We start from the raw sequence: 72089 nt of genomic DNA on the forward strand, positions 1-72089 counted from the left end.
CGTGCATGGAAAAGGCCATGGCAGACGGACAGACTGACAAATCTGGCTACTTCACTATATAGATGAAACATATCCGTGTGAAGTACAAAGATAAATAAATGCACAGTATGGTGGGGATACACTATGATTGGCTGAGCCGAGGTGTTATATTTAGGCAAATCAGAATTGAAATCCCCATTACACCGACCGACTTACTTATTGATACATTTTTTGGGCATTTGCCTTATTGAAATCATCTTATTGAGTATTTGTCCTAATGAAAGAACTGCACAAGCTATATAATCCATGGGCATTTCTTTATTAAGGTTAGTAAGGCTTTAAAAAGTAGGATTAATGATTCCAATTAAATACGTCACGAAAGTCTTCCACAGAGCATTTTAATGCTTTGAAACACCTCGTTTTCACCTCAAGACCGAAGCTCACTCGTAAAAACAAATTCGCTGACTTTGGTGGTGTGTAACAAATGTATGATCAACTTTGCAAGTGATTTTAATTCTGCAACTCCATTCTAGCCAATCAGTGACAAGTATACCACTGAGCCAAACAACTCTGAGCTTATTGGCTCCCGCTTGACCGCTTCAGAAGTAGTAGCTCAGCATGACATGCAAATCATGCTAACGTCACATATGTTCCTCGATGACCAATTACAACGTATTGTCGGAATGGTTCGCCAGCGAATGAGGAAAAGTAATTATTCCATTATCGCTTTGAAAGGAAGTTCATACTCTTTTTGTTGTTATTTTTTTCCTTGTGTATAACTGGAGCCAGGTAAAGCCAGGAAACTGTAGAAAAAGTACTACAGATAAAAGGTACCTCCATGGTAAGTTTTCCTGGAAAATATGTTCATTTGTAAATATTCCGGGACCACTGTAGGTGTCACCCTTGACCTTGACTTGATATTCATTCTTGTACACTTCCATTTTTTTAGCTATTGCTAAATTTCCTTGCCTTTCCCATTGGCTGAACATAATACATTTGGCCAACTTGGGTACCCAAGGCTGAGAGAAAGGGTGATGTGGACCCAATGTTTCAGGAGACAAAGTCGAGAAAAACTTTCCTAAGGACGGCATTCCTTCCGTCCGGCTGGCTTGTTTCCAAGAATGTTGTCCATCTCCGCCACCAGCGCAGCTGTCAACTTAGGAAGCACCTGTGTAGGTCAATCAACAATTTTCAAGTTAACTTCCTGGAAGAAATTTAAATAATTGTGCATTTCGATATATTGGGGAAAATGTTGAGAGAATTGAACAGGAAATTGAAATTTACATCTTTAAATTTACAAATTGAACAAGCAGAATGAAAACAATACGTCTCAGGACCATAATATTTGGTTGATACGCTACCTGTATAGCTCCGAGGTTCTCGATGAGTTGCTCCACCTTGGTAGCCCTCAGGAGCACCGAACTCACACCTTCATTGTGAAGGCACCATGCTAATAGAACCAGACATTGAGCAGGCACCATGCTAATAGAACCAGACATTGAGCAGGCACCATGCTAATAGAACCAGACATTGAGCAGGCCCCATGCCAATAGAACCAGACATTGAGCAGGCACCATGCAAATAGAACCAGACATTGAGCATCAGTTGAGACTTTTGACTTCGTGTAATTGTCGCACAATGTAATGATGGCTCTGCATGACATCCATAAAATGAGAACATCGCTTTACTATGTTAAAAAGTTGAGTCTCTGACATCATGCCCGAGGCCCATCATCACATTGTGCACTCCAGCCTTTCAGTGATGCTTTGTGGTTCCTTGAGACGTCCCTGCTGCCTCTTTCCCTCCTCACTGAGCACCTTTTCCTTGAGCCACTGATATCCCTGCATCGAGTGAAGAGTTTAAACGAACAGGTATGACGTATTCATGTCGAAACCCAAATTCCCTTCAGCATCCTTTTTGTAAGTAATGGGAGAAGGTATAACCATTTCCTCTTATTTGCTGTACCAGATCAATAATACTTTTAATTGTACTGGATAGTTCATCACCACCATGCACATCAAGAGCGAGGCTCATGGAAGAGTAAGGATGAACTGACAGTTGGGTAGTGGGGGAACAATTGGGCACAAAAAGGAAGGGAATAAACACCCAGAAAAGGAAGAGAGACACAAGATGGGAGGAAACACTGACACGAACAAGTAAGAGGGGACAAATTTGAAAACACACTCTTTCATAGCAATGCTTCAGATAAAGTTTATCATGGTTGTGATTTCAACACCTAAAGGTGGTTATATGGTTGTGATTTCAAACTTTGCTAACAGTTTTCTGCATTCCCACAGTGATTCTCTTTAAAAATATGATATGTGTGAACCATTAAGTAGGTGAAGTGGTGGCTTTGTTGTGAGGACTCTGGGCTGGTATCCCAGTGATTGTGGCTTGAACTCTGATTTAAGCAACATATAAAAAAATACTTTATACGCCTCATACCCATGTTCATGCAAGCCTGTAGTACATGGGCTTATGTTGGGAAACCAAAGTTTGTGGACCGTTTTGCTAGATTCTTTGCAACAAGGCTTAAATCACTCTAAATAGCATATAAAATAAAAAAATTGCTGTTGCCAAATTTTCACGACATCTTCATGGTGGCCATCTTTGATTTCAAGATGGCCACCATTTCGGACCTATTTTGCCTTATATCTCACTTATTAATCAAGGTATCAGCACAAGAATAGTGTCCTTACCCACATTTTCGGGGTCAAGGAAGACAATGGTGATAATCAAATTTCAGCTGGATGGCCAACATCTTTATAATTTCAAGATGGCCGCCATTTTTAATCAAAGTATGAGCAAACATAGCCTAGTGTCTTAGTCTGAGACAATTGATGAAGACTAGTTGTGGTGGCTAGCATCCATCATAGACTTAAGCCTTTTCTGAAAGCAATGCTACAGTTTGTTAATCAGTTTGTTTCATCAAACAACTCCTATAAAAAATCCAAACGACGAGCTCTCTACTGATCAAACACAATGTCATTTCCAATAGGCTGGGCATCAGTGTTGCAGCATTTCTCCAAATCAGCATCACAGTTACACAATTCGGTACAGACTACATTCCTAGCTTTGCATGAACACCTGCGTGAACACAATTTGCTAGGACTCTTTGCAGCTCGTCCACAGCCACAGCGAACAAGTTGGAGAATTGAGGCTGGAGCAATTGCAACCTGCGCCAGGACTGGTCTCAATTCGCCTCCAACAGTTTCCCATCCCAAGGTGTTTGGGTCGATCACAGTTGGATTTAGAGTTAGATCTTGTGCCCACGTGTGTGCTTGCAAATGAGCACGCTGGACATGCTCTTTCCAGGCACCACCAGTTGGTGTTAGTTTCTCGACTCCCTGATCAGCCTTCAGCTGGCGGAGTAGGTGCCATCGTAGTTCAGCAGCACTTCTTATTGTGACACCTTTCGGACATAAGAGGCGACAGAAATACTCTTCACATCCTTCTTGGACAGCATCAGATGGTTTATCACCCTCTCCAAGCTGAGCAATTGCTGACACTACTGTTTGACTACTTTCAGTGAATGCCTTGAAGCAAGTTGTTTTACTCTTGCCCTGAATGTGGCCAGTGGTGTCACAGCCAGTGAGAGACTGCCAATTAACAAGTGCTTTTGCCCTCTGAGCACCAAGCTGTTCATAGATTGGCCTTAGTAAGATTTTCCGACGGTTTTTTCCAGTGCCCATGATAACTGCAGCATCACTTCCTAGGTCATCACTTCGACGTAGAGCAAGTAACAACACATCTGTGTCTGGGAAATAGATACTCACAATGAATCCTGTTTTCACAAGTTGCACTGCATGCAAAATCATGAGTGTGTCAGCTTCCTCCTGGCTACTGACCTCTTTAGCAATTTCACATTCAAAATTGCTCTGGACACTTCTCCTTGTCACTGTTACAATCTGCATGGAGGATCTACTGTTGATCAATCTATTTGCCAGGAAGAGTGTCAGTGAATCCTTTGTGACATTACTAGCAAGGAATGACTTGGTGTCCTTGATTTTGGTTTGCTCATCAACAATATAGTTTTTCACTGCCTTGGTCTTGCCTCTACGACGTTCCCTTGTTCCTTCCTTCAATGATGCATCAATTGTGTAATTGTCAAACACAACCCGAAGCTGATCATAAGCACGTCCTCTGCATTCGGCTAGCTGTACATACGCTGTGCCTAGCTCCTTGCAGTTCTGAAATTTCTTGACACTCATTAATTCTTGCAATAGCGCCATTCCATCAACAATTAAGCATGTCCTGGGTCTTTCTTGCACATTCTCAGGGTGTTCTGCAAGTTCTTCAGCATGGTCACTTGAGTTTGTGTCATCACTGGATTTCACAAGACCCTCCAGGAGTGATATGATCTTGCTCTTGTCGGTGGTGGGGTGGACCATTCCATTTGGCTGGAGAAGAGTTCTATTGGTATTGGACAGTTCATGTGCCCCTACCACTTCCTCTAGATCCACTGCTTCCCTCGATGACCATGCAATGACTAGTAGTCGAGCAAACAGGGATGTCGTCACTTTCAGTGCCACTACCTCACTACCAGTTTTCACCAACAGGTCTTTGCCGACCGAATTCCAAGATGGCAATGTCAATTTGGTCATTGTCGACCACAGGTTTTGGTTTCCCTTTATTCTCTTTTCTACAAATGCACTGTAAGCCTCCTGTCCGAATTTCTCTGCATTAAGAATTCCTTCCTCCACAGCTTTAGGAATCACCTCAATTGCAGCATCTATTGCTGTCCTTCTTGCCTTTTTGCCATGAATAACAGAAGGTTTTTGGCCTTGAGCATCGGTAATATCACAACAAATGTTCTCACGGATCTTCTTTAACAGCCTGCCCCTGGTGATGCTGTGATTCTGAATACCATAGTCCCTCATCATGTTACTGTAGACCTCATCAGCCTCAGGTGTTGAGACAAACTGTCCATCATCGATGCAATCCTGTAATTCAGCGAAGAACTCAATTTCAGCTGATACAAATCTCTCACTCTGTCCTAAGTCCCAATCACCACTTTGGTCACCTGCACAATTTTTGCGCTGTGGCATTTGCACGTAGCGACTCCAGTTGGAGGTCAAACAGCTCTTAAGGTAGTAGTAAGGGAAACATATGAAAATCTGTTAACTAAATTGTTACCTAAAAATTTCTTCACCAATATGTTTGTAAAGGTGTGTAATAACATGTGTTAAAATGTTGAAGTTCAACTCCCGTGGGAAACCCAGAAAAAAAGCTGTTGAATTCGGGTACCGAAAAATTATTTTCGAGAATTTTTATTTTTTTTAATCGGCCCTTAAGTAACTTATGAGGGGTCAAATAAGGGTTTTTCATGATTCTGAGTTGATTGTTAACATTTATGTTTCACCACAGACACTCCTTTGTGGAAAAATAATTTCTAAATATATCTCATTTTGTACTTTGCAGGACATGGAGTCTAGCAATATGGATGAAGACGTTACTCCACCTGTGCTCAATTGCTTCATCTGTGCACGCTCGGATACACCAGCTGAAAGGCTCATACAGGCAACTCCAAAGGGATACTCAACTTTATTGAAACGAGCAGAAACTGTCGAAAATGTTACTGTTGTGGAACGTATGAAGGAGGCTCAAAAGGAAGGAAAACTGAGGTACCACCAGAAGTGTAAAAATGATCTGTACAACAACTTTGTTGCAACCACCAAGAAGTCAGCTCAAGCATCAAAGGCAGAGAAAGAGTCATCAAAGTTGAAGAGAAGACGCACTACTTGTGAGTTCAGTTCATCAACTGGCTGCAGTTCTAGAAGATCACAGTCAGTTGACCTCCTGTATAAGGATGTATGCATTCTTTGCAACCAACCAGCCCAGCTCTACAAAAATAATCCAGCACAAGCTAGAAAGAAATACAGAGTGCCAGATAATTTGACTGCAGATACACTGAAGGCAAGCTTGCTGAAGACAGCACGGAGTCACGGGGATGACTGGGGCACTGAAGTCACTGGACGCCTGGAAGGGATCAACGACTTGGTAGCAGAAGAAACACTGTACCATTTGCGATGCAAACTTATGTTTGCGAGAGGTGACCGTTTGTCCAAGACTGATGAGGAAGGAAAAAGGAAGAGAGGACAGAGGAGTATTGATGAGGAGCGAGAGGCAGTTTTTATTGAATTCTGCGAATGGTTAGACTCAGAATTAGAGCATGGGGTAATGAACATGGACCAAGTCCATGAAAGGCTGCAGGAGTTTGATCAGTCACCAGAGAAGAGCCTTTCTTATTCAAAGCATTGGCTAAAGATAAAACTTCTAGAGAAATACGAAGACACCTTGTATTTCACACACAGGAAAGAAGGGCAGATGTACTCTGTCTCAAAGATGGCACCGACAATATTCTGCGAGTGCATCATGCTAATCTTGACCATGGAGATGAGAAGACTCAGATCATAAAGACGGCACTCAAGTTCATATCCAATGATATTGCCTTGATTGATTTAGGTCCAAAGTCATACCCCACCACACACAGTATGACTGACATCGATAGTCAGCTGACACTTGTTCCTGCAAGCCTTCAGATGTTCTTGAGACCGATTGTCAAGACAGATGAAAGAGTTGCCGTTTGGGGGCAGAATTTTATTAAGGCCTGTCGACCTCGGTCTGGAGTATTGCCACACCAAATGGGGCTTGCCATACAACTTGATCATAGATTTGGGTCAAAATGGATGCTCAACAAGTTCCACCGGCTGGGATACACTGAGTCTTACACGGAGACACAAAACTACAAATACTGCTTCCTTAATAGTAGGAGTGGAGATGATGTTCCAGATACTTCTGGCACTCTTGACACCATTGTGGAGGAAACCGATGAACAGATCAATGATGAGGTTGCGGTTGATGCTGCGCTTGAGGATCAATCAGTGATGACAGCCAAAGTGCCAGCCAGTGAAAGTGAATTGTCAAGTAATGATCAGGTGGTCTTTATGGAGGTTGGGGAAACAAACAATGCAGTCACTCAGTTTGTTGGAGACAATATAGATTTAAACATTGTCTCTATTCACGGAAACACTCCCTTTCACTCAATGGGTTGGATCGAAGTCACCTCTCCGGCACCACCCTTGCCAGATCCACAGACAACAGCAGCTTTCCCCCAGGTGAAGTTGAAGGCACTCGACAAAGCTAAGATCCTGAGAGGAACCTGAGAGGAACTTTCTCCCCCATTTCCCCAGATAGTTTTCACTCATTAACCTTCAATGTTTACACTTTCCCCTCAAGTTATGTATTCCGTCATATTTTATAACACCTTTTTCTTCTTCTTCTTTAAAAGGCTGCTTTCGACTTGCTCACCAATTCAATTCATCCCAAAAAAAATATCCATCTCCTATAGTGCCTTTTTTCTACATTCCCTAAACTCTCCTGCACTCCATCCTCCATCCAGCGTCCTTAAACGTATTTTTAACTCGAAGGTCACAAGAAACTCATTTTGCAATAAATGTTCGTTTCCCATAAATCGTACACTTTCAAAAATCCAATCTCACCCCTCCCCTCCAAATCTTCCCCATAACCCCTCCCCTCCAAATCTTCCCCATCACCCCTCCCCTCCAAATCTTCCCCATCACCCATCCCTTTCAAATCTCCCCCCTTGCCCCCTCCCTCCTAAACTACCCCCTCACCCCTCCCCGCCAAGACGCCCCCTCGCCCCTCCCCTCCTAGACTCCTGCCTCACCCCTCCCCTCCAAATCTCCCCCATATCCCATCCCTTTCAAATCCCTCCCCTTGTCCCTTCCCTCCCAAACTCCCCCCTCACCCCTCCCCTTCAAATCTCCCCACCCTCATTGCTTTTCAATTTCCCCCCTCTCACTCCCCCTCCTCAAAGCGTCCTCCCCGCTTCTTCCCCCTTCAAACTCTCACCTCCATCTCCCCCAACCTTCTGCCTCGCTCTTCCCCCTCCTCAAATAACACCTCATTGTGGCTCACCCAATCACCATCAAACCTTTTGTCCGCCCCATCCTTCCCTTTCTCCGAGCTATTCTGAAATCTCTGACACATCTTCAACAGCTCTCCCTACCTCTTCCACCTCTTCCACATCTTACCCTACCCCTCCTCCCCCCTGTTCTGTATCTGATGCTCCCCCTTCCTCTTCATTAACGGTATGGACCTCAAACATCCGGGGCCTTCGTTCAAACTTAACTGATCTCTCCTTACAGGTTGCTTCTGTCAAACCAGACGTGATCTGCTTAACAGAAACTTTCCTCCTTTATGATGTCTCTGATTCCATAGTATCTCTCCCGGGCTACTCCCTCCTCCGGTATGATAGACCTGAGCCTCGTCCTGGAGGCGGGGTTGCTATCTTTATCAAAAACTCTCTTCCTCACTCGCCCTGCACTGCACTCTCTCCACCTCACCCCCAGGAATACCTCTGGCTACGGCTTCCCCTTCGCTCCCACCTCTTGTTCATATGTGTGTTGTACCGTCCACCAAACAGTGATGACTCCATCTACATCTCGCTGTCTGATGATATGGACCAACTTCTATCTACTCATCCCAACTCTCTCTTCCTCATATGTGGTGATTTCAACTGTCATCATGCCAGTTGGCTGGGTGTGGGTACCTATCTCACCAGCCATGGCTCCTCAGCAAAGGACTTCTGCGACTCACTGGGACTGACACAATCTGTCAATTTCCCGACCCGGATCTCAGTCAACGGAACATCTTCTCTTCTGGACTTGGTTATGACTAACTTCCCTGAAAATGTCTGCTGCTCTTCTTCTGCTCCGATCGGATCATCTGATCATGTCCTTGTTAAAGTGGACATCTCTCTGACCATCCTCAGGGAGCCTGCTCAGCGTCGACGAGTCTGGCATTTCACTCAGGCCAACTGGCACGGTCTTCAAGCAGCCATCAATCATCTGGACCGGTCTCCCATCTCTACCACCTCTGACATCAACTCATCCTGGGAATTCTTCCAAAGTAAATTGCTCTCTCTCATGCACAGATTTATCCCATCTCATCTTCAGTTGTCATACCCTTCCTCCCGTCCATGGTACACGGAATCTTGTGGTGAGGCTGTTGCCCAGAAACAACTTGCCTTCATCTCCTGGAAAGCAAATCCAATGGAAGGAAATCTCATTTCCTTTCACAAAGCCCGAAACAAGTGTGTGTCCACCCTCAGGAGAGCCAGGAAACAATATCTCTCCGTTCTCAAGACCGAACTCTCTTATCTGTCTCCCTCTTCCAAATCCTGGTGGCGTCTGGTCAAATCCGTTTCTGGTGTTTGTTCCCCCTCCATCCCCTCCCTTACCTCAAACGGCTACACAGCTGACTCCGCACGTGAAAAAGCTGAATGCCTCAACTCTGTGTTTGCCTCTAAATCTTGTGTCCCAAACCCATCCCTCTCTGTACCAACCATACCCAGTCGTACCCTGCTGCTCCTGGACTCCGTGTCCTTTCCTCCTGACAAGGCGGAAAAGTTTCTGTCAACCCTCGACTCTGATTCTGCAACTGGACCCGACGGCATCAGCCCACGGGTCCTAAAATCCTGCTCTGCTGCTCTATCTCACCCTCTCTCTGTTCTCTTCACCCTCTCTTTTGCTCAAGGTCAACTGCCATCTGCTTGGAAATCAGCCAACATCACCGCTTTGCACAAAAAAGGTGCAAAAACAGATCCTAGCAACTACAGACCAATCAGCCTTCTCCCAATTATCAGCAAAGTCATGGAATCCATCATTGCTTCGGATATGAAATCTTTCCTCTTCTCCAATGGCTTGATCTCTGATCATCAATTTGGTTTCAGACCAGGTCACTCTACTCTGGACATGCTGCTTCTGCTGTCTCAACAATGGATGGAGGTCCTCAATGCCAAACAGGAATTTAGAGCTGTCTCCCTCGACATATCACGTGCCTTCGACACGGTCTGGCACCCCGCTCTGCTCACCAAACTCTCCTCCTTTGGTATCCATGGAAATCTCCACGCATGGCTGGCGGAATTCCTCTCTAGTCGTCGTCAACATGTGGCCCTGAATGGGTTTCTCTCATCTCCTCTTCCTGTTCAGGCTGGAGTTCCCCAAGGCAGTGTTCTGGGCCCCGTGCTTTTTCTGGTCTTCATCAATGATCTCTCTGGCTCTCTCGAAAATCCTCTCTATCTCTTTGCTGATGACTCCACTCTCTGCCGCTCCATTCCTCTTCCCTCAGATCGGCAGTCTGCTGCCTCCTCACTCTCTGAAGACCTGGACAAAATCACAGACTGGTCAAACAAGTGGAACATGTCTTTCAATCCTGACAAATCTCACACTCTTACTATGTCTCTCCGAAAAGCTCGACTGGACAACCCTCCCATCTACTTTCTCAACAATCCTCTCCAAGAAGTTCTGTCGCTCAAGATTTTGGGTCTCACTATCTGCCATGATCTTTCTTGGGAAAACCACATTTCCAAGCTGGCCTCCAAAGCCAGTCGCCGACTGGGCATCCTCTGTCGTGCGAAGTCCTTCCTCGGCACACCTGAGCTCCTCACCACATACAAGGCTTTCATCCGCAGCTCAATGGAATACTGTTCTCCCCTATGGGCCGGTGCTCCTGCCTCACACCTAGCTCGGCTTCACGCTGTTGAAACCAAAGCTTTCAGAATTATTGGAATCTCCCGCGATGAAGCTATCTCTGAGGGCCTTTCACTCACTCACCGCAGGCAGGTAGGTGGTCTTTCTGTCTTCTACCGACTCCTCTCCGGCCTTGCACCCCCAGCTCTCTCTGTGCTCTGTCCCCCAAATATTCCTACAGGTCGCACAAGATCTGCCAGCAACCCTCTGATGGTTAAACTGCCGAAATCTCGGCTCTCTGCTCACCTTCACTCTTTCATTCATCTTTTCTCCCGCCTCTGGAACAAACTCCCTCACTCCCTTCAATCCCACTCCTCCCTCCAGGTCTTTAAAACAGCTGTTCACCACCATCTCTTATCTTCCCCCATCCAAAATCTTGATCTTTTCTACCCCCGCTAATTCACCCCAGATCCACCTTGTTTGAAATTCCAACTTCTTTCCTGGAAGTCCTGGCAGTGTCCATATGTTTTATACCTCTCCCACCGCCCCCTTCCCACGCCCCCCCCCCAAAGCCCTCGCCCTCTCTCAGATCTCTCGATGTCTCCATGTCTCTCGGTCCCTGCTCTCAAATGTTGTGTTTGTGTCCTTCCCCCTCTCTCCCCATCTTGTCTACCGCTCCCTATGTTATATGTTTTATGTGTCGGTTTGTCTTTCTGTGTGATTAATGTTCGCTCTTTCACGAGCCTCGATCTTGTATACAAAAAAAAAACAAAAAATAACTGAAGTAAAGATTATTCCATTTACGAACAGGAAACAGATAGGAACGAACGCGATCATGTTTCTCCCCCTCGCTGAGCTTTCCTCCTCCCTGGCTCATGATCAGCCACTCCTCACCCCAGGTGACACACTCTGGGCAGCGGGGTGGGTGATCAAAGCCAACGATCCTGAGTTCCCACACTCCAACTGGAATGGCTGGATGAAGAGAATCCATGCTAATGATGCAAAGCAGAGCACACAGATCGAGTTCCTCCCAGTTATTGAAGGAGACCCTAATGACCTCAACACCATCTTCACCACTCTGAAAGAGGATCCTTCTACAGAGCATGTCTCTGAACCCCAGTGACTATGGATGGACAATAGGTGTGCATGGGTATGAGCCAGTTCCAACACTGGACCCCACGGCTCCTGAGGAGCTATTGCAGTTCACGAGCTGTAATTGTCATGGAGATTGCAGCAACCGGCGATGCAGCTGCAAGAAGAATGGGGTCACGTGCATCTCGGCCTGTGGAGTCTGTAATGGCATTACATGCAGAAACTGCAGTCATGATGTTGTTGAGTCTGAAGAAGACATAGACAATGACTGTTGAAACTTCTGACATTGTGAATGAGAAATAACTCTTGAGTATTATATATGTATGTGAAATAAAAGCTACTTTGTGTGTAAATGTAAAAGTGAAAATATAAATGTTAACAATCAACTCAGAATCATGAAAAACCCTTATTTGACCCCTCATAAGTTACTTAAGGGCCGATTTAAAAAAAAAAAAATTCTCGAAAATAATTTTTCGGTACCCGAATTCAACAGCTTTTTTTCTGGGTTTCCCACGGGAGTTGAACTTCAACATTTTAACACATGTTATTACACACCTTTACAAACATATTGGTGAAGAAATTTTTTGGTAACAATTTAGTTAACAGATTTGTGAAATATCTCATAAAATGCCCTTACTATAGGTTATGTCCCTTGCAAGAAAATCTCCCTCAACGAGAAAGTCCACAAGGTTGAGTTTCCAGACACTGTTGTCACTGTTTTCCACAATCTGTTTAACTGACCTACCAATATCTTTGCTTCTACACTCACAGCGTATCTCTTCTGTCCCGGTCTTTTTGTCCTGTTTCACAGTCTGACAGAAAAAGCACATATTCCGGCAGAATGATGGTACTGTCGACCGTGTCTGCCTTTCTGCTGGTGCTGAACAGGAGGCTTCCTCTGGAATAGGAGTTGTTGATGGTCTTCCTCGTTTCTTACCTCCGGTCAGAACACGAGTGTCCATTTGACTTGTGGCTTGTTCATATCGTCCTTTATCACGTTCAATATGCTGTATATGTGTCAGCATACCGTAACAGCTCCGATGCCATAATGCTTTTCTTGACATCAGATCACCAGCGGATAAGCCTTGCAGTCTCTGATTTATGGCCACATATGTCGGATTCCTGTATGTATCTCGTTTGGTGAGATTTCGCAAAAATGTCTCATATGTATCAGTATCTGCCTGTGGTGTGCTTAAAGGCTCAAGCACTTTCCTTTTTATGTATTTCTTCCCTTGGCATAGCAAACAAAGACTGAAGTCAATGGGCTTCTTTTTAGCAGCAGGTTCCTCTGGCGTGGTCATGATGCCGGCAGTCGTTCTTCCTCCACAGTTATCCAAGAATGCAACTTCTCAAGGTCGTCTGCTGCACATCTGAAAAGAATAAAGATTGTTAAAAAGTCATCCAACACAGTTTCAGGAATAATATTTGACTAAAACTAGATGTACGGTAGCTTGATTCTTTAGATAATATTTGGGTGTGGATCTGGCAGAAGAACTCCCCTGTCCCCCCACCTCCTATCCACCCCCTCCCAATCCAATCCTAACCATTATCTAAAAATGTAAGTACCTGTGAGTAAAAGTAAATAGATTCAATACCAGGACATTTATATTTAAACCTGATATACATGAAAACCTTTTAAAGTATGGCTTTGACCTGGAGTTTGGGCAAAACTAGCTTAAAAAATGGTGGCCATCTTGAAATTATAAAGATGTAGGCCATCCAGCTGAAATTTGATTATTACCATTGTCTTCCTTGACCCCAAAAATGTGGGTAAGGACACTATTCTTGTGCTGATACCTTGATTAATAAGTGAGATATAAGGCAAAATAGGTCCGAAATGGTGGCCATCTTGAAATCCAAGATGGCCGCCATGAAGATGTCGTGAAAATTTGGCAACAGCAATTTATTTTATTTTATATGCTATTTAGAGTGATTTAAGCCTAGTTGCCAAGAATCTAGCAAAACGGTCCACAAATATACATAAGCCCATGTACTACTGGTGTTGGCTTAGCGGTTAAGGTGCCGGCTTGGGATCCTGGGTTCAAATCCCAGTCGATCGCTGAGTTAATGCCAGGGGGGTTGACTCAGCCTATCATCTTTCCAAGGTTGACAAATTGAGTACCAGCTCACTGGTAATTCACTGTGTGTTGCAAGAAGTGAGTAACAGAGTTGGTGGCAGGAAGGGTCTGATTTTTGCCTCTTATTTGCAATTGATAATAATATTTATTCATATAATATATGTTTATTATTTATTTATTTATAATTATTATTTATTATTTATATAATAATATTTTATTATTATTATAATACTTATATAATATATTATTATTATTATTATTATTATTATTTATTTATAATAATATTATTATATTATTATTATTTATAATTATTGTTTATTTATTATTATATTGTTTATAATTATTATTTTATATTGTTTTATATTGTTATTTTATATTGTTTATAATTATTATTGTTTATTATTTATATAATATTTATTTATAATATATTATTGAGATAATAATATTGATAATAATATTTGCAATTTGCAATTTGCCTAATAGCGTACAGCAGGATATGCCTCCCAATGGTTTATGCCAGATGGCTGTAAAACATTGCTTCAAAAAGGGGACCATGGTGCCCAAAAAGGCCAGCCTGCTCTGTGGGGGAAAAATGGCCTCTAAAGACGGTTCCTATACGCATGTTCATTCAGGACAAGTATGAGGCAATCAAGGTGGTCAAAAAGAGAAAATGACCTTTCAAGCTCAGGCTCATTTATAAGCAGTTTGAGTAAGAGGAGGTGTAGACATGTAGACATGTGGACATCAATCTCACAGCACAAAAGCACCTCTGAAAGCATGCTTTTTAAGAATATCATGTAACATACGGAGGGGTCACAGATGACCCCCTCCCAAGACCACAAGCAACATTGTGTGGGAATCATGGTCACAGATGACCCCCTCCCAAGACCGCAAGCAACGTTGTGTCGGAATTGTGGTCACAGATGACCCCCTCCAAAGACCGCAAGCAATGTTGTGTGGGAATCATGGTCACAGACGACCCCCTCCCAAGACCGCAAGCAACGTTGTGTGGGAATCATGGTCACAGATGACCCCCTCCCAAGACCGCAAGCAATGTTGTGTGGGAATCGTGGTCAGAGATGACCCCCTCCCAAGACCGCAAGCAATGTTGTGTGGGAATCGTGGTCACAGATGACCCCCTCCCAAGACAGTGTGGAAGTGTAACTCAGTGTAACTTATTGATTAAAGACTGGTAACGATTTCGTAAATGGATGCCAAGAATGTGCACGCACATGGTAATCTCTTGTCCACCTGGTCACAGCCCCTGGCTGGAGCACCCCCTATCGTTTGGTAAACGGAACTCACAGCAGGAGGGGAGCGAGCTGATGCCAGGACTTGGTGCATGCATGACCTCGGGGCATTAGCGGAGAAAGGATTAACATTCAGCGGACAGGGGATTAACTCCAGTTTGTCCATATAAATCCGAGCAAACGTTGAGTCAAGGAGACTTGTGACCAGAAGCTCTGACCGACGGAACGGACGAGCACTCATCATCAGACCCTCTGCCCGACGGGAGTGGCGGAGGAACATCGGCCGAACGAGAAGGACCATGCGAAAAGAGTTAACCTGGTCCATTGAATTAAGCGGTATTATTTGGTAATGGAATGAAGTGAATAACCAGTTAATAAACCAGACCTTTTGTAAAACCTGTGTCCGGTCATTGGAGTCTTGAGTCTCAGCAACCAATTCCCTGACAATTTGGAGGCACCGCTGACATCAATTGTACACAAACAAGTCTTTAAAAGGTGAGTGTGTCTTGTTTTTGTCCAATATGATTTACGAACTTGGAAATAATTTTGTACATACATGGGGGAGGAGGTGGTCTGGGGCTTCCTTGCGCACCGATGCCGCGACATAGGATAAAGAATGGTACTTCGATAAACGATTGTAGCTATTATTCGTGTTTTTCTAAATGATTTCTGTAAATACGTATTTTTTGCGCTGTCTAAATAAAATGCACCAGGTCGGCGCTGGCCATTAAGGGCCTTGCTGTGACCTGGGAGCAAACGGAGCATGTGTGCACCATGCGACCGTTTGCTTCCAAGTCGTGTAAGGCCGGTACACTCGTTTACACACCCGTACACGTGTAAAGTAGTTGTTTTTTTTTGCACTTGTTCAAAGCACGCGACTTGCTCGGCGTGCGACAGGGAGCCGGGAAATGGAATTATATTTATATATATATATTTTTACCTCATTCCAATTTATGGTATTGCGACAAAACGGCTTATATCTTTGGAACGACTGGTCGGATTTAGACAAATTAAACGGAATTGTGTAGGACGAAAGCCGTGGGTCCAAAGTAAAAAAAAAAAAAAAAAAAAAAAAAAAAAAAAGGGGTGGAGGAGAGAAATTTTTTTTTTTCAGTTTTCCCGCCATGTCTAAAACTCGTTCGATCAACAAATAAATTCATGACAGACAACCCCACCTCATGCCGGTCCAGAATTATTGTGAAAGATGGCGATTGGATGAAAATTGCATACCAACACTCCCTCACTGTCCCTCATTGTCCCTCATGTCCATTCCGGCACCCTGTCTCTTGCTCCCGCTCCTTCTCCCTCCCCTCCCTCTAGTTCCCATAGGCGGACGTTTTGTGAGAAGCAAAGCGTTTTGCAGGAAGCTTCCAGGAAGCTTCCAGGAAGCAAAGCCAGGGCTGTTGCTTTTTGTGTATTTTCTCTGCGCCCCATACTCGCAGATTTGGTTGGTACAAATATTTTATTGAAAGGTGAAAGATGCTTTTGTGGAAGAGCAATGGCAGACCACCCATTGTCACCACTTTCATGAGCTCAGAGAAATAAAAAATTCCAAATTCCACTCTGATGGCTCAGTGGAAATCGGCAGCAGAGTGGGAATCGGCAGACAATGGAACAGCTAGCGACGAGTGTTTGTGAGTAACAACCACCCTCTGGTCGAGGCTCATAGGAGGGGTGATGCTTACTGATTCGGCACGCTTACAATAGATATTAATGGCGAAGGTTGTGGTTGGTTCGATTTTGCGAAATGGACGTTCTTTGAACGGGTTAAATGAGAATTTTCATATTGGATGATAAAGCAACGAAGAGTTTTGTGGGATTATGGGGTCATATCGCGACATCATGGGAAAGCTGGTGTAAATGGTGGGATGTCAGAGGTAATGGTGTGGTTTAATGTTCACACTGTTTTGGAAAATAATGCTCGATGCAACATGATCCTAAAAAGAACCCATCCCTACATCTAAGGATCAGGAAGGGAAGGAATGGAAAATTTGAAGTATTAAAGTTACGGAACTCAAAATGTCTGGGTTTGGATGTTTCATTAAAGGATTGAGTCATTCATTGGTTTGATGATGGTCCTAATATTTTGATAAATGTTTGATAATGGTCCTGGTAATTTTAGTCCTAGGAATAATATTGCTAGTGGTTTGTCTGAAGATTTTAATGGGATTTTAATAGGATTTTAATGGGATTTTAATGGGATTTAATGGGATTTTAATGGGATAAATTGGGAACATTCAAATGTTGGGTTGTGCTAACGTTTCCACAACGTCGCTACAACGTTTCACTTTCGTTGTTGCAACGTTTTGCTCCAACGTTTTGGGAACATTCAAATGTTGTGTTTTGCTAACGTTTCCACAACGTCGCTACAACGTTTCACTTTCGTTGTTGCAACGTTTTGCTCCAACGTTTTGGGAACATTCAAATGTTGTGTTTTGCTGACGTTTCCACAACGTCGCTACAACGTTTCACTTTCGTTGTTGCAACGTTTTGCTCCAACGTTTTGGGAACATTCAAATGGTGTGTTTTGCTGACGTTTCCACAACGTCGCTACAACGTTTCACTTTCGTTGTTGCAACGTTTTGCTCCAACGTTTTGGGAACATTCAAATGTTGTGTTTTGCTGACGTTTCCACAACGTCGCTACAACGTTTCACTTTCGTTGTTGCAACGTTTTGCTCCAACGTTTTGGGAACATTCAAATGGTGTGTTTTGCTGACGTTTCCACAACGTCGCTACAACGTTTCACTTTCGTTGTTGCAACGTTTTGCTCCAACGTTTTGGGAACATTCAAATGTTGTGTTTTGCTGACGTTTCCACAACGTCGCTACAACGTTTCACTTTCGTTGTTGCAACGTTTTGATCCAACGTTTTGGGAACATTCAAATGTTGTGTTGTGCTAACGTTTCCACAACGTCGCTACAACGTTTCACTTTCGTTGTTGCAACGTTTTGCTCCAACGTTTTGGGAACATTCAAATGTTGTGTTTTGCTAACGTTTCCACAACGTCGCTACAACGTTTCACTTTCGTTGTTGCAACGTTTTGCTCCAACGTTTTGGGAACATTCAAATGTTGTGTTTTGCTGACGTTTCCACAACGTCGCTACAACGTTTCACTTTCGTTGTTGCAACGTTTTGCTCCAACGTTTTGGGAACATTCAAATGGTGTGTTTTGCTGACGTTTCCACAACGTCGCTACAACGTTTCACTTTCGTTGTTGCAACGTTTTGCTCCAACGTTTTGGGAACATTCAAATGTTGTGTTTTGCTGACGTTTCCACAACGTCGCTACAACGTTTCACTTTCGTTGTTGCAACGTTTTGCTCCAACGTTTTGGGGACACTCAAATGTTAAGTAAATCGGATAAGAATTCACGAGTTATTTAATTATTAGCGATTAATGAAGTACTTATTTAATTAATTACATTTCTTATTAAATTACAGTAATTACATTACAGTAATTACCTGAGGTAATTACAGTAATTACAGTTCCGGTAATTACAGTAATTACAGTAATCATTACAGTAATTGCAGTAATATTATTACAGTAATTACATTACATTAACTCAGGCACCTTTTGAGTAAGGAAGCTGATATTTGGACATGACACTGACCAAGTGATGTGGCTGTCAAGGAAAATTTTGATTTATTGATTAATCATTTAATAAATTAACTCGTTGATTTATAAATGACTTATTTAATTAAAAGTCCTCAGAGATACATCTTCGGATGAAATACTTGCAGATTGGTTATGCTATGAGCCAATTGATTAAGGAAAATATTTTGTGATGGCCATATTGGCAATTTCGTGGCCATATTCGTGGCAACTCAGTTAGTGCCACTGCACCTTTAAAATGCATCCCTGCGTTCATTTTTCGATCGATTGAGTTGAAATTTTGAACAATCGGATCTGGACTGTCGTTGTTAACGACTCTAGCACGCACTCGTCCAATCAGGATGGAGCGGTATGGTCCCCGGATCATCACTGCCCGCAGTTTTTAATTAATTTTACTTTTTCTCTTGGTCATATAATTTTGAAGACATGCATGTCATGATAGAGGAAATGTTTGTTCTGTAAAACGGAATAAATGTTGTTTATTTGTGTGGGTGTGTATTTTTGTGTATTTTGGATATATTTTCACGACTAATTCCAGTTATCGTCCTGCAAAATGTCTGCTCGTTCTTTTTCCTTTGAGTCGTAAATTCCTGTTGAATTCTCATTAAAATGCGGAATTAAGTACGCTGTGTGATGATGGAGATCCTTGATGACGAATCAGGAATAGTGAATGAGCAAACAAATATCACGGATGGTACACCGGATAAGGAAAATGTAGATGAAACCCCTTTTGCTCAGGTGCTGTGCAGCGCTGCACAAAGATCCATATGAGCGGGGCCTGGGTGCTGTGTAATTAGTACACAAAGAACCAATTACTAGGGTGCTGAATAAACACAAAGATCCATTTTTTGAGCTGGTTCGCCCGGTGCTGTGATTTATTCAAAGAACCAAATTTTGTAAGAATTAAGATATGATTTTTCGACATTATAAATACTTTAATATATGTAACGATTTTTGTAACGATCGTCCTGCAAAAGGTCTGCTCGTTCTTTTTCCTTTGAGTCGTAAAATCCTGTTGAATTCTCATTAAAATGCGGAATTAAGTACGCTGTCTGATGATGGAGATCCTTGATGCGAATCAGGAAAAGTGAATGAGCGGACAAAATTTGGGAGAGGTCTTACACACGGGTTTATCTATTATTCGTGTTTTTTTTTTGTTTTTTTTCTCTAGCGATCTGTAAATAATGCATGTGTATGGAAGAAGTTGAATGATATGATTGGATATTCTTCACACTTATGGAAGAAGTTGAATGATATGATTGGATATTCTTGACAATCATGGAAGAAGTTGAATGATATGATTGGATATTCTTCACACTTATGGAAGAAGTTGAATGATATGATTGGATATTCTTCACACTTATGGAAGAAGTTGAATGATATGATTGGATATTCTTGACAATCATGGAAGAAGTTGAATGATATGATTGGATATTCTTCACACTTATGGAAGAAGTTGAATGATATGATTGGATATTCTTCACACTTATGGAAGAAGTTGAATAATATGATTGGATATTCTTGACAATCATGGAAGAAGTTGAATGATATGATTGGATATTCTTCACACTTATGGAAGAAGTTGAATGATATGATTGGATATTCTTCACACTTATGGAAGAAGTTGAATGATATGATTGGATATTCTTGACAATCATGGAAGAAGTTGAATGATATGATTGGATATTCTTCACACTTATGGAAGAAGTTGAATGATATTGTTACAGACACGACTTTGATGTTATGGTGGGCCGAGCGGAATGGCCGCCGTGTCCGCACAAGTTACCCGATTATACTCGAACCTTGGCCGAGCCGCGCTACGCTAGATCAATGAAGGAAAAGGACACAACGGCTGGGATTAAAATGACACGACACCAGGGATACGGTTCTCAAGACCTCCGGAGGAGGTTATAATATGGCGGAAGGTTAGATTACAGGAATGAGAGGGACAGCATAGAAAGATAGGCACTTAGACACACTTATCTTATTCCCGACAGACCACAGATAAACAGGACAAAACTGACTCACACGGGGATTGATGGCAAGGAAAGCGGGCAGTCGATGGCTCAAGGTGCACTCTTGGCTCAAGGACAGAATCGACCCGGTCCGGTCCAAAGATGCGGGGAGGTATCGTCGCGCTGGGGGTGGCGTCCTTTGCTCTCCGTAGTTCAGGCGCATCTGACCTCACATCCGGTTAGTCGTCGCGTATATCCGGCGGGGAGTGACACGCCCTCGGCTCGTTAGCTCCGCCCCAGATGGAATCGGCCCGTTGCTTCTCATTGGGTGCGGGGGGGTTACCGGCTCCGCCCTTGACGAGGGGCCGACAGGCAGCCCCTTCATGGTAACCCCGTCGGCGCACATGGGTAATGGCGGCTAACCGAGCCGGAGTGAGGACGCACACTCCCCGTGTGCGCCGCCCCCCTCTGTTGTTGTAGTTGTTGTTGTAGTTGTTGTTGTTGTTGTTGTTGCATGGGGAAGATGGGAGGAGGTATGGGGAGGTCCTAAACTCACTATTGGTGCCATACAATCACATTCTGGTGCAACGAAGAGTCAGAATTAATGGAAACGAGTCCTTAACTGACATAGACTAAGAATAACGAGCAAGATGTCCGAAAGTTGTCTACGTGAGATGCGGTGGACCTGGGCACGACATTTAATGGGGGAAAAAGGGGAAGGTCGGTTCTACAGAGTGTTATTTACAGGCAATGGGACTAGGGAATGGGGGATTGGGGATAGTTGGGGAGTATTGGGGAAATAGGGGAATATTTACAAGCGGATATGGAGGCCAAATGCCATATCCGCAACATTGAACCCTTCTCTACCCTCGGGGCATCCCGACCCGATAAATTTTTACCTACTTTAGTGTGGCACTCAGATGTAGTTCCCTCTACTATTAACTCTACCCTGAGTGCGACAGTTTTACAGATGTTCACAAATGAGTAAATATGTCCCCCTGCGACGTTGCACCCTTCTCCTCACAGAAACACACCCACAGGATAACCGAATCACGGAAAGAATTCGCAAACTAAACATACAGCCGGTAGGGAGCATTATTTACAAGACTACGCTGATATTTACACTACGATCCAGGACCTGTTTTTGGAGGAACACATGCAGATGTTATGCATAGAGAGAGCACGCATGCCAGCATCGATACACCAACCCACGAGTGCTCTGTGGCCTTACGGCCTTTAATAATGTGCAGAGCACCCCTTCCAAGCACCAAAAGCACCACCCCATCACACAGTCAGCACCATCCGGTGCACCAATAAAGTGTCTATAAATCACGGTGTGGTGTCGCAGCCGGCCGATGGTCTGCCGCTGGTCTTGCCTTCGTGTGGTGCACTTGGCCTTCTTGCCTCTTTCAAAAAATAAAGAAAGGCGCCAACCGCGTCCATTTCTTTATTGTGGCCGTCAGGGGGCCAACTATAAGTGGTTCACCTGTATGGCATAGGTGCCACGTTGACCCATAGGTCCATCCACGGGTGGTGCTTGGCCGCATAAGAACTGCGGTCCATGGTGGGTGGCCACAAACATTGCGGTCCATATGGTGTATCGATCCAGGCAGCAAGCAGCGAAAGTGCAGGCCCACAACTGCGAAGCCAGCACCTCTCTCTCCTCTCTCTCTGCCCCAAAGCCAGATCCTCGGAGGTGGGAGACAAAAGAAGAAGACAAGTGAGTAAGGTGGTAAGGGCGCAAAAGTGCACGCAACACAAGGTAATGCACACTAGGGGCACATGGGAACCAGGTGAGACAGGTACGTTCCTACCGTACGCTCCCCCCCCCCCCCCCCCACCAGGTAACCTACATGGCCCCTCCCTTACCCCTTACTGTATCCACAAAACACAACACTACCCATAAACATCTATTTTACTAATCAACAAACGTCCCTACTGTCTTCCCCGTTCCTCCCATAAACCAAATTCGTCTTCTCTCCCTCCTAACCAATCAAATTTGCTATTTCCAACTCTCATCAAAATTTGCCATCTTCAACTGAACATCAAAATTTGCCATTACCAATTCATCATCAGTCCCTCCTAAGGAGGGAGAAATGGAATCACCCCAATGTCTCATCCACGTCGTGATGCGTCTCACAAATCCACAGCAATCTCATTTCCTGCAACAAAACAAAGAAAACACAGGTGTGGAGTCATCATCACCACAGGTAAGTGGCTGCGTATGGTGCGACAGGTTCATCAATCCTAACTATTTCCTAAATGACTTTAACAACTTTACATTACCCGGGGTCTTTCTCCTGCCAAACCATTGGCCCTCTTACACTATGGGTTCTAAAAACCAATTCCCATTGGCCAAACTGTGGTGCTTTTCAATTTGGGGTCTCACTCCCCCGATTCATCTCCCGGTGCCCTCGCACAATTTCCGGGCTGTGACATGTACCTCTCCCAGCGGGTCTACCCACTTGCACACCTCCACCACTGCAGTTGCCTCCGAGCTTACCTGCTCCTTACCCTAACCTAACTACCTGGGGAAGGCCCTCTGGCGCTCTCCCCACTCGGTGCCCTCTCTGGCACTGGGCTGCCCGATCCACACCCGGGATCCTCAAGCACCCACTCACAACTACCGGCTCCCAGAGCCCACCTGCGGCCTCACCTGGCCGACATCCTCACAGTGGTGGAGTGCCCAACCAACTACACACACTAACAGGCTACACGCCCAGCCATTTCCACAACACTAATGCACCCATCCACAATACCATTCTGTCACCCGCACCACAAATGCCAATATCCAACCACAATTTACCTATACCCTCTACCTAACACTTACACTACCCGCCCCGGGTACTCGTGAAAGGGGTCCACTCTTCCCCCATCCACACCTTCGCACCATGCACACCACTCCGTACCACTTACTCCAACTCTCTCCACACACCTGTACCTGCACACCTGTGCTCTCACACCTGGTGCCACCTGCACCCTTCTCTCCCCAAGCGCATTCGCGCTGATCCACAACACTCACTACTCATACACTGCTCCACACACCTGTCCAGCTCTCACACCTGTTCAATTCTCAACCACACGGCATCATCTCAGCTAACTACTCCCTTCTGAAACTTGCGCTTCCCAGTCGCCCCTTTAAACTATTGCGCTCCCTCGTCATTATCATCCATACTAATCTACCTGCATCCCCACTACAGGTATCAGTCACTAACTAACCTTAACGTTACCTAATGTCATCTTCTAGGGCCCTATCAATATAACCTAACCCACCCGGGCTAGTTTTCACTGCCATCAACCCCATAAGCTATTGCTCCTTTGCCCCCACATGGGAAGGGCGGCAGGGATGCCAGCCTTACCCACCGGGCCCATCGCTCACTACCAATTTTGCACATCAAATTTCCACAAATCAAAAATTTGCCAATCACTACTCATCATCTGCCAATCACTACTGCCAATCCTTTGCCAATCATCAAATTTTGTTTTTCTCTAATTTTGGGGCCAAAACACTAACCTCATCACACAGTCTACTCACTAATGCCTCTCGGTGCGCCAATTCACTTCTAAAGCTCGGCTTTGTAAAGCCAAGCCATGAATGCGGGTTGTTCTGTGCCAGCGGCTGGATACGTCCCGCACTCGGGGCAGGGACGGGGGCTTACCCGGGCCGAGATCCCACGCACCATCTCGGCACGGAGCCATCCCATGGCTCGATCTCGACCTGCCGGAATGCCGCAACAAAAAGTGGTCGCCATGACGACCCTTCCTATCCAGCCGCCCGCTCCGCCTAGTGGAGCACGGACGCGGCCGTTCAAAGCGAGGCCCAGCACGCACCGAGGGCCCGATTCAGCTAAAAGTCGACCTAACCGCTGCTCCGTTTAACGTCGATGCTTCACCTGCATGCTTACACCCCGCAGCCCGTTCCTTGCTCACACATCCAGCCGTCTCCATGCTCCTCGTACCTCTCCTTACACACCTCGGTACCCTCATTCCACTCACAGCCTTGGTCACACACCTGACCACCGAACACTTTGGCACACATTCGTTGGTAGCACACCTCACCAACACACCTCTTCGCACCCCCTCCTCGGTCACCTCCTCTGTGACAATCACAGGTGTGCTCTCATTCGCACACCCAACCACGTGCCTCACTACCAATTCCAGCGTGCATTCCCACTCACGCTCTACCATTCCAGGTGTGCATCCTTTCTCACCTGTCACAACCAACTCACGCTCCTTGTCACTCTCACTACTCTCACCACCACTCTTGACAGCGCACTCACCCTTACTCTCGACAGCGCACTCTTTCCTCATGCACCTGTCCGTCACACACCTTTCTCACGCACACTCTCCCGTTACACCCTCTGTAACACTCACCACAGGTGTGCATTCTTCCTTGCCTTTGACAGCGCACTCTTTCCCCATGCACCTGTCCGTCACACACCTTTCTCGCGCACACTCTCCCGTTACACCCTCCGCAACACTCACCACACCGCGCTTCCATGTGCTCCCTCGCACACGCGCTACGACCGACTCACTCTCGCCAGCACCCTCACTCCTTGGCACGCACTTTTTCCTCACACACCCCAAAGTCGGACTTTCTCGCACACCTCCTTTTTCGCACACCAGACCTGTCGCACTCTTCACCAACGGCCTCTCACGAACACCCGGGTCCATCTCGACCCCCAAGCTTCTTAAATCCCCTGGCGCATCATACGCACGACCATATTGGTCACCACTTACACCGGGTCCTCTTCCTCTTCGCTTCTCCTCCATCACCTGCGAATCCCTCATCCGGTTAATGAGCACATCATCACGATCCGAACACAGACTTTGGACCAATTATTTTACTTCCTCCTTTATCTCTTTCTTATCCTCTCTCCGTCGCTTCTTAATTTCGCTCACCCCTTCTTCCACTTCTTCTAATTTCTGCTTCACCTCCTTCATCTCTTCGTGCGCCCCTTTAAGTTCTTCCTCTAACTCCACTTTATTTTTTTCTATGTGCTCCCGCACCTCCCGCTCTTTAACCTCCATCACTTCTACCACCTTGTCCATTTTCCTCGTCAGGGCCTCATGTACCGTCTGACACTCTTTTTTAATTACCCCTACGTCCTTTTTCATCTCCTTCTGTGTCGATTTTAAACCCTCTATTACCGCTGTGTTCTTCTTTACCTGGTCCCCCAACTCCTTTTGTCCCACTGTCAGTTGTTCTACTCCCAGCGTCAACTCCTCTATACCCCCTTGCAATTTTACAGTCCCCTTTCTCACCTCCTTCTCCATGCGCTCCTTACAGTGCCTCACCTCCTCGCGCACTCCTCCGACCTCCTCACTCACTCCTCTTCTGATCTCCTCTCCCATCACTTGCATCTCCTGCCCAGATGCCACCCTCATCTGCTCCATTTCCTCCCTGTGAGCATCCAGTTTGGTTTCTACCCCCATTCTGACCCCCTCTATCTGCTGCCCCATTTGTTTAACTTCCCTTTCCGCTTGGTCCCTCATGTCCCTCAATTTGCCTTCCATACTGTTTTCTAACCCCTCTAACCCCTTTTTCATCCCTTCCATTTGATTCTCCTAAACGGCCATTCTGTTTTCTACCCCCATTAACCCCTCCTGTATTTCCCCTAATCTATTGTCTAATCCCTCTATTCTACTCCCTAACCCATGTTTCACCCCTTCTATCCCATTGTCTAACCCCTCTAATTTCTTGTCTAATCCCTCACCGGTACCCCTCGCTTCGTCCCTCATTACCCCCATTTGGTTTCCCATTACCCCCCAATTGGCCCTCCAATCGCTCACTCTGAGCCCTCATTTCCTCCCTCATTTGCTCGCTATTCTGGGCCATAAGGGCCTTCATTTGTATGAAAAAAAGGTCCAAATTTACCAGCGGCGCTACCACGGTCGCGGGCGTGGGCGCCGTGGCCATGTGCGAGGCGCTATTTCGCGCGTCTGCTACCCTCGCTGCTTCGCTCTCCTCACGTCCCTCAATTTGGTCCTGGATCGACCCTGCCTCACTCCCTACTACCGGAACCCAGCCGTCTTGGTCTGCCATAGCGCGACTTTCAAAATTCGGGTTTTTATATTTTGTAAAACACAATCAAATTTCGCTGTTATAATTTCGAGCGCGTAAAACGCGCTCCGGATCGAATTCTACTTCCCAACACCAAAATGTTACCCTAATGGTACACTTGGTGTTCCAAAATTTGGGCTAAATGAATTTAGTCCCAGGTCCGAATCCGACACTCCTGACACCAATTGTTACAGACACGACTTTGATGTTATGGTGGGCCGAGCGGAATGGCCGCCGTGTCCGCACAAGTTACCCGATTATACTCGAACCTTGGCCGAGCCGCGCTACGCTAGATCAATGAAGGAAAAGGACACAACGGCTGGGATTAAAATGACACGACACCAGGGATACGGTTCTCAAGACCTCCGGAGGAGGTTATAATATGGCGGAAGGTTAGATTACAGGAATGAGAGGGACAGCATAGAAAGATAGGCACTTAGACACACTTATCTTATTCCCGACAGACCACAGATAAACAGGACAAAACTGACTCACACGGGGATTGATGGCAAGGAAAGCGGGCAGTCGATGGCTCAAGGTGCACTCTTGGCTCAAGGACAGAATCGACCCGGTCTGGTCCAAAGATGCGGGGAGGTATCGTCGCGCTGGGGGTGGCGTCCTTTGCTCTCCGTAGTTCAGGCGCATCTGACCTCACATCCGGTTAGTCGTCGCGTATATCCGGCGGGGAGTGACACGCCCTCGGCTCGTTAGCTCCGCCCCAGATGGAATCGGCCCGTTGCTTCTCATTGGGTGCGGGGGGGTTACCGGCTCCGCCCTTGACGAGGGGCCGACAGGCAGCCCCTTCGTGGTAACCCCGTCGGCGCACATGGGTAATGGCGGCTAACCGAGCCGGAGTGAGGACGCACACTCCCCGCGCGCGCCGCCCCCCTCTGTTGTTGTAGTTGTTGTTGTAGTTGTTGTTGTTGTTGTTGTTGTTGTTGCATGGGGAAGATGGGAGGAGGTATGGGGAGGTCCTAAACTCACTATTGGTGCCATACAATCACATTCTGGTGCAACGAAGAGTCAGAATTAATGGAAACGAGTCCTTAACTGACATAGACTAAGAATAACTAGCAAGATGTCCGAAAGTTGTCTACGTGAGATGCGGTGGACCTGGGCACGACATTTAATGGGGGAAAAAGGGGAAGGTCGGTTCTACAGAGTGTTATTTACAGGCAATGGGACTAGGGAATGGGGGATTGGGGATAGTTGGGGAGTATTGGGGAAATAGGGGAATATTTACAAGCGGATATGGAGGCCAAATGCCATATCCGCAACAATATGATTGGATATTCTTGACAATTATGGAAGAAGTTGAATGATATGATTGGATATTCTTCACACTTATGGAAGAAGTTGAATGATATGATTGGATATTCTTGACAATCATGGAAGAAGTTGAATGATATGATTGGATATTCTTCACACTTATGGAAGAAGTTGAATGATATGATTGGATATTCTTCACACTTATGGAAGAAGTTGAATAAGATGATTGGATATTCTTGACAATCATGGAAGAAGTTGAATGATATGATTGGATATTCTTCACACTTATGGAAGAAGTTGAATGATATGATTGGATATTCTTCACACTTATGGAAGAAGTTGAATGATATGATTGGATATTCTTGACAATCATGGAAGAAGTTGAATGATATGATTGGATATTCTTCACACTTATGGAAGAAGTTGAATGATATGATTGGATATTCTTCACACTTATGGAAGAAGTTGAATAATATGATTGGATATTCTTGACAATCATGGAAGAAGTTGAATGATATGATTGGATATTCTTCACACTTATGGAAGAAGTTGAATGATATGATTGGATATTCTTCACACTTATGGAAGAAGTTGAATGATATGATTGGATATTCTTGACAATCATGGAAGAAGTTGAATGATATGATTGGATATTCTTCACACTTATGGAAGAAGTTGAATGATATGATTGGATATTCTTGACAATTATGGAAGAAGTTGAATGATATGATTGGATATTCTTCACACTTATGGAAGAAGTTGAATGATATGATTGGATATTCTTGACAATCATGGAAGAAGTTGAATGATATGATTGGATATTCTTCACACTTATGGAAGAAGTTGAATGATATGATTGGATATTCTTCACACTTATGGAAGAAGTTGAATAATATGATTGGATATTCTTGACAATCATGGAAGAAGTTGAATGATATGAATGGATATTCTTCACACTTATGGAAGAAGTTGAATGATATGATTGGATATTCTTCACACTTATGGAAGAAGTTGAATGATATGTTTGGATATTCTTGACAATCATGGAAGAAGTTGAATGATATGATTGGATATTCTTCACACTTATGGAAGAAGTTGAATGATATGATTGGATATTCTTCACACTTATGGAAGAAGTTGAATAATATGATTGGATATTCTTGACAATCATGGAAGAAGTTGAATGATATGATTGGATATTCTTCACACTTATGGAAGAAGTTGAATGATATGATTGGATATTCTTCACACTTATGGAAGAAGTTGAATGATATGATTGGATATTCTTGACAATCATGGAAGAAGTTGAATGATATGATTGGATATTCTTCACACTTATGGAAGAAGTTGAATGATATGATTGGATATTCTTCACACTTATGGAAGAAGTTGAATAATATGATTGGATATTCTTGACAATCATGGAAGAAGTTGAATGATATGATTGGATATTCTTCACACTTATGGAAGAAGTTGAATGATATGATTGGATATTCTTGATTGATTGAATCTAATTGATTGAATTTAATTGAATAAATTTAACTGAATAAATTGAACTGAATAAATTGAATTGAATATATTGATTGTTTGACTGATGAAAATGCGGTCTCAAGAAAGAAGCTTTGATATCTTTGCGAGATATTATCAATGTGGAGACAACCTGGGAAAATTGAGCAAGGTGGTGAGTTTATATACAGATATATATGTGCGGTTACCATTGTGTGATTTCCCCGTCAACAGAGCGGACACCTGAGGATTCACCCATTTCATACTGACCCTCCGGCTCATCTGCAAATACTGATCTGTGAGATTGGATTGTGCAAAAGCCACAGCTGAGGGAGACTCTCTGGAAATCACCGTGTGAACAGGTGGAGAGATCCTTCCTGGAGGTACGAGTGAAGCTTTAGAGGAACCTGGAACAAGCTACAACACATCCAACGCTACTTTGATAAAAGGCAGAATGGGAAATGGAGCCTGCAAGAATACACAAGGACAACCAGAGATTCCACAAAAAGGTACTTGTACACATCATATGTACGACCGCTATGGTGCCGAAGCTATAAGGCAGGTCGAGAATTGGTATTTGTGGACAAAGGGACATGATGAGGAGTTTCCAAGAGATGGTACATTTGAGCGAAGTCGATTGGAAAGATTGGAACAAAGATTGAAAGCCAGGAAGAGACAGAATCTAACGGTAGACTGGCTTGCATTCCATCTTTGGGATGGTGAATCCAGACAACGGGAACAGCAAGAATGGATAACGGATCTAGAACTTAAAATAAAAAGGATACAGGATACAGTGGAGGAGACAAATGCACAACTGCCCTCGAAATTAGGAATGAAAGTGACAGTTGTCCCATCTGATTTCCAGTTGTCTCCCCAAAAAGGACGGTACAGAGAATTTTTTTGTGTTTCAGGAGATAACGAGAGATTGCAGTGGCAACTCAGGGATGTAGAGATGCAGCCCAGCAATACAAGTGCACAGGTGCACAGATCAGACAACGACAGAAACCGGTGTTTCAAGTGTGGAAAGATGGGACATTGGAGAAGAAGATGTCCGTATGTCAACAGGAAGACAAGTTAATAGGGTAAACCAAGATCAAGGGTACCAGTGCTGACCGATACCTCAGACAATGATTAGGCCTTCATTGCGACAAATCCCAAATGACGATTGGCCTCAACAAATTAGATTACTGGACAAACATGAATAACTGTCGATGATTCTTGGGTCTGAAAAGTTTTCGGAGCAAGAATTATTCATTTTTTTCTTTTGCTTGTAAGCAAATTAGTAATTCATTGATCACATGCCGAAATTGGATCTTTTATGTTGGGCACACAATTTTAAATTTACAAAGTTGGAACAATTGCTTTGCAAATTTTTGAAACCAAGTGACAAGGGTCACATGATGATCAGGTGGGAATTTTGGACTATTGTTTCGCATGATTGATAAGTCAGTGGTCGACTGACATGTAAATGGGTGTGTAGTCAAATTTGGATAAATTATTGTGGGAACTGAAAGGGTAATTTCAATGTGACATCATAGGGGTTTTCTAAGAATAAACTTTTTGGTCCATTTGTGTATTAGCATTTCTAAAATTGAAGGACAAATTTTATGAAATTGAAATAAAATTGACACCCATCTTGATCTGTAAATAATAGTTCCAACGCAAACAAATACGCATAATGCATGTGTGTGTGTATTTTTGTGTGTCAATGTTAGTGTTTTTTATTGTTTTGTGTATCAATCTTACAAGATTGTTGACACCGACAGTGTGCCTGTCTGGAAATGGATAGTTTTATGTGGATGGGATTGAATATGCAGAGAATCCATAAAATAAAATAGAAATATAATTTGATTATGAACATTATCTCTTTTGTCAAGGGAGATGGAATATAAAGATTTGATGTGCTGGGTTATGAGCAGCCATTAATTAATAGTAAAATTGTGAGTAATTTGGGGATTCCATTTTTGATAGAATTTATATGAGAATAACAGCTATTTATGGATATGAGCTTCATAAAAAGAAATGAGGGAGTACAAAATTAGCCAAATTTGGGAGAGGTCTTACACTGACTTCCCAGAATACTCTGCTCACGGATTTATATATATATATATATATATATATATATATATATATATATATCTATCTATAATTCCAGCAATCTCTGTGTGTATGTTTGTATGTTTGTATGTTTGTATGTTTGTATGTTTGTATGTTTGTATGTATGTTTGTCTGTGACCGCTGTTTCTCGACAACTACCGGTCCGATATACTTGAAACTTGCCAGGTATATTGCTGGGGACCCGAGGATGTGCCTTTTCAAGGTTTGAAATTAATCGGACAAGCAGTTACCGAGCTATGTCCAAAAAACGATTCAACCAATCAGAGAGCAGCGAGCTATCACGTGTGCCGAACGTGGCGAACAGACTCTGCCTCGGACGGCACATTTGAGAGCGTATTCATTTATTTCACGTTTGCAAACTATGTTGGCACTATGTTGGCGTTAAACTATGTTTTAAAACTAATAAAAACTAATTTGCGATTCATCGTAACTGCGATATACGACCTTCCGGAGCTCCCGTGAGAGCGTGCGCCATTACGGATAGTAATTCAATTAAAAACATAAAAACATTGTCCCAATTCAGTCAGAGCGAAGGGCGTTGTTTTAAGCGAAGAGCGTTTTATTTTTCCCCTTAAATTCAGTCGCCGGACGGTGAAAGCTTTTTTGGGGGGGCAGCTACTGGCAGCGACGTACGGCCAATCACAGGACACGTTGTTGTGTCGACGTGCCGTGTTGTTTTCCCTCGCGGTTTGGAATGTTTTTCCTTTTCATTTCTTTTCTCTTCCTTACGGAAGTACGGGCATTTCCTTAAATTTGCGATTCTTTCGCTTTCCTGCGCGTTTGGGCACGCTATGGCGATTTCTTTACCAAACTCCGAAGCCGTTCGCTTTGGACCAAACCATTTCATGTAAATAGAGGGGGGGGGATTGTCACCGTACTCGCAAGCCGTTCGCTTTGGACCAAACCATTTCATGTAAATAGAGGGGGGGGGATATAATTTTAGATATAGATATAGTACGGGCATGCCCTAGTATATATAAACTTGAATTTTATCAGCATATAAATTGTGCTGTATGTATGGATGTGTATTAGGCATAGATGATATGGGAAAATAGTAAAGAAAATCTTGCTGATTTGAACTATTGTGAGTTTTAAAACGGAATGCATTGTGAATCTTAAACCAAGGGGCAGACATGAACGCGCTGTTACGTTATTTATACTCAGAACGCGATGTCACGTGTACCTGCAACATATTTGTTAAACTCGCACACCTATATTGGCATACTGGTGTCAGTAGTACTCACTGGGTGCATAGAAATGGATGAGCAACAGTTAAGGGGGTTTAAAATAAAAACACTTACTTGGATATTTTCTACAAAAGTATGGGTTTCAATAAGTGGTAGCTGTACACATGGGATTCATCAAATTAAGTTTTGGAGTTCAAACAAAGTCACTGGTTAACAGATGGGAATGGATAGTAAATAAATTCTTCGATGCTGGGTAAATGAAGTGAGATATTACAAAGACTTATTAGAGCTATTGTTCTTCCTTGCAGCAGTGGGAGAAAATTTAGATCCAACATAATGAATCTATAAATGAATGTGATAGGGATAATATCCTCAATTTGTACTAATTATTTGATTGTGGGTAAAGGAATTAATTTATCGTAGTGGATTGTTAACAAGCAGCCTGAAATGTCCTGAGAGTGTGCATCCATGTAATCAGAAATCCCAGATTTGTTTTTTACAAACAACATTTTGGTAGAGGTCTTATGTGGATGAATACTTGCTTGGTAGATAAAAACGGTACTGCATGTTGGCAGCCACTTCGGTGGCCATTTAGGCCGAACAAATAGGGAGAAACTGTAATTGAATATGTAATTTACAGATGAGTATTTGGGAAGTAAAAAGGGAATTTATTGATTTGGGAGACATTTTTCGAAGGTTTATTAAAGTGTTGCAATATGACATTTGGCAAGGAAAATTATTGGATGGGAAAATTAGATCTGTTTATAAAATGAGTTTGTTGACCCATTGAAGTTAATTCTTTGAATTGTTGTTTAATTAGCATTTTGAGTTCAAATTGGAAATAGTTTGGTAGAGCTTTGGTTAAAACCTTTGGTTGCAGTGTTTTGGAACAAATTGATAAACCGTAGGAGGTTGATAAGAATAGAAACAAATATGGACCTAAAATAGAAAGATTGTTATGATGATATGAATAATACCGAGATTAAAAGAATGAATCAAGTGATGTTGCAAATGAATAGTGAATACAGTAGAATTTAGATAATGGCATAACGACAATGTTATGAGTTGTGTCAATTACAATATCAGTGAACTCATATCACCACGAGTGACACACTGTTAGGGGAAAAAAAAAGAGGGAAAAGAAAAAGTGGAGAGGAATTATGGTAATAATACGTTATGCTTAATTTGTTGGTTTGGGAAAATTGTTGTTGGGAATTAGGTATTCCCGTTTGTGATTGTAATCATATACAATTTATTTTCTTAGAGTAGTGCTAAAATACCTGCATGAGTTAATTTTTGAACTATATTAACCTGAAAGCAATTGTGGATGCTATTCTTAGTTTAGTAATAAAATACATACCTGATTGAATATTATTTGTGTGACGCATATAAATGAATATAACTTTTTGAATGTGTTAAGGAAAAACAACAAATTGTTGAATGTGAAACTGTCGGAAGATATACATGATTATGCTGATTTCATGGTAAGATGTACCCTATCTGATTCAGTGTGTGCGGAAAGCAGATTCAGATGTGACTGAGCATAAGGATAAGACGAGATCACATTTTGAAGGGAGTGCTAACGGAATTGGGAAGAAGTTCGAGAAAGAAAATTTGTGGCTAAAAATGAAGTTAATCATGGCATACACCCTCTTTCTCAAAGAATGATGAAGACATTCTCCCGTGTAACTTGGAGATGAATGCTTACCTTCACCAAGGAAATTTATGTGACCATTTGCCTGGATCACACTGCAACATATGAAAGAAAGGCGATCACTTACTCTTGTTCGAAGGCTTCGAACATTCATCACATCAGAAGTTGCAGGACAACGACATTTTACCTGCAACCTCTGTGAAATGCGGGGACATATGTTATTACTTCACCAACGTCCGGGGAACCAGCATGGAGCTGCAAACCAATGGCTGTGCCTTTTCACAACAGCTGTGCGCGATTCTGCGGGCCACTCCTGGTATGGACCATGGATGACCTGAACACCATGGTCCCAACATCATTGTGGATGCATCCGGCATCCCTGTTCCACATCTTGCTGGCCAATCAACGTCACACCAATACTTGCTGCCCACTCACAATGAGGGAGGAGGCAAGTCGACTACAACTGGGTGAAGGCCTTGTTCAGGAATTACAATGGTTTACAAAAAAAAGTGGCAAGAATGCTACAAGGAGAGCAGGGTCAGTCTATGACTCCACAATGTTACCACAACAGCGAAATCCTACACGAAGTAGTGCAGGAGCTATGAAGACATTAGGAGAAAATGTTTTATACCTGAATTCAAACACAAGTGATCAGCCCTTCCTTTCAAACAAAATCAACATTTGTGTGGAGGCAAACGTTTTTGCCAGATGGTGCAGATGCTTTACAAAACTTGAAAATGAAGTGAAATTGTTGTATCTTGGTGATGGTGAAGTGTTGTTTTGAAAATATATTTGTGATGCAAATGCAATAGATTGAACAATATGGAAGGAGTCAATGACCAACGAAATGTTTTGTGATTCTTGCAGGATGACGGTGTATGCCTAAGGGAATTTGATTACCAAAGTTATGATTATTTACTTATACTCGTAATGATGTTTACTTGCAGTGATTGATTATTTACTTATACTTGTAATGATGTTTACTTGTAGTGATTGACTGTTTACTTATATTGATGTTTAGATTAATGGTTAATATAAACAAAAACAAAAAGATGAGGGAATTGTGGAAGTGTAACTCAGTGTAACTTATTGATTAAAGACTGGTAACGATTTCGTAAATGGATGCCAAGAATGTGCACGCACATGGTAATCTCTTGTCCACCTGGTCACAGCCCCTGGCTGGAGCACCCCCCTATCGTTTGGTAAACGGAACTCACAGCAGGAGGGGAGCGAGCTGATGCCAGGACTTGGTGCATGCATGACCTCGGGGCATTAGCGGAGAAAGGATTAACATTCAGCGGACAGGGGATTAACTCCAGTTTGTCCATATAAATCCGAGCAAACGTTGAGTCAAGGAGACTTGTGACCAGAAGCTCTGACCGACGGAACGGACGAGCACTCATCATCAGACCCTCTGCCCGACGGGAGTGGCGGAGGAACATCGGCCGAACGAGAAGGACCATGCGAAAAGAGTTAACCTGGTCCATTGAATTAAGCGGTATTATTTGGTAATGGAATGAAGTGAATAACCAGTTAATAAACCAGACCTTTTGTAAAACCTGTGTCCGGTCATTGGAGTCTTGAGTCTCAGCAACCAATTCCCTGACAACAGCAAGCAATGTTGTGTGGGAATCGTGGTCACAGAAGACCCCCTCCCAAGAACGCAAGCAACGTTGTGTGGGAATCGTGGTCAGAGATGATCCCCTCCCAAGACCGCAAGCAATGTTGTGTGGGAATCATGGTCACAGACGACCCCCTCCCAAGACCGCAAGCAACGTTGTGTGGGAATCATGGTCACAGATGACCCCCTCCCAAGACCGCAAGCAATGTTGTGTGGGAATCGTGGTCACAGATGACCCCCTCCCAAGAACGCAAGCAACGTTGTGTGGGAATCGTGGTCAGAGATGACCCCCTCCCAAGACCGCAAGCAATGTTGTGTGGCAATCGTACATGCCGAGGTCATTCTCCTCGAACATGGCCGTCGAAGGCTGATTTTGACATGTAACACCGCAAGTCGAGTTTGTGCATGATGTAGCAAGCGTGTCTACCCATGTTCGTTATCAGGATTACAATGAACCCAATTTAATCCTCCAGGGACTACCAATCACCGAAACATTTTCGCAGGATGGATAGCAGGCAGATACACACAGGACTTAGGGGGGAAATAAAAACTTAGCACAAGACAGCACAAACGAAAATTGCGGACACAATGAACGAGACTCTAGAGAGTTCATGCGACACATTAACCCATGCAGTCTTGAGAAACTGAGAAACAAGGACATGTATGAGTTCTGCAAGCAGCAAATTTGATTGGTTGTGATGTGATGACCTAAAAAGCAGTAATATTTTCTCAAAATACTGCTGAACAGTACTTAGACAAATGAACAGCTTTTCACTTCATGGGGTGATAAATAGCTACACTTTACAGACAGTGAAACTCAAACCCCCGAAGGGACCATGTACACTAAAACCGGACGAGATAGAAAATGATTAGGCAGGCATGAAACTGCCACGTCTCCAAAGTAGCAGCGGTGAGCGAACAGCAGGATATGCCTTGAGTTTTGCCAGCCACGCATACGACAGGAGAGCATCTCTCCTTCAGACTGTCTCACTCTGTGCTTCTCAGACTCAGCAGCGAGAGAGCACGCCACCTCATGCACCTCTTGCACCCCTGAAGGGATCCACGACATCCCTCCTTCCCGATCATGGGCTGCCTCACACCTCGTGACAGCATCGCGATCCAATCAGTGGAGTCGATCCTGACCCTATTGGTGCCGTGGACATTGAGTAGTGCAGTCCAATTGTGTGCCTCCTTTCTCGTTGCTAATCAAGAGTACTGAAGGTTAAAAACCGTCTTGCAGTGGCAGACAAAAAACAGGACGACTGTCCCTATCCACATGTCCTTAATACAAGGAGAAAAGTCCTATACTCTATGGGAATAAAAACGGTGGTCTATATCTCAATTCAAATAATGACCCGACCTTCCACACTATATGCGCAAGGTGTGTGAAGGGAATAAATTGGGGAGAAAATATTGCAGAAAAATAATGGAAGAGGGATGGACAAGGAAAAAAGATGCAGGATGTTAGGAGAAGATAGCTGTAAAAGGCAAGGTGGGAAGGTGGAGGTGTGGAAGCATGCGAGATGGGGGAAGGAGGGCAAGGCGGGGGAGACTAAAATCACGCCGATGGCAATAATGTTGTGTATTTGCTCCTGTGTGAAATAAATTGAGATATTTCTCAAATAAATATTATTAATACAATGGATTAATATTTAATAAGGATTCCCCTTTTGGGAAAAGTAGGTGAAAGATACTCTCTGTTCCCTCCAGAACACCCCCCCCCCCCCCCAACCACCCTGTATGACCTCATTGGTCCTGATCACATGTTCCTGAATGTCTGCAGCAAAAGTCCCTCTGATTGATGGTTGTTAGCACTGTACATTCAATGAAATGAAAGAGGAGGATATATATATATATATATATATAGAAGGGTGACAGCTCGTCCCACCTTTCATGCCAGGGGCATTTGCCCCACCTTACTCTGAGCAAGAAAGAGCAGGAATACAAAGCCCTCTTTATCATTCATTTGTGCTTTTTGGTGGAATGGATATATTCATGGGGTTCCAAAGATGATTGCTCTCTTAAGGTTTTGGGTAAAGCAAAATAAAAACCAAAGGTTGTCCTCGGACGCACCTTGAGAGAAGCCCGGGAGTCTTCCGGTATGCGATGATCATATTTCCCTGTCAATAACCCACAGGCTAGTGGGGACCACGTGATGGCCCCGATGCCTGCACCAGGAAGTAAACAACCCTTTTCTCATTACCCAGGCAAGACTCGGTTCAAAAGGTACAATAAAGATTTAAATCAGTGCCATTAATACAAAAGAATCCCTTCATCAAGTTTACATTTTCAGTGTGCTTCTTTCCCTGATATCGTTTCTATTTTTCTTTCAACATGGCAGTCAGGCAAGTGTGACCTCACCGATTTTGTGGTAAAGTTCAGGCAGCTGCAACTCGACTTTGTCTCGATGGAATAGGTTGTACTCTGTTTGCTCGCACACAGGCGGGATCAGGCTGAACTGCTGTGCAACTGAGTAGGCCTCCTGCAAACAGCCAAGAAATCAAATCTGGGCACGTACGCACCACCTTGTGTGGCACACATCTGAGGAGGGAAGCGTTGCCGAGGACGGGACCTGCATTATGGAGTACAATTGAGGAAGTTATTTACAAAAAGAAAAAGTTGATGTGTGACAAACAAGTGTAAATATTTAACAATTTTTATCTAAGTACATCTGATGTGTTTTCTTCTCTCCTTCCCTTTGCCTCAGATGGATTGGCTCTAACAGAAGGCACGGCCTATAAACTCAACCTTTCCATCAACAAATGTAATAAAAGCAAATTATGGTCCGAAGCATGAAACCAAGAAGCTCCTCTGTATCCACCATGTCTTCCAAGAAAGACTGAATTATAAATCCACAACTAACGCAAAACAAGTCAGACTCTCCAGGGATGACTTTTCAACTTGAATGCAGCCGGTTCTGTCGGATCTCGGAAGTATAAGGAGAATCGAACTCGGCTATGACTGAGATGGGAGGCCCGGGTGTTGTCGTCAAATGCAGGATAGCTCAATTCGTAACCTGCTTATGTTGAGCTGTCTGATCTTGATTTTGAGGTTTGTGTGTTTGTGTGTGTGTGTGTGTGTGTGTGTGTGTGTGTGTGTGTGTGTGTGTGTGTGTGTGTGTGTATGTGTGTGTGTGTGTGTGTATATGTTTATATATTTCATATATATATATATATATATATATATATATATACATATATATATATATATATATATATATATATATATATATATATATATATATATATATATATATATATATATATATATATATTGTTGCGAATATGGAATTTGGCCTCCATATCCGCTTGTAAATATTCCCCTATTTTCTCCAATACTCCCCAACTTTCCCCAATCCCCCATTCCCTAGTCCCATTGCATGTAAATAACAATCAGTAGAGCCGACCTTCCCCTTATTCCCCCATTAAATGTCGTGCCCAGGTCCACCGCACCACACGTAGACAACTTTCGGACATCTTCCTAGTTATTCTTAGTCTATGTCAGTTAAGGCCTCGTTTCCATTAATTATGACTCTTCGTTGCACCAGAATGTGATTATATGGCATCAGTAGTGAGTTTAGGACCTTTCCCATACCTCCTTCCATCTTCTTCCCCAACAATTACAACAACAACAGAGGAGATGGCGGCGGAGCGGGGGAGGATGCGTCCTCACACCGGCTCGATTAGCGCCATTGACCACGCGCTCCACGGGGTTACCACGAAGGGGCTCCTTGTCAGCTCCTCGTCAAGGGCGGAGCCTGGTAAACCCCCCCGCACGCACCCAATGAGAAGCAACGTGCCGATTCCACGAGGCGGAGCTAACGAGCCGAGGGCGTGTCACTCCCCGCCGGATATACGCGGCCACGCGCCGGATGTGACAGGAGATGCGCCCCGAGCTGGAAAAAGAAGGACCTGCGAGCGCTGAGAGAGAAAGGCCCGCCTGTGAAAGAACGTCCCCTCCGAGCGCTGTGAAACCTCCCGCATCTCTGGACCGGACCGGGTCGATTCTAACCTTTGAGCACAGGTGCACCTGGAGCCATCGCTACCCGCCTGTCCTTTCCATCAACCCCCGTGTGAGTCAGCCGTTGTCCCGTTTGCCTGTCGTCTGTTGGGGAATAATATAAGATTGTGTCTAAGTGCTTGTCTTTCTATGTTGTACCTCTAGCCCCTGTAATCTAACCTTTTCCGTAACGAATATAATCTCCTCCGGAGGTCTTGAGAACCGTATCCCTGGTGTCGTCATTTTATAACCCAGCCGGGTGTCTTCTTTTTCTTATTGAGCCAGCGTGGCGCGGCTTCGTCAACGTCGAGTATAATCGGTAACTTGTGCAGACGTGGTCATACCAAAACCGCTCGGCAAACTAACATCTAAGCCACGTCTGTAACAATTGGTTGTCAGGAGTTGGATTCGAACCTGGGACTAAATTTATTTAGCCCAAATTTTGGACACCAATTGTGTTAGTACTGTAACAATTGGTGTCGAGGAGTGAGATTCGGACCCGGGACTAAATTAGTTAGGCCCAAATTTTGGGAGGGAAAATCGAGCCGGAGCGCGTACGGCGCTCGACCAAATCGATCCGGAGCGCGGTCCCGCGGTTACTGCGCTCGACGAAATTATAACGGCGAAATTTCGAATTTGTGTTACGAAACTCGAATTTTGAAAGTCGCGCCATGGCGGATCAAGACGGCTGGGGTCCGGTAGGGGAGAGTGAAGCAGGGTCGGTCCAGGACCAAATTGAGGGACATGAGGGACATGAGGAGAGCGAAACAGCGGGGGTAGCAGACGCGCGAAATGGCGCCTCGCACATAGCTACGGCGGCCGCACCCGCTGCACAAGTGGGAGGGATGGCCCAGATGCAGGTCCTCATGGAGCAATTTATGGCGCAAATGCAGGCGTCCCTCAAACTGCAGAGTAACCAATTGGGGGTAATGGGGAACCGGATGGATGCTCAGGGTGAGCGATTGGAGGACCAAATGGGGATAATGGGGAACCGGATGGATGCTCAGAGTGAGCAAATGAGGGTTGATAGTGGGCGATTAGAGGGCCAAATGGGGGTAATGAGGGACGAAGCGAGGGGTACCAGTGAGGGGTTAGACAATAATTTTGAGGAGTTAGACAAGAAATTTGGGAAGTTAGACAATAATTTTGAGGGGTTAGACAACGGGATAAAAGAAGTGAAAAATGGGTTAATGGGGGTAGGAAATAGAATGGCTGCCCAGGAGAATCAGATAGAGGGAGTGAAAAATGGGTTAGAGGGGTTAGAAAACAGTATGGAAGGCAAATTGAGGGACATGAGGGACCAAGCGGAAAGGGAAGTTAAACAAATGGAGCAGCAGATAGAGGGGGTCAGAATGGGGGTAGAAACCAAACTGGATGCTCACAGGGAGGAAATGGAGCAGATGAGGGTGGCATCTGGGCAGGAGATGCAAGTGATGGGAGAGGAGATCAGAAGAGGAGTGAGTGAGGAGGTCGGAGGAGTGCGCGAGGAGGTGAGGCACTGTAAGGAGCGCATGGAGAAAGAGGTGAGAAAGGGGACTGTAAAATTGCAAGGGGGCATAGAGGACCTGACGCAGGAGGTGGAGCAGCTGACGGTGGGACAAACGGAGTTAGTGGAGCAGGTTCAAAGGAACACTGCGGTAATAGGAGGGTTAAAAGCGACACAAAATGACCTAAAAAATGACTTGGTAGCGACGAAGAGGGAATGTCAGATGGTACGTGAGGGACTGACAACGAGGTTGGACGAGGTGATAGAGGTAATGGAGACGAAGGACCGGCAGGTGAGGACGCACCTGGAAACGGTCAAGGTAGCCTTGGAGGACGAGCTTGAGGAGACGTACCGGGGAATAAAAGAGGTGAAGCACAAATTAGAAGAAGTGGAAGAAGGGATGAGCGAAATTAAGAAGCGACGGAGAGGGGATAAGAAAGAAATAAAAGAGGAGATAAAAGAATTGGTCCAAAGTCTGTGTTTGGATCGTGATGATGTGCTCATTAACCGGATGAGGGATTCGCAGGTGATGGAGGAGAAGCGAAGAGGAAGAGGACCCGGTGTAAGTGGTGACCAATATGGTCGTGCGTATGATGCGCCAGGGGATTTAATAAGCTTGGGGGTCGAGATAGACCCGGGTGTTCGTGAGAGGCCGTGGGTGAAGTGTGTGACAGGTCTGGTGTGCGAAAGAGGAGGTGTGCGAGAAAGTCCGACTCTGGGGTGTGTGAGGAAAAAGTGCACGCCAAGGAGTGAGGGTGCTGGCGAGAGTGAGTCGGTCGTAGCGAGTGTGCGAGGGAGCACATGGAAGCGCGGTGTGGTAAGTGTTACAGAGGGTGTGACGGGAGAGTGTGCGCAAGGGTGTGCGCGAGAGAGGTGTGTAACGGACAGGTGCATGAGGAAAGAGTGCGCTGTCAGAAGTAAGGAAGAGTGTCCACCTGTGGTGAGTGTTACAGAGGGTGTAACGGGAGAGTGTGCGCGAGAAAGGTGTGTGACGGACAGGTGTACGAGGAAAGAGTGCGCTGGCAAGAGTAAGGGTGAGTGCGCTGTCAAGAATGGAGGTGAGAGTAGTGAGAGTGAAACGGAGCGTGAGTTAGTTGTGACAGGTGAGCGAGGATGTACACCTGGGATGGAAGGATGCACACCTGGAATGGTAGAGCGTGAGTGGGAATGCACGCTGGAGTTGGTGGTGAGGCACATGGTTGGGTGTGCGAATGAGGGCACACCTGTGATTGTCACAGAGGAGGTGACCGAGGAGGGGGCGCGAAGAGGTGTTTTGGTGAGGTGTGCGACCAACGAATGTGTGCCAAAGTGTTCGGTGGTCAGGTGTGTGACCAAGGCTGTGAGTGGAATGAGGGTACCTGGGTGTGTAAGGAAAGGTACGAGGAGCATGAGCACGGCTGGATGTGTGAGCAAGGAACGGGCTTCGGGGTGTAAGCATGCAGGTGAAGCATCGACATTAAACGGGTTAGAGGTTAGGTCGACTTTTAGCCGAATCGGGCCCTCGGTGCGTGCCGGGCCTCGCTTTGAACGGCCGCGTCCGTGCTCCACTAGGCGGAGCTGGCAGCCCGATAGAAAGGGTCGTCATGGCGACCACTTTTTGGTGAGACGTGCCGGCAGGTCTAGATCGGGGCATTGGATGGCTCCACGCCGAGGTGGTGTGTGGGATCTCGGCACGGGTAAGCCCCCGTCCCTGCCCCGACTGCCGGACGCATTCAGCCGCTGGCACAAAACAACCAGCATCCATTGCTTGGCTTTACGAAGCCGGGCTTTGGACAGGGATTGGCGCACCGAGAGGTATTAGTGAGTCGACTGGGTGATGAGGTTAGTGTTTTGGACCCAAAATTAGAGAAAAACAAAATTTGATGATTGGCAAGGGATTGGCAGTAGTGATTGGCAGATGATGGGCAGTGATTGGCAAATTTTTAATTTGTTGAAATTTGATGTGCAAAATTGGTAGTGAGAGACCCCCGATGTGGTGGGATGGCATCCCTGCCACCCTTCCCATGTGGTGGGGCAAAGGAGCACGAGATTATGGGGTGTATGGCAGTGAAAACTAGCCCGGGTGGGTTAGGTTATATTGATAGGGATCTAGCGAAGATGACAGTAGGTAACGTTAAGATTAGTTAGTGACTGATACCTGTAGTGGGGACGCAGGTAGATTAGTGTGGATGATAATGACGAGGGAGCGCAATAGTTTAAAGGGACGACTGGGAAGCGCAAGTTTCAGAAGGGAGTAGTTAGCTGAGATGATGCCGTGTTTGTGAGAATGGAACAGGTGTGATTGCACAGGTGTGCAACTGGACAGGTGTGTGGAGCAGTGTGTGAGTAGTGAGTGTGTGGATCAGCGCGAATGCGCTTGGGGAGAGAAGGGTGCAGGCGGCACCAAGAATGAGAGCACAGGTGTGCAAGTACAGGTGTGTGGAGAGAGTTGGAGTGAGTGGTACGGAGTGGTGTGCATGGTGCGAAGGTGTGAATGGGGGAAGAGTGGACCCCCATCACGGATACCCGGGGCGGGTAGTGTAAGTGTTAGGTAGAGGGTACAGGTAAATTGTGGTTGGATATTGGCATCTGTGGTGCGTTGCAGAATGGTGTTGTGAATGGGTGCATTAGTGTTGTGGAAATGGCTGGGCGTGTAGCCTGTTAGTGTGTGTAGTTGGTTGGGCACTCCACCACTGTGAGGATGTCGGCCAGGTGAGGCCGCAGGTGGGCTCTGGGAGCCGGTAGAGTTGTGGATGGGGCCCGAGGATCCGGAGGACGGACCCGGGTAGCCCAGTGCCAGAGAGGGCACCGAGTGGGGAGAGTGCCAGAGGGCCTTCCCCAGGTAGTTAGGTTAGGGCAAGGAGCAGGTAAGCTCGGAGGCAACTGCAGTGGTGGAGGTGTGCAGGTGGGTAGACCCACTGGGAGAGGTACACGCCGCAGCCCAGAAATTGTGCGAGGGCACCGGGAGATGAATCGGGGGAGTGAGACCCCAAATTGAAGCGCACCACAGTTTGGCCAATGGGAATTGGTTTTTAGAACCCATAGTGTAAGAGGGCCAATGGTTTGGCCGGAGAAAGACCCCGGGTAGTGTAAAGTTGTTAAAGTCATTTAGGAAATAGTTAGGATTAATGAACCTGTCGCACCATACGCAGCCACTTACCTGTGGTGATGATGATGACTCCACACCTGTGTTTTCTTTGTTTGTGTTGCAGAAATGAGAATTGCTGTGAGGATTGGTGAGACGCATCACGACGTGGATGAGACATTGGGGTGATTCCATCTCTCCCTCCTTAGGAGGGACTGATGATGAATTGGTACTGGCAAATTATGATGTTGAGTTGGAGATGGCAAATTTTGATGAGAGTTGAAAATGGCAAATTTGATTGGTTAGGAGGGAGAGAAGACGAATTTGGTATATGGGAGGAACGGGGAAGACAGTAGGGATGTTTGTTGATTTGTAAAGTAGATGTTTATGGGTAGTGTTGTGTTTTGTGGATACAGTAAGGGGTAAGGGAGGGGCCATGTAGGTTACCTGGTGGGGGGGGGGCGTACGATAGGAACGTACCTGTCTCACCTGGTTCCCATGTGCCCCCAGTGTGCATCACCTTACATTGCGTGCCCTTTTGCGCCCTTACCACCTTACTCACTTGTCTGCTTCTTTTGTCTCCCACCTCCGAGGATCTGGCTTTGGGGTAGAGAGAGAGGAGAGAGAGGTGCTGGCTGCGCAGTTGTGGGCCTGCACTTTCGCTGTTTGCTGCCGGGATCGATACACCATATGGACCGCAATGTTTGTGGCCACCCACAATGGACCGCAGTTCGTTTGCGGCCAAGCACCACCCGGGGATGGACCTATGGGTCAACGTGGCACCTATGCCATAAAGGTGAACCACTGTTAATTAACACCACTGAAGGCCACACGAAGAGCAAGAGACACCTGCAGGGTTAGGGGTTGTCGAATTTATTTTTATTCCAATGAACAATGGTGACTGCACCGATTGGTGGTGGGGTGGTGCTTTTGATGCTCGGGAAGGGTGCTCTGCACGTTATTAAAGGCCGTCGGCCACAGAGCACTCGTGGGTTGGTGTATCGATGCTGGCAAGCGCGCTCTCTCTATGCATAACATCTGCATGTGTTCCTCCAAAAACAGGTCCTGGATCGTAGTGTAGATATCAGCGTAATCTTGTAAATAATGCTCCCTACCGGCTGTATGTTTAGTTTGCGAATTCTTTCCGGATTCGGTTATCCTGTGGGTGTGTTTCTGTGAGGAGAAGGGTGCAACGTCGCAGGGGGACATATTTACTCATTCGTGAATATCTGTAAAACTGTCGCACTCAGGGTAGAGTTAATAGTAGAGGGAACTACATTGCGTGCCACACTAAAGTAGGTAAAAATTTATCGGGTCGGGACGCCCCGAGGGTAGAGAAGGGTGCAATGTTGCGAATATGGAATTTGGCCTCCATATCCGCTTGTAAATATTCCCCTATTTTCTCCAATACTCCCCAACTTTCCTCAATCCCCCATTCCCTAGTCCCATTGCATGTAAATAACAATCAGTAGAGCCGACCTTCCCCTTATTCCCCCATTAAATGTCGTGCCCAGGTCCACCGCACCACACGTAGACAACTTTCGGACATCTTCCTAGTTATTCTTAGTCTATGTCAGTTAAGGCCTCGTTTCCATTAATTATGACTCTTCGTTGCACCAGAATGTGATTATATGGCATCAGTAGTGAGTTTAGGACCTTTCCCATACCTCCTTCCATCTTCTTCCCCAACAATTACAACAACAACAGAGGAGATGGCGGCGGAGCGGGGGAGGATGCGTCCTCACACCGGCTCGATTAGCGCCATTGACCACGCGCTCCACGGGGTTACCACGAAGGGGCTCCTTGTCAGCTCCTCGTCAAGGGCGGAGCCTGGTAAACCCCCCCGCACGCACCCAATGAGAAGCAACGTGCCGATTCCACGAGGCGGAGCTAACGAGCCGAGGGCGTGTCACTCCCCGCCGGATATACGCGGCCACGCGCCGGATGTGACAGGAGATGCGCCCCGAGCTGGAAAAAGAAGGACCTGCGAGCGCTGAGAGAGAAAGGCCCGCCTGTGAAAGAACGTCCCCTCCGAGCGCTGTGAAACTTCCCGCATCTCTGGACCGGACCGGGTCGATTCTAACCTTTGAGCACAGGTGCACCTGGAGCCATCGCTACCCGCCTGTCCTTTCCATCAACCCCCGTGTGAGTCAGCCGTTGTCACGTTTGCCTGTCGTCTGTTGGGGAATAATATAAGATTGTGTCTAAGTGCTTGTCTTTCTATGTTGTACCTCTAGCCCCTGTAATCTAACCTTTTCCGTAACGAATATAATCTCCTCCGGAGGTCTTGAGAACCGTATCCCTGGTGTCGTCATTTTATAACCCAGCCGGGTGTCTTCTTTTTCTTATTGAGCCAGCGTGGCGCGGCTTCGTCAACGTCGAGTATAATCGGTAACTTGTGCAGACGTGGTCATACCAAAACCGCTCGGTAAACTAACATCTAAGCCACGTCTGTAACAATATATATATATATATATATATATACTGTATATATGAAGAGTTCAGATGCAAAAACAGATATATCCATTTTTGCTGAAATGAGAAAATCAAGATTTTCTGCTGTGCATTCCAGGTGAAACCCATCAAAATGACATGGGCTGTATCTTAAAATACGTGGACGCGATCGGGTTTTGGGAGAAAATGATTTGCCTACTGAAACGGAGGTATTGAAACATATACTTCGGTAAACATAGTTCAGTTTCATCAAAAATGGCGTTTATCGGTTTTTGCGCCTGAACTCTTCATATATATATATATATATATATATATATATATATATATATATATATATATATATATATATATATATATATATATATATATATATATATATATATATATATACAGACTTGGCATTTAATATGGAATTTTTTTTTCTTCTTGACTTGGGTTTAATTTCTGAACTCAGTATATCAATCTGGTGAGTTTCTTTTACGCTTCGGTGGTTTCTTTGTTGAAAGAACCATGTCACTGATTGTCTTTCGCAGCAAGAAGTCAATACAGGATTATATCACAGGTGGCGTGACAAAATGTACGGACAGGTACATTTGACGATTGGCTTCACAATCGGGTAAAAAAGGGTTGTTGTGTTCTGTATTAACGGAAAACAACTGCTGCACGTCTACAAAAGTTATTGCCGTTTCCCCTGGAGATGGTCCGTCAACTCAACAATGCTGTTTGTCATGGAGTGGTGGCTTTACGAAATTACGGCATGAAACAGTGTGCTATTGCTTGGGAGTATGGCATCAATCAAGGTCAGGTGTCAAAGATCCTGAAACGAAATGCTCAGAGGGGTGTCCCTACTCCAATACCGAGGCCAGGACGTCCCCGCAGAAGCACAAGGAGGGATGATCGCCATCTGCACCGGTTAGTCCACAATGGCCGTACCAAGTCAGCTAATCGGCTTGGGGCTGAGTGGCAGCAACTGACAAATGTGCCTGTATCCAGAAGGCTAGTCAACCAACGACTGGTTCAAGCAGGCTATCGTGCCAGGCGTCGCCTGAGAAGCCACGTCTGACCAGACAACACCGCCAGCGCCGATTGCAGTGGGCCAGAGAGCACCGTCAATGGCAGCCAGGACACTGGAATCACGTGATCTTCAGCGACGAGTCTAGATTTCTGGTCTATCGTCAAGATGGCCGCGTCCGAGTGCGCAGACAAGTGCATGAAGCCTACAACGAAGATTGTATAGTGCCAAGAGTCAAAGCTGGAGGTGGTGGGGTGACCGTTGGGCTGCTTTTCATGCAGGGGGCAAAACTGACCTGGTTGTTCTGAATGGAAACCTGAACCAGTTCAAGTACAGGGCCATTCTGGACGAAACATTGCTTCCATTTGCTCGTGCAGCCTTTCGAGGAAACTTTGTCTTCCAAGATGACAATGCACGGCCTCATCGTGCTCGCATGATCCAACACTTTCTTGCTGACCGTGGTGTAGAGCATATGGAGTGGCCTGCCATGTCCCCGGATATGAATCCGATAGAGAACTTGTGGGCAGAATTAACGCGTCAAATCGACAACTTGGACCAGCAGCCTGCTTCTGTGCGTGAATTGCAGCAGGCTATTGTAACTGCATGGCAAGCGATTACTGTCCAAACCTTGGCAAATCTCGTGAACAGCATGCCTCAACGTGTACGTGCCCTCCTGAATGCTCGTGGGGGTTACACGAAGTACTGAACTGTAATTTTACTGTCCGTAATCCCAGTCGTAATTTAACTTTTGTTTTTGTTAAAAAAAATTTGGGCTAATGTGCAAAATAAAGAGATACTTCTGGAAAACGCAGAGAAGTTTAACACAGTACTGTCCGTGAATTGAGTTCGATATCAGTTTACATCACTTTCAAGGATCAATTTATTTGCTTCGAAATGTCAAATGTGGTTTTTGTTTCTTTGAAAGGTCACATTAACAAAATCTAGAATAATTTCAAGATAATTCCAATGAACTTTTGGTTCTAAGTCATCTTGAAAAAAGTAAGTTCACCCCCACAAAAAAAATATTCCATATTAAATGCCAAGTCTGTATATATATATTTGATATCGATATATATATTTGATATCGATATATATATATATATATGTACATATATGGGTAAGTACACGATGTGTTCAAACCTCTTGTTTTATTTTACCTCTTTTTTCCCAAAGATTTTAAAATGTTACGCGCTGCTTCCTTGCTTGACGTTCACTATTTATTAAAGGATAGAGCACTGACAAATAACCATAGGTTGGTAATGACAACGCAGGCTTTCTTCTCCCGATGGTCTCCTTCTGCGTCGAGGGTCCTTCATGTTCCTTGTTAGTCCCAGGATTAGAGTGAAGGAAGAGTGTTTCCAGGTCTCCACGACCTCCATCTCCACGACATCCATAAAGTTACGACATTCGACATGGATACCGTAGGGAAGGTGTTCTTTCAATTATACAGAAATTCATAATGTTTCATACATACTCCATCAATACACTTCAATATGAGCTCTGATTGTCGCTCGCAGGACCCCAACGCGGTGCACAACTCGGTGTCGGGAGAGATATACAAACGGACAAACAGATAGACGGGGCTGAAAACATAACCTCCATCCACCTTTTGTGGCAGGGCAACAATTCGGTGAACTGCAACGTATTTTGAATGTTTACAAAATGTTTAATTACGACAACGTGATTGAAAACAAATGCAGATCTACCTGTAAATCTGAAAACAAAAGGTTGACGTCTTGACGTTCCTGAGCTATTGTAGACGTTTCGTGGACCTTTTTTGTCGCTCAATTGATAAGAATATCTGTAAACAATCATTGATGCAAACGATCACGTGTAACCTTCGTGTTTAATCTGAACCGTTCAAAATACGTCGCAAGCGCCCTGAGGCCATTGGTGAACAAAGACCGTCACAGGTGGAACCGGTAAAAATAGACGCGAATCGATTAATTGACGGAAACACCTATTGATGACGTCACAAGGTGATTTCAGGCACAGGAGGCCACGTCAAATGGTCGATCACGAAGTAAGACTACTTTAACCATCAAATATTCACGACTTTAACAATAGTTCTGTAATTCAAGGCCACAGGTGTATTTTTTAATCAGATTTGTTTGCATTGGTAACCTGCATTCGTGTACAGGTAAACAGGTTATGGGCACTCATTCACAATTGTTGACAATTCATTAATTCCACTTTAACAATGTCAGGTGCACGATACCAGGTCCAAATGTTGAGAGTTCATGCAAAACTCTTTAATCGATACTTGATGTAACTGCTCAGTGAGCATCGCATTTGGTATTCGAACGAATTAAAAAAAATGAATGAAGAATTACATAAAGTGAGAGATAAGTCGGATATTATTAAATACTTTGTGGAAGAATAATGAAATTCCGCCCATTCACGTCCTCGATCAGATCGGTTGCTTTATGTGTTTGTTGGGATCAGTGAAACTAGAGGGAGAGGGAGAGGGGAGAGGGGAGGGGGAAGGGGGAAGGTGGGTGAGGGGAGGGGGAGGAGGGAGGGAGGAGAGGCGGTGGGAAGAGATGTGGTTATTCCAGAAAAGAATCAAAAATTCTGGGTTGTTTATCCGCATTTATATCAACACCAGCACACCAGGATGGCCTCCATCCATTGAAGTCTGAGTAGAATCAGAATGTCAGATCAACTTGTGGTGCGGGAGTTATCGACCATTTGTCAGACAGACACACGAGCCCCGACCCTCGTGCTGCCCACACAGTCAATATTCAGGAATGCAGATGGATGTGCAGAGATTCAAACCCACGATAATCCAGATATCAATCTCACCATAATCCAGATATCAAACTCACCATAATCCAGATATCAAACCCACGATAATCCAGATATCAAACTCACCATAATCCAGATATCAAACTCAACATAGTCCAGAGACGATAAAATATTTGAAAAGCGTTCACCTTTATTGGGCTCCACGTTGTCATTATCCCGTTTTGAGTCCGTACATTGTGGACCCTCCTCTCCCCATATGATTAACACTTATAATGATCATATAAATCGAAACATCAACTCCCTTCGCTAATAACTTCCACAATCAGGTATACACAACGTCGCATTGTATTATTTCCAGGCTGTGGATTTATTGATCACCGCTCGTTTTTAATTATTTCAATTCACAGCTCGACTTGATCATCATCTCACACTTAGATGATTACGTCACAACTTCATCAACGTATCATAACGGGAGGGGTTCATTGGTTCCCTATTTGGGGGAATTACCCCTCCCAATGCACTTTGGGAAATGAAAACCTATTTAGGTGTCTACCTGTGATCATTCCACTTTATTGAAAGCCGGTATTCGGTACGAGCTGATCCAAGTGAACCCGTCTTCATGGAGAACCGAAGACCCGGTGGTGTCCCGAGATCCAGTGCCGGCGGACGCTTTCCATTCTATGACGATGACGGGGAATCCCCATCGGTCCTTCCTGACCCAGACGGCAGCGCGAGGTCATCCCATGTCCACCCTTGCCTTGCGACCATCCGGGAAGTTCCGGAGAAACGCACATGGTACGCGGACCCTGGAGGCGTCAACAATTTGGAGATCGAACGGACTCCTCAGCTCGGACTCAGAAATCGATCGAACTCAGAAAGACCTTCTGTGATAAGTGGATTCGGACCTTTCAGTGATTCTCCTTTTTACACACATTTTCTTGACGAAATGAGGTCGTTTTGGAGCGAGGTCATGACCCCGTCGGGTGCACTCGGGTCAGAGGTGGCAGATTCAGAGGCAGCGCACACTCGTGGCAGATTCCCGATGGGATCAAACTCCTCGTCGCTTGTCAGAGCGGAGTCCCGTGGACCTCAAGCCGTCCCTTTCAACGCCGTGGACCCGAGAGGTCACCTGAAAACGTCGAGCTCCTCGGACCATCGCAGGTTCCACGCAAGCTACAGCAGGTCGTTGGAGAGGACCCCTCAACACAGCAGACCTCCGTGCGTCCTCTGTTTAAAGAACGGATCTGCGTACGAAACGTGCGAGGAGCACGCGCTCAAGGATGTGTACGGCCGCGTCACGTGTCCCATCCTGCGTGCGTACACGTGTCCCACCTGTAACGCCACTGGGGACAACGCGCATACCGAGCATTACTGTCCGGCGCTCATGCAGATGGGAAGGTCCTCCAAACCGTTCCAGTGGTGCACCTCGTCGCGACGGTCCTCCAAACCGTTCCATGGTGCACCTCGTCGGGACGGTCCTCCAAACTGTTCCAGTGGTGCACCTCGACGTGATGGTCCTCCAAACCGTTCCAGTGGTACACATCGTCGGGAGGGTCCTCCAAACCGTTCCAGTGGTGCACCTCGTCGCGACGGTCCTCCAAACTGTTCCAGTGGTACACCTCGCTCGTCGGGACGGTCCTCCAAACCGTTCTAGTGGTACACCTCGTCGGGACATCCCCAATGAGTTTGCCATTCGTGGCAGCAGGTGTGCGATCACCTGTGTTTGCAAAAAATAACTTTGTTTTACCTCTAAACGTGTTTGTTGTACCGTTTTCTATTTTACAAAAACTTTGATGAAAATGTTCTAATCGCAATTCCCCAAAATTACATTTGACTTTTCATATGTTGAAATGAACATGTTGTGATAATAAATTGTGAGAATCAATTTTTTTGGTGTTTTCAATATCGCAATCCAACTTGTAGTAACTCTTTGGGAGGTATCACGGATCGGAAAGGTGAACCAGGTACTCTCGGGATCCAAAGTATCCGTCATCATCTTACTATAATCCACCAAATGTCCGTCTGTCCGTTCGAAGGTACCGCAAAATCGGCTCAACCGATCGCGATATTTTCGGTGGATATTCCTGGGACCCCTGGGAGTAAAATAGGCTATATCGTATATTGTTTTTCCAATTTGACAGAAACTTCTCCCCCTTGTCGGGAGAGACGGACACAGAGTCCAGGAGCAGCTGGGTATGACTGGGTAAGGTGGGGTTGGGAGAGACAGGGAGAGATGGGGTTGGGACACAAGAATTTGAGGCAAACACAGAGTTGAGGCATTCGGCTTTTTCACATGCAGTATCAGCTGTGTAGCCATTTTAGACCATGGGCCAAGACTCAAAAATCCACTTTTCCGTAGTCCCCACTTGGGGGTACTGGATATTTGCAAGAGCAATAGATATTAGGTCATTAATTACTATTTTTAATGTTCCCATCACTAAAAACTGAGCATTTTTGAGAAATTTGCACGCAAAAATATACACTTCCCCAGCCAGAATCTAGCATGATGATGTCATACTGAATGCCTTGACAGACCAATCACAGATGCTGTATCTGCAAGTGTCACAGAATTGGCCAATCACAGCCCTTGACCCATGCAGGTAAGCTACCTGAGCATAGCAACGGCATGTTGCATGCACATTATTACTGGTGCAAGAGAAAAGATTACTTTGTTTTCGGAAGTTAGTTGGCAAAAATTCATCACAAGTGTTCATCAGTGGAAATCTACAGATACCAGAGAAGTTGAAATTCCACAAAATGCAATCAATACTTTTGGATTGGAGCTGGTTAGAGCACCAGAAATACTCGATGCCGTTCCCTGTCAAGCCGGGTATCATCGCAAGTGCTACATGCGATACACTGACAAGTGCAAGATCGAGAGAGCGAGGAAGAAGCCTGCACTCGTGCCTCAAAGTAGTGACCAATGTAAGTAAATATATTCTGATATGTGATTGTGTTATATTTTCAATAAAATGAGCTTATCCAGCATTATATCACCACATTTTGCGTGTTGGTTTGTTTGGTCTACAAAATGCAAAAGCACAATCCACCCACATGCCCCATGTACTGAGATCTGTGTAGTGTTTATTTTGATCGTACAGTTCATATCAGTGCTACTGCTAGCCTAGATTATTTGGTTTTGCTGCCCCACTTACTTCTGTGCTAGTTTTTAAAATTCTCTTTCAGAAATATTTTGGTTCCTACCAAGATTTATGGGATATACCCTGGAGATTTTAATTTTAGTTCCTGTTACGTTTAAATTTCATGGCTAACTAGGTACGGCATAAGTTAAGCTAGAGAATAGAGTTTACAGTTACCAGCCACCGTATCGTGAACATTCTATGGGTTACCAGCCACCTGAAAATTTGTTCAGCTTGTTCTCTTATTCCTCCATGTATGAAATCAACAATAGTCATATCAATTTGTATTTATAGAGAAGTTTATATCACATATTGTTGACATCATACATGCAGGAATAAAAGAACAAGCTGAACACATTTTCAGGTGGCTGGTAACCCATAGAATGTTTACGGAGGCTGGTAACTGTCACCTCTATGTCTGACTGCAATGAAATATGAATTTTGTCACGAGTCATGTTAGGTAGCTCCACGGACCATCCTGTACACCTCATTATTCATACTGACAATATTATCTGGATACAGGACGCTTGTTTGCCTTAGATAATCTAGACCTGTAGATGTCAGAATTTCCTATCATACAACTAAAAATGATTTAATTATTTTTGAAGGGTGTGTAAAGTTGTAAACTGTGTATTTCTTTTTGTTTCTCATTCCTCATATTTTTCTTGTTTTCCCACTGCTCTCCCTACTGGTCCCCTTTCTTTAATGCAGCTGATGCATCTGCTGAACATGACCAGGGACAAGACGAAGTGGCTCCCAAGATCAGACTTCTGCGGTCAAAGACATCCCATTCCAGGGCGGCGGGTTCAAGATCCTCCCATCTACTGCCAGTATGCTGTCTCATTTGCAAGAAAGACAAGAACATTGTAGAACCACACAGCAGAAAAAGAAGAAAGGAACAGTTGGTTCATTGTGAGACTATAACAGCTGGTAAGCTGGTCACTGCAGCTGAGATGAGGAAAGATGAGGCCCTCCTCATTAACATCAGAGGGAAAGGCCTAGTAGCCATAGAAGCTAGGTATCATAAGAGCTGGTTTAAGTCTTACACTAGATGCAAAAACAATGTGAAAAACCCCTAAGAGGTTTTTTTGTATGACAAGGGGTATAAATGTTTTTGCCAAAGAGTTGTTGAAGAGAGAATTGTCAAAAATAGAGGAATTTTGAGGTTAACAAAGTTAAATTACTTGTTCAAGAAGTGTGTAGAAGAAGAGGAGGGCATGAAAATCCCATCCTACAAGACATACAGCCTTAAAGGAAGATTACTACAGTCATATCCATTCCTCAAATTTGTCAAGTCATCAAAAAGTAATGAAAGTGATCTTGTGTTTGTTGAGGATCCTTCCACAGCAGAGATTGTAGGGGAAGCAGTGAACGACTCACCGGAAAGTGCTGACGATACAGACACTGACACTGATGTCAGAATGGGTGCTACAACCAGCAGGATTACAACTCAGATGAAATGTAGACCCCATGTACCACGCTGCTCTGGCACTGAAGAATTCCATTAAAGACAAATGTGATGCCATCCCCCTCCACTGAAGTGGCCACCAAGTTCCAAGGAATTGACTCTACAAGCAGCACACAACATAGTTCCAGATGAGCTGTTCAATTTCCTGGCATGGACTACAGGCATCACAAGTGATTTCCCCCCACACGATTCGCGTGTAAATGTAGATGTTTCCAGCAGTAAAAAAATTGTATCTGTGTGTCAGGATATCATCAATCTTGGAATGAAAGGAAAGCAATTAATGCCAAAACATTCAGCTTTGGCAATGTCTGTGCGTCATCTTACCGGTTCAGCTCAGTTAATTGGGCTGTTGAATGGCCTGGGACATTGTACCTCAAATTCAGCAGTCATAGAACACGATACAGCCCTTGCTGAGTTGCAGCTCAAACAAGGAGATGAGTACATCCCACCGAAAATCAAACCCCACATACATACTACATTCGTTTGGGACAATAACGATTTTGGGGAGGAGACTTTGTCAGGAAAGGGCACTACTCATAATACCAATGGAATAATTATTCAGCATGGAAACCAGCTTGCTGCAGAAGAACCAGAACAGCATTCTCTCGCAAGATCGAGAAAGAGATCCCTTCAGCCACCCACTCCAAATATTGAATTGTACACTGGAGGACAGAGGGCAGGTCCAGAGCCGTATGGTGAGGGTGTATTGGTAGAGCTCACACATTATGTGCAGATGCAGGAAGATGCACGAACATTGGATGATGCCTACTTTCTTTGCAAGGTACCAGATTCCAATATTGACACCCTACCTGGATGGACAGGCTTTAATACCATTCTACAGAGAGATACTATCCCATCAATATCAAGCATTGGATTTCTTCCAGTAATCGATGCTAGTCCTACTAACCTCAGCACAGTGAATACAATTCTGCAACGAAGTATTAGCATCGCGAACAAGCTTGGCTTAGAGCAGATTATCGTAGTCATGGACCAGGCAATTTACGCTAAAGCTCAGGAGATCCGTTGGCAAAATCCTGTCTTCATGCAAAGACTTGTACTTCGAATGGGAGAGTTTCATACAGCCATGACATTCATGGCCTGTATTGGGAAATGATTTTAACGATGCTGGTCTACAGGACATCCTCATTGAATCTGAGCTAGTTGCAGCAGGTTCTGTTAATGGAGTGTGCAGTGGCCATCACTACAATCGCATTGTGAGGAGTCACAAGATCATTTGCGAGGCATTGCACAGATTACGATGGCAAGCTTTCATCGAAACTCTGCCAGATGAAGAGCAAGACCTTGTGTTTTGCAATGCTACAGAGCTGCAAGCTGCATTTCCGAGGGAGTTTGACACCGTTGTGAAGTCTGAAGGAATCAGTTGTCTCCTCCAGAGGTATGCAGATTTTGTGGAGAAGAACAGCAAACAGAACCTGACATTACAGTACTGGAGTAGATACATTGACATGGTGCAACAACTACTACTGTTCATCAGAGCAACCAGAGTTGCTAGTTGGAATCTTCACCTATCGAGTGTTCGCTCTATGATGCCATGGTTTTTCTCCTATGACCGCATCAAATATGCACGGTATCTTTCTGCATATTGGCTTGAAATGAATAGCCTATGCGACGATCATCCAGACATTCATGGTGAGTTGCAGAATGGAAAGTTTGTGGTTCAGAGGCAACAGGAATATGGCTTTGCTCAGGTTGCCTGCTACCAGGTGATAGAACAGACAGCCAACCGTGATTCCAAAACCAAAGAAGGTCTGACTGGATTTACTGTCAACAAGGGTGCCGCTCAAAGATGGACTTTGACCCAACATGAGAGAGCTGGAATTAGCAGGCAGTGTACAGAGATGGACTTAATTAAATATAAATCAACCTAGAGACTTAATTAAATATGCTAATCCTATGTTTTCTGGGTCAAGGAATCCAATAAAGGCCTCAAAATAGTGCTCATGATTATAGAAAAGCAACAAACAAAGGTCATTGAAAACCATTGTCTTTATATTTGTGATATAACTGTATTACATTATACATGATATTGCAAGTCCTTTGAAGATATAGGTTGTTATAGGAAGTTATAGGTAGTATCAGATTGAACTATAAGTCCTATACACAGGATCTACGAGGTCTATACCATTCAGGAATATGCTTTTACAGATCTTTATCACTGTCCTGAGTGTCATTTTCGCAAAGGTGTCTACGCAAATGTAAACATTAATTTTTGGATTCCTCATGCTCTGAATATTCCAAAAATGTATAGTTTTGCTAATCTACCAAAATTTTGAACGAAAAAACATCGTGAACCTGACTATGGATGAAACAAGGAAAATACGAGATGAGAAAGATGTAAGAAGTGTCATGGATACTATTATTAACATAGTAAATCCCTTTGATACTTCTCTGGAATGTGATCAGCTATATCATATTACCTCGGGGAAGGTTGCATCAACCCAGGTGGTGAAAGATCTCCAAAAAGCCTATGAGAAAGGAGAAGAAGCATTTCAGACCTTTTGTGAGAAACGACTTCAAGCCTCAGACATCAGCTTTCACGATCCCGTCAAGAAGATGAAATTGAAGACATTCAAAGACACAGGCAAGCCTACAGTATCAAACGTGAAGGGGAAGGAGATTGCTCTTAAGGCTGACAGGAATCTTTTTGCTAGGTTAATCGTGATTGGTACTGTTAGGAAGCTTGATATTGAGGAGATGCTAACTCATTCACTGGGCCCATGACCATTGCCTCTTGCGAACTATGATGGATCGCTCATCAACACCAACAAAGCAAAGCTCTTACACTTCATGGAGAAAGCAGTAGACCCACTTCCTACCATCAATGCTATCCCAAGTGGTTCAACATGGGTTTGGGATGCCATGGCACTGATTCAAGTTCTCAAGCCACCATCAACATTTGGCCAGTTTGCTGTTCAGGTACTTTCATGCCTCGTGAGACAAGCCAAAGTGTATAAGTCAAAAGTGGTGCACTTTGTCCCTGACAGATACCATACCAAAAGTATCAAATGTGGTGAGAGAAGTAGACGGTCAGTAGGAGGAACGCAAGTCATGAAAATTTTCTCTCCTGAACAGAAGATACCAAAACAATGGTCAAAGTTTTTGTCATGCGGTCAGAATAAGTAGAATCTGTTACAGTTCCTCTTTGAATACTGGTGCAAGAATGCAGTGGAAGTCATCGATGATGTAAGACTCATTGTAGGACACGGGGGTGAATGCCACGCTCTTCGTCAGAATAAAAAGAAAACAGACCTCGAAGTTGTCGCCATTCAATTTCTCTTCACAAATCAAAAAGAAGCGGACACGCGACTTTTATTGCATAGTGCATTTGCAGCCAGATCAAGTGATCATGTGTTCATCAACAGCCCAGAAACAGATGTGTTTGTGTTGTGCGTTGCATTCTGCCAAGATATTGATGCTAAGCTATATTTCCACACTGGAAAAGGAAAGAGCAAACGTACCATTGACATCCAGCAAATCTTCCATCACTTCCCCTTCTCTCCCCATCTTGTTTTCCACTCCCTCTTTTTGTATATTTTGTTTGTCTGGTTGATTTGTTTGTGAAGTAAATGTTAGCTCTTTCACGAGCCTCGATTCAGTATACAAAAAAAAGAAAAAAAAGAAAAAAGGAGGTGTGCTCTGCTCTTGTGGGATTTCACTGCTTTTCTGGATGCGACTCAGTGAGTGCCCTGTATGGTATGGGGAAAGTGAAGGCTGCCAAAATCTTAATAGCAAGTAAAGAGCACTGTTCCACATTTGAGAAGTTGGGAACAGCTTTTGAGATTCCTGAAACTCTCTATGCAGGACTTGAGATGTTCACTTGTGCACTCTATGGCCAGACTAACTGCAAAGATGTGAATCAGGCCAGGTGTCAGATGTTCAAGCCAGAAGGATGTGTAGAGAAATGTTTGCCACCTAATAAGGATTCATTGCACAAACATATACAACGTGCAAACTATCAGGCAGCAATCCATAAGCAATGTCTTGAGACCATGCCAAACATTCCATCTCCAAAAAATCATGGATGGAAAGCAGATGGTGATGAGCTAGTGGTCGATTGGATGGGGCTTCCCCCTGCACCTGCAAGTGTTATGGAGTTGTCACACTGCTCATGCAAGAAGATGCAGTGTTCACAACGGCGATGTTCTTGTTTGGCCAACAAGCTTCCTTGCACAGACCTTTGTTCCTGTGTAGGGTGTGAAAATGTTTCAGTTTCAGCAGAGGAACTTGAACACTATGAAACTGACACCCCTGACTCAGAGGATGAGATATAGTTTGTTTGATTTGTCTTCATCATCCTTCACCGTGCAATGACTGCTTTTGTTATTTTGTTTCGTTTTGTCTGAGGGAAAAGAAATAAGGGAGGAAGGTGATTTAGCATAGCCCCATGTCGGTGTTTCCTTTTTGCTATTTTTAATAGAATATCAAAGTTAATACATCCTGGTTGTTCCACACAAAATATGAATTATGCACATCATTTTTTTCTCAGTTATTATTCATCATTTGATTTTGTACTATTCTATTGAAAACCTTGAAAAATGATATTCCTAGCAGTATATGATTTGTAACACTTTGTTCTGTGACCAACTTTGTACGCAATGTTTTTGTGGAAACATCTAAGCGACATGTACTATGTTAATGATTGGTAGAAACAAAAATAATAGACTTGTGTGATTGATTACCTCGTAATAGTGTTAAATAGTGTATGTTAAATAAATGTGTATGTTATAGTGTTAAGTGTATGTTAACAAGTGTATGTTAAAATAGACCAATAGTGTTAAAAATTGTTTTAAGGGGTAAGACTTGAAGATCATTTCATCATTACTGGATTCATTTCATCATGACTTAATGAAATTGACAAAGATTGCTTCATTGCGTAAATGATGACCAGTTACAACCTAAACCTTGCTTTTAAATGTTCTGAGAAATATATAATGCCACATCATTATAAATACTTTGCAGGTTTTAACATAATATTATGATGTATGCTTCTTTTCAGTGATTGACATTATCACGAATTGATGATTTTTATAATGGCTTCAGCTTGTATTAAAGACACCAACCAAGACACAATTTACTCATTGCACTGCACGCAGTTCGTTTGTAACATTACATGTACGAATACTTAGATGTGAGAGGAGAGTTACGGAGAGAAAGGACAAAAGGAAAAGGAAGAGAAAGAGGGGGGGGGGGGGAGGGAGTGGAAGGGAAAAGAAAGTGCCTGTGTACGAGGTATGAAATAGGAGAAACACAATTTAGTAATTGAAAACTGTAAAAAGAGGGAAATATTTTGTAATGAAGTATGAGCACAAGCGAGGATGGTACTGGGTGTAAGTTTTTCAAGCAAACATTAAACTGGATGAACAGAGATATAAAATAAATAAGGGGTATGTTTTTTCTTCATTTAAACACGTGGTTGTGAGATGTTTGCATTTTAAACTATTCTGTTTGGTGAAAAGATGATGGCAGTGGTGTTCCAAGTTAGTTTACTACCTGCTATGAACTGTACTAATTTAGCCATTGATGTCTCCCGTAATTCATTGTGTAAGACACTACAAAGACCCTCTCATCAACATTTAACATCATGTTATGGATGTGTTTATATAAATGGAGTCTTTTATAAGTATTTCTTCTGCCCATTTGTAACATTTCTGTGCTCTAAACCCACAGAAAATGCCTATGTGTCACCGTTGCTAGGGTAAAATTACCTTAGCAACCATTTCTATGTATTTCTTTGTTTTTTTGTGAAATTCTCAGTAACACTCAATTTTCAAGCTTGGGAACATTTGATTTTGGGTTCAGGCACATGTGAGGAATATATTAAGGAAGGTTTCAAGTAGTCCCCAGGAGGAGACTATGAAACTCAAAAACTAAGCAGAAAAATTAGGTTCGGCCCATGGTCTATTTGAGGTAAAGGAGAAGATGGAAGGGGAATAAACTCCAGAAACAGATTTGATCAGACGCCACCAGGATTTGCAGGAGGGAGACAGATTTGAGAGTTCAGTCTTGAGAGTGGAAAGACATTGTTTCCTGGCTCTCCTGAGGGTAGACACACTTGCTCTGAGCTTTGTGAAAGGAACTGAGATTACCTTCATTTGGATTTGCCTTCCATGAGTTGAAGGGAAGTTGTTTCAGGGCAACTGCCTCACCACAAGATTCAGTGTACCATGGATGGTAGGACAGGAATGAAAACTGAGGACATGATGGGATAAATCTGTGCATGAGAGAGAGAGCAATTTACTTTGGAAAAATTCCCAGGATGAGTTGATGTCAGAGGCAGGAGAGATGGGAGACTAGTCCAGATATTTGAGGGCTGCTTGAAGACCATGCCAGTCCGCCTGAGTGATATACCAGACTCGTCGACACTTAGGAGGCTCTCTGAAAATGGCCAGAAAATTGTCCACTTTAACAAGCAAATGATCAAATTAACCGATTGGAGCAGATGAAGAACAGCAGACATTTGCAGGGATATATTTAATAATAAAAGGCAGTGTCCATCCGTCCATCTGTCAGTCTCCTCCGTAACTCCAAATCCATGAAACCTAGTGGCCCCAAACTTTGCGTGCATCCACCTGTACCTCCGACAGATTGCAATGATGAAACCTGGGTGTTTGGGTGTATTACAACACCCTTTTCGAAGATGATTAACAAGGTGCTCATAAGAAAAAACCTCAAAAAGCCTTACCAATATGGCGGCCCATCATCTTGGTCAGCCCACTGTCACTCACTGGGTTCTTAAGCCACCATTTTCTCGGCTTATTCAAACGTGCCTTGCCTTGGAAACACGATCGATTTACGATTACATATTTGAAGGTTATCATCAAAATCTGGAATGCGGATATGAGGATTGGATCTTGTAAACTAAATAAATGTCCAAATCTGCAGTGAAATCTGACAAAATTTACCATATCTAGAGATTTTTTATAACTAAGTGTATATATTGTTGTGTGACTACCCTGTGGTGAAAACCGCAGGGTGACATGGATGACTAAACGAGCTTTACTCCCAGGCATTCAATCCAAAATGACAGTATTTGTTACACGCGAGGGAAAGGAGGATGACGAGCTTACCTTCATGAGTCCACACGACGTCCTCGACCATGCAATAAATCAACTCAAACCAACACGGAATTAAAATTTACAAAAATACCGGATTTATTAAAGAAAATGCTGGTCACAAAATAATGCACGATAAAACTATCCGACTATAATTCACCAAATGTCCGTCTGTCTGTCCGTTCGAAGGTACCGCAAAAACGGCTGAACCGATCGCAGCGATATTTTGGGTGGGTAATGCTGGGATCTCCTGCAGTAAAATAGGGTATATTGTTTTTCCAATTTCAGCTTTGGCCCCCAGCATTTTCAGGTTTGGACTCCCACATAACATTATTTTCCCGGGTGCTGCACAAACGGCTGCACCGATCGGCTGCACCGATATAAACATCATTAAAAGTAAATAATGACCTCGGCCAAAAGTTCAAACGACGTGAGTTTAATCTCTACATGAGAGAATTCCACATAGCTATTTGGGCGGTGTATACGCTAACAGATCGCTGTCTCCATCGATCTTGCCAAGGCCGGAACAACCTATCGGCTCAAAATCCTTTTAACTGTTGACTTGGTAGTTTTTACAATGAAGGAAACATTAACAATGTTGTGAAAAGTTTAATTTGTGATTGGAGTTGTGTTGTTTGGAATGAAAAAAGAGATATCGAGTTCAAGTAAATGACGACATGCCATGATGGTTTCTACTTTCTAAACGTGAACTTCGCGGATCGCCATATGCAGATTCGCCACCGAACCACGATCGATGTTTCTATACGTGAACGTACCCGTTTGTTTGCGAACGGGTACGTTTTTCATGGAAGTCCTTCACGAACTTGCTGTCCATGTCTGACGTGCGACTGAGGGTGCTTCAGGAATGTGGAATTTATTGGTTTCATGCTTTAGCATTCGCCGTATCTGCATTGCCTGTTTGCTTGTGGCCTCCCACCCATGCGTAGCATGGGTATCTCACTAGTATTTCTAATTGGAGTGCCCCCAGACAGACCTGAATACAGACAAAGGTAACTATAACTGGAAAATAATTATGTGTGATTTGTGGCACTTAGCTCTCAGCTGCTCTTGAACCTCGTCAGAAATCATCAAAACCCCTCGCGTCCTTGGTGGCAAAACCACAGGCTGCACTGCCATGGGGGCGAACTAAGCCTCGCGCACCCTCGTTCGCCCAGCCGAGCTAGTCTTCATCGTCCATGCACAGGAAACCGCAGTTCTCCATCCGCAGTTCCACCTCCTCATGATCACGTGGAAGATGTCGGAACATGACTGTTCACCACCGGATTCAGCAACTGAGAGATACAAAATCGTGGCTGCTCCCAATGAATGTCCCTCGCTCAAGAGCACACTGTATATGTCCCCACTCTTTAAGAATGTCCCTCACTCCGGAGCTCCCCAGCACATGAGAGAAAGCCACGAGGAAAGCGAGAGAAGAAGAAAGACAAAATGTCGGGACACGACTGTTCGTGATGAATCTCCCTTGTGCAAGAGGAGAAAATGTCAGCCGAGTGTTCCTTTATAGTCAAGTCTCTGATGTCATCTCATGACGTCTCCGTGCCTGCTCCTATCAGCGAGTTCCATCTTACCAGTCCTTGCACCAATCAAATCCCGGACCAACCACCGCTCCTCGAGGCGTGGCCCCACGGACCCTGCCTGATTGAGGTGGTGATGTAGCGGCTGCGGCACCAGCGGTAGTGTTCGATGCCTGGTTTCCAGTTGGTTTTTATTTAACCTAATAATAATTTAGTTATTAGTACCGCAATTTGCGGTTTAGTACCGCAAAAATGGCTGAACCGATCGCAACGAAATTTTGGGTGGGTAATCCTGGGACCCCCTGGAGTAAAATTGGCTCTATTGTTTTTCCAATTTTACCTATTTCCAATTTGTCCAATTTTCCAGTTTTTCCAAACATGATGGAATAATATTTACCGATATGAACAGTGATGTGGCTTTTATTGAAATTCTACAAATAGTTTAAATTTTGATGATTTGCATGTGATATTATTTAACGGATGTTATATAAATCGTTTAAAATAAAAAAAACCTTCAATTTCTGATATTTTGCCTTTTCATTTGGGCCTCCCAATTGAAGACCCGCCCATAGGACGGGTACCGTTGCTAGTTATTATAATTGTTTAACTTTAAAGAAAGAAGAGTTTAGAAAAATGAATACGATAAGGAGTTAAAACATCAATTATATTCAGAAGAGGTAAATAAGAAAGCTCTTGGAGCTTTTGATAATAAGAGGTTTATTTTAGAAAATGGAATTCATAGCCTCCCTTATGGTTATAAGTGTTAAGATAAATATAAGTGATAACCATAAGTGTTAAGATAAAAAGGGGGGGGGGGGGGGGTTAGGAATTTTAACGGGCTACCGCCACCTTTTTTTACTGATATATAAATGATAGAACCAAGCATTAACCAAACCAAAGAGTGGAGAAAACAACAACCTTGGTATTAAAATGGAGAACATCATGAATGTGAAAAATATCACATTCATGTTATTTCTTATAAGAAATAACGGGGGTAAAGGTAAATAAAACAAATAAGTGAAAAAATTTAAATACGAATAAGTTAGAGGCTCTTAGAGGCAACATCCTTGAGTAGACTGAAAACTTTGATGGTGCCAAGAAATCTATGGGAAAATAATTTACTATAATCTCAAAATGATATGTGGTTCGGGAAGGGGTTAGATGAGGTCGTTAAGAGAGGTTTATCGTTTCATATTATCTGAACAGCGACATCTAGAAGCAAATTCTAACATAATATTTATCAATATTTTAGATGGTGATTCTGCTTTTAAGAAAATTAAGCTATTACCTAAAAATTAAACACAAATATTCGTTGGGCCTCTGTACGAGTATAATGAAAAATGGGGAGAGTTAATAAGTTAAAAGAGGGAGAAAAAGGGTGTAATTTTTCAGGAGAGGGGGTTTGAGTCCATAAGTTTCCATAATGTTCCCCATTGACTTCAATGTTAAATTTAATGTGTCCTAGAACCCCGATTCTTCCTCTGCTAATGGATGGCATTAAGTGGGTGCCGGATGGTAAGATATATTGATGGAAGGCACCTCAATACTTTATCTTAGCAAGATGGTCATCAATGTATGATATATAAAAAAAACACTTTGGATTATACTCTGAGACAATGTCAGATGACTGAACTTAATATAGTATTTATAATTCGAAAAGTCTCTGTGTATTTGTTTGTGTGTCTGACTTTTATGCACTCCTGAACTGTTGGCTGGAATGGGTTTAAAAATGGTGGTTGTACTCAGTGCCTGAAAAGTTTTTAAGAGGAAACAAAAAAAATCATCGTCTGGCAGTTCAGGACCGCAATTCTCACGATGCAAATGTGTATTGTATAGCACCGCTCCTGGTGAAAGGTGGTATTACAAGTCATACAAAAATATGCTGATTCTCCATCTGAAAAACAAATGTATCTACATTTATTATCGTCTGGAAGTTTTTGCTGATATTCATCACAATTCATAATCAAGTTTACATGTTAAAAATTTAAAGTTGTGTTCATAAACAAAATCAAGTCAAATGCGACGACATTAAATAAGGCTAAATTTGTATGTACTAACCGTAGACCATCCATGCAATGTGAAATGTGACTACAAGTCCTTAACTCTCCCCACCCCAACCACCCCCATCCCATAATCCATAAACGTAACAATATATATTAATACCTATGTACAGTCACGTGAAAAATTAAGTTTACCCCATGTAAAGTTTTGACTTTTTCAACATATTTCAACATACAGCTATTTGATCTTCATTTAAACAGTATCTACAGATAAAGCTGATCTAATTGAACAAAAAACAATGACAAATTGACTTTGCAATAATTTATTCAACAAACAATTAACAGAGATGCCATTTCCTTCTGTGGAAAAAGTAAGTACACCCTTGCCCCTAATAGGTGGTATTGCCCCCTTTGGCAGAATCAACCTCAAGTAGGCGTTTCTTATAACTGTCTACCAGTCTCTGACATCGACTGGGAGAAATGTTTGCCCACTCCTCCATGCAGAATTCTTTCAGCTGTGTGATGTTTGAGGGGTTTCTTGCATGCACAGCTCGTTTCAAATCCCCCTACAACATCTCGACAGTATTTAGATCCGGGCTTTGACTTGGCCTTTCCAGAACCCTCCAATTTTATTTTTTCAGCCATTCCTTGGTGGATTTACTGGTATGTTTAGGGTCATTGTCATGTTGCAAAGTCCACTATCTGTTGAGCTTCAACTTTCCGACAGATGGCCTCACATTATCCTCAAGCACCCTCTGGTACATTTAAGAATTCATAGTGGATTCTATGATGGTGAGATGCCCAGGCCCTGATGCAGCAAAGCTGCCCCAAACCATAATATTTCCACCACCATGCTTTACAGTTGGTATCAGGTTCTTGTGGTCAAATGCTGTCTTGGGTTTTCGCCAAACATGTCTTCTGGTACTGTGGCCAAATAGCTCTACCTTTGACTCATCTGTCCAGAGCACATTGTTCCAGAAGTGCTGGTCTTTGCCTCGGTGTTCATTGGCAAACTTTCGTCTTGCCCTGATGTTCTTTCTGGACAGCAAAGCTTTCCTCCTGGCACACCTCCCATGTAGATAAAATTTGTGCAGCCTCTTTCTTATGGTAGACTCGTGCACTTTGACATCAACAGTGGCAAGAGCTACCTGTAGGTCCCTTGATGACATTCTGGGGACTTCTTTCAGCATCTTGCGGTCTGCTCTCGGGCTGAACTTGCTGGGGCGGCCTGGCCTGAACAAGTTGGCAGTTGTTTGTAATCTTCTCCACTTGCAGATGATCTTCCGGACAGTCGAATGATTGATTTCAAATTGTTTGGAGATCTTTGAAAATCCCTTTCCAGACTCGTAGGCATCTATAACCTTCTTTCTGAAGGCCTCAGATAGCTCTTTTGATCGAGGCATGGTGACGCCACACACTTCAACAACAAAGAGCAAACCAAACTAAATGTCTGAGGTTTAAATAAGACAGGTTCCTCCAAGATATTCTCTAACGATGTTCTAATCATTTGCACCTGAGGTGGTGCACCTGATTCTAATTTTAGTTATTACAAGTAGTGATAAATGTAGGGGTGTACTTACTTTTTCCACATGCGAAATTTGCATTTATGTTTATTGAAATTATACAATGGACTACAAAATGTAAATGTTTCATGATATTTGTTATATTATATCACCGTTATCTATCAATATTGTTGAAATGAAGATCAAATAGCTGTATGTTGAAATATGTTGAAAAAGTCAACACTTTACATGGGGTATACTTACTTTTTCACGTGACTGTATATGATGAGATGAAATGTTATTTGTGTGGAGGTTTAGGAACGGTGCAGCATGCACTGAGTGCATGCTCAGTAGCATTGGCAGCAGGACGATACAGGTGGCGACATGATCAGGTGCTGGCGGTGGTGGTGCAGATGGTGCAACAAAAGGTGCTGAGGTCGAGAGAGAGAAGATGACTATATATATATATATATATATATATATGTACACATGTAAACTCAACATTAAAATACACTTATCAAATCGTTAGAAGGACACTCATTGAAATCCTCCACGCAAAAATGAAAAATATTTGAACACAGAGGTAAGTTCAGCAATCTTTACGAAACACATGTCAATAAGCAAGAGGTTGCCTCAATCACAAAGAAGCAAAAAGCATGAACATCACAAGGGGTGGTGCAACAAAAGTCACAGCACTGCAACACAAAGGCACGCACCTGAATACAGTCGAAACAAAATGACAGAGGAATGGACGCAACACTCCTAATAGGCAAGGACAGAATGACAGCAGTCCTCAATATCGTGTGTGTCCTCCCTGAGCTGTGATGCAGGCTGTACACCTCCGACGCATGATCTGTACCAGGCGTCTGATGCGGTCCTGGGGAAGTCCGTCCCACCAGTCCGCAATGTGAAATGTGACTACAAGTCGTCAACTCTCCCCACCCCACCCCCCAACCCCCCCACTCCCAAACCTCAAGTCCTCACACTCCCACTCTCAACCATAAGGTGTCCATACCCTCCCCACTCCTAGCCTTCAACCCCCCTCTCACCTCTTCACCATTACTCCTCAACGCACCCCCCCCTCCCCCCACTCTCCAACTCCCAAACCTCAAGTCCTCACACTCCCACTCTCAACGATAAGGTGTCAATACCCTCCCCACTCCAAGCCTTCAACCCCCCTCTCACCTCTTCACCATTACTCCTCAATCACCACCCCCCCCCCCACCACAACTGCAAAGCCTCGACCTCTCCCTCCCAACTCTGTCCTTTCTTCGCCCCCCCCCCCACCTCCAACCTCAATACTGTCCTCCGCTCCTCACCCCACTCTTAAAAGCAAACGTGCATTCCCACATCGAAACAGTGGAATATTTAACGACCTCACCTCCACCCCCCACCCCTACCCCTATTTCATGACATCACTGATGTCACAGAAAGCACGATTGGAATGGCTCATACGTGTTATGGCCCGTCACTGTCGCATGTCTAGTTCTCAATCCCACGAGAAGTGTGGAAACCTCATGGAATTGCAGCGGTCATGTGACAATGAGGCCCGAGACCAGTTATCTTCTTCGTGTTGCATACAGTCGTGGCCAAAAATATTGGCACACTTGCACTTTTTTTCAAATAACTCACAATTTTCTCTAAAAATAAGTTGAAATTGTCTAAAGTATTTGGTCTCCACAATTCTTTATTTCACTGTTAATATTACAGAACCTTTGTTTTTGATTCAGAACTAAATATATCCTTTTAATCAGAAAATAAATAGAAATGGCATTGACAAAATGATTGACACCGTGGACTTAATATTTGGTAGCACATCCTTTGGACAAAATAACTGCAGTCAAGCACTTCCTCTGGCCATGAATGAGCTTTCGACAGCTCTCTACTGGCAGTTTTGCCCACTCTTCTTGTGCAAACTGCTCCAGTTCTCCCAGATTTGAAGGGAGCCTTCTCCCAACTGCTGTTTTCAGATCTCCCCACATGTGTTCAATGGGTTTAGATCTGGACTCATTTCTGGCCACTTCAGAACAGTCCAACGTTTTGACTTGAACCATTCCTGGGTGATTTTTGAAGTGTGTTTGTGGGTCATTGTCCTGCTGTAAGACTCATGACCTTCGACGGAGACCCAGATGTCTTACACTGGGTTGGTTGAACATTGCACTCCAAAATGCCTTGGTAATCTCCTGATTTCATGATGCCATGCACATATTCAAGGTACCCAGTGCCAGAGGCAGCACAGCAACTCCAAAACATCACTGAACCTCCTCCATGTTTAACTGTAGGGAAGGTGTTCTTTACTTTGAAGGCTTCACTTTGTTTCCTGTAAACATAGAGATGATGTGCTTCACCAAAAAGCTCTAATTTGGTCTCATCTGTCCACAGGATATTCTCCCAGAAGGATTTTGGCTTGTTTAGGTGTGTTTTGGCAAACTCCAGTTTGGCTTTCTCAGCAGTGGGATCTTCCTGGGTCTCCTACTATAGAACCCCTTTCATTGAGTTGGCGACGGATAGTGTGAGTTGAAACTGTCGTACCTTGTGTCTGAAGGTCAGCTTGAATATGTTTGGCAGTTGATCGAGGTGCTTCCTCCAGCATTCGAACAATCCTTCGCTGCAATCTTCGATCAAGTTTTCTCTTGCGACCACGTCCAGCGAGGTTGGCTACAGTGCCATGGGCCTTAAACTTCCTGATAACATTGCATATGGTGGACACAGGAACATAAAGGTCTCTGGAGATGGACTTGTAGCCTTGCGATTGTCCCTTCTTGGCTACAATCTTGTGTCTGACTTCCTCAGACAATTCTCTGGTTTTCTTTCTTTTCTCCATGCTCTTTGCGGTACACACAGTGACACAAAATAGCAGAATGACTCCTTTACTCCATTCAAACTGGTTGAATGAGTGATTTTTATTTTGCAGGCACCTGCAACTCAGCATATGTGTGTTCAATCCCAAAGTAAAGGAGAATCACCTGCTTGAAATATAATTATTTTTAACAACCTCTAAAAGATGGCAATAATATTGTCCGGGCCATTTTAGGATGCCTGTGCGGAATAAGCTAAGATTTAGTAATTTTTTCAGCTTTTTTGTTTTGTTCCACTGCAAACAAAGAAATACATATGTGGAGACCAAATATTTTTTTATTTCAACAATTTTCTGGAAGAAATGGTGCATTATTTGAAAAAAGTGCAAGGGTGCCAATAGTTTTAGCCACAACTTTATGCTGTGTACACATCTTTCCAAATAAATAACGACGGGTGTTTTCTTTCAAATTGTCGCGATATTCCCAGAATTCGTCAACAAATACCTTTATAATGACATGGGTTTTATAAATACTGATTAAGAAAAAATAGTTGGAAATAATAGCTAGGACCTGCGTAACCTCCACGGTAAAATCTCTGCTTGAAAGAATGCCACATAATTATTTGGGCAGTGTATAAACAACATACTGCTGCATCGATCGATGAGGCCTATCTTCACAAGGCCTGTGATGGTTTCGTCATGTTGTACAGTGCATTTGCGTTGTGCATGAAAATCCATTCTGGTACACTCATGGTGCCAGTTGGGTGAATTTCAGCAATTTCACATAAAATAGAAATTAAAATATTTTCACATGAAATAAAAACAAGTGCAGTACCTTTTTCAGGAGCCTCATCTGTTTATTTTATATGTAATGACTTATTTAATACAGGCTGTGTGGCGCGTACGCTGCAGCAAAAATACAGTGCTCATGTTGAGTCAACAAAATCTCACAATCAATCTCTTCAATGCATAAATAAGAGTATAAACCATGTGTACAATCTACGTAATTTGTTTTCTCAAACTCCCACTCAAACTATGTCCATGGAGTCATTTTATCCAAAAACAAACAAACAACGACAAACAAAACTCCCAAACATATTTTCTAACAGAAGAACTACAATAATTCCCCCATGTGCCTGAAAATAAAATAAATAATACAGGTAAAACAACACTGATCAGAAATTATCAGTTGATACTTCTTTTCTCAGATAATAGATTTTGGTCGAAATTGCCCAAGCAGCGGTGAGGTGCTCTCTGTCTGATACTGCTATTCACAGTTGTCAGGGTTTATTATCATACTTTACAAGTACCTAACAACTTATGGCTTTGTCTGACTACATTTCTGATTGTCATTCATCATTTAGTGAAAACACAGACTCACATTACCTGTTGCAACATTGTTACATGATGTGGTCACTTACAATGATCAATCAACAACCTTGTTATTTTCTTAAAGGGCCTTCAATCTCCTAATGAATTAAATACACAAAACTGAACAAAAAAACTTAGAACTTTTAAATTTATAAAAACCAAAACACCTCCTTCTATAAGCACGGAAGGCTTTTGGTAGTCCAGTATAAACTTTTACTCATGTGGTCAAAACCCTATCATTTGGAGGTTCCGCAGTTGGATTCCTGGGTGACAATAAACTATGGACCAATCGGCAGCAACTGTGTAAAATTCCTCTCTGTGGCCACAGAGGCATAATAGTCCGGCAGAATAGGTGAAACCGTTGTGGGGTTTTTTAAAGTAGCAAATTTGACACAGTGGTTGACCACCGCATACTGATTAATTTTGGACATGGGGCCACTCAAAAAAATTCAAAATGGCAGCCATTTCCAAGATGGCAGCCATTGGTTTAAATTTCTGATATAGTGACATTATTTTGACAATGCAGCTTGCAGTTTTTCATTATATTTGCTTATTTACACA

General features: G+C 43.9%; 1 protein-coding gene across 1 annotated transcript; it reads right to left on the minus strand.

Annotated features, from left to right (window-relative positions):
• Nucleotides 1-1057: 1057 nt before the first annotated feature.
• On the minus strand, nucleotides 1058-50184 carry LOC137416299 (voltage-gated potassium channel subunit beta-3-like). The gene is given in 10 exon segments (XM_078775279.1): nucleotides 1058-1147; nucleotides 1341-1429; nucleotides 1700-1820; nucleotides 37956-38050; nucleotides 38244-38364; nucleotides 38552-38617; nucleotides 49145-49332; nucleotides 49494-49532; nucleotides 49755-49857; nucleotides 50116-50184. Coding segments are annotated over 10 exon segments (981 nt in total).
• Between the last annotated feature and the right edge of the window lie 21905 nt (nucleotides 50185-72089).

This window comes from Myxine glutinosa, chromosome 4 (genome assembly GCF_964187855.1).
Source record: "Myxine glutinosa chromosome 4, kmMyxGlut1.1, whole genome shotgun sequence".
Classification (NCBI taxonomy): domain Eukaryota; kingdom Metazoa; phylum Chordata; class Myxini; order Myxiniformes; family Myxinidae; genus Myxine; species Myxine glutinosa.